Source organism: Hemitrygon akajei, unplaced genomic scaffold (assembly GCF_048418815.1).
Source record: "Hemitrygon akajei unplaced genomic scaffold, sHemAka1.3 Scf000070, whole genome shotgun sequence".
NCBI classification, from domain to species: Eukaryota; Metazoa; Chordata; class Chondrichthyes; order Myliobatiformes; family Dasyatidae; genus Hemitrygon; species Hemitrygon akajei.
In genome coordinates this window covers 1,005,412-1,077,500 of record NW_027331956.1, presented here as the reverse complement: position 1 = coordinate 1,077,500, position 72,089 = coordinate 1,005,412, and the positions used below count along the sequence as shown (strand labels likewise).

Sequence of the window (72,089 nt, the reverse complement as noted above, 5' to 3'; positions counted from 1 at the left end):
GGATTCACTCACAGCCTACCCACAGACTGGCCAGTGAGTTCACCGTGGGGAGAGGCCATTCACCTGCTCTGTGTGAGGGAGGGGAACTACTCAGTCATCCAGCCTGAAGATACATCAGCAAGTTCACACCACAGTGAGATGCTTCACCTGTTCTGCAAGCGGGACACCATTCATTCTGTCATTGATGCTGACGATACTGTACATGGGGTCCTGGTGAGAGCGGACAAGGAACACTGTGCACAGGTCTGATCTCCCTCCCCGAGTCCGCCTTCAGGATGCAGGGAATGAAGAGAAGGTTTCCCACATTGACTGATTGGGTGGGGCTGGCTGTGTCCTCGGAGATATTACACAGGCTGGGACTGTCTCAAAATTAGAGAAATAAGAGGTGGTCTGACTGAGACAGTCTCACAGGAATTTCATCACCCAGAGTGCAGTGAATTTTTGCAATTTTCTCCACAAGGTTTCTAAGTTCAAAAGGCAAATTTAGGGCCACAGTGGTGACGGAAACACTGCGGGAAAGTGGCGCTGAATGAAGGGCAGAGAAGGCACAAGGGGCCGAATGGCCACACCGATCATGTTTATTTCCTAAAGCACAAGTTTACCTGTGCAATACTTCCCTTTGGGCTTTAGCCTGTCAGATTGCACAGAAATGCGGTAAGAGTTCCGGAGATCCTTCGGCAGCCACTGCAGGGCATCTCCCGTCTCCCAGCAACAGGGGACGGGTCTGGGAGGCAGCTTCGGACAACCGGCTCCGATCCACGGCGGGGAAAGACCAGGCACCCTCCGTGTTGCTGAAACATCTCACGGAATCTCACCCAGTCTCCTCACCTCTGCCACCTGAAGGAATTAAGACCCCGGCCGGTGTTGCAGACTTTACCCGAAGTGCCGCTCTCGATCTCCGACTTCTCACCGGGTCCAGTCGCTTCCGGTTCCATTCTGAGCGCTCGGCGTCCCGCCCACTGACACGCTCCGCCAATGAGAGCATGTTTGTTCCAGCGCTGTTCTCTGATTGGCTGTGAGTCTGTCTGAGGACGGGCTGCTACTGGGAGCTGGAGATGTCAGTCACAGTTTGTTCTCAGAATCAAAGCAAGTTCCCCGAGGCTCAAAGTTCAAAGTAAATTTTATTATCGGAGTACAAGTAAATCACTGCATACAGCACCGAGATTCATTTTCCTGCGCACGTACTAAAAAGAATTCTGTAGAGTAGTAACTATAACAGCATCATGACAGATCAGCCAGAGTGCTGAAGGTAACAAACTGTGGAAATGCAAATACAGAGAAACAGGATAAATAACAAGAGCATGAAATAACCGCAGCGGCTGCTGATGGATCTCCGGAGCTCTCACCGCTCCCCTGTGTAATCCGACAGGCTGAAGGCCAAGGGAGAACAAGGCGCAAAGGTCAACTCGTGATTTAGAAAATAAGCAGCAGGCGCTGACGTGGCCATTCGGCCCCTCACTGATTCTGTTATTCACTCAGCATCACTATTTTCCTGCCGAGCCCCCAAATATGACCTCGGGTTTTGAGTCTGTGGCGCTTGGCTACACACTCCAGCCGGAGGAATCATCATTCCTGGCCCAGCCCTGCGAGACTGTGTCTGTCTCTTATTTCTCTCATTCTGAGACAGGCCCAGTGTGAGCATTCGTTGTGGGAGCATCTCAGTGCACCACTGCATCTGTCTCCTCTCTGCACAATATCCTCCATATCCCCAATCGCATGGTATGAACTAATTTAATAATCGTTTTAAATATTTACTGAACAATCGTGTCACCCCCCAGCCTGACTCTCTTTATACCTGGAGAAAAGTAAAAACGAGCTGCTGGTGTTACACAGCTCGTCAGGCAGCGTCTGTGGAGGAAATGGAAAATTGACATTTCGGGTTGAGACAGTCCAGATGTAGGATCTCGACCCGAAAAGTCGATTGTACATTTCTCTCCGCAGTTGCTGCCCGACCCACTCAGTTCCTCTGTCATCATGTTTCTTACTTGAGATTCCAGCAGGTGCAGTCTCTTGTGCCTCTTTTTTCAGAACTTGCCCCTTTCAGTCCTGCCTCAGACTGAACCAGGCTTTTCTCTCCGGCTTCTTTTCTGTTATGCTCCTTCTTTAGCCCATCATGCCGATCGGAACTCAGGCGGCCACCAGCAGCTCTCCGAGGGTCGATCGGCCCATCACGCCGATCGGAACACAGGCGGCCACCAGCAGCTCTCTGGGGGTTGATCGGCCCATCACGCCGATCGGGACACAGGCGGCCAACAGCAGCTCTCCGAGGGTTGATGGGCCCATCAGGCCGATCGGGACACAGGCGGCCACTGGCATCTCTCCGAGGGTTGATCGGCCCATCACGCCGATCGGGACACAGGCGGCCACCAGCAGCTCTCCGAGGGTTGATCAGCCCTGTGGCCTCTGCTTTCACCACACGACTTCAATCGTCTTCCAGGGATGGTCCTTCCGATCCCAGGGATGAGGCCTGTGGAGATTCAGTTCACGTTTCTGTCACACTGGGTTTTTGCACGATGGGTTTGCTAGCCCCATCCCCAACACTCCTCCTTTCGTAGCCGGGCTTAGGCAGTCCATGGCTGAGTTTTCATTCTGTTCAGACCTGCTTAATCTGTTTCTGATCCCTCCCTGATACAGATACCACAATTCCTTCGCACAGACGGCAACGTAATGTTCATTCCCTGAGACTGCAGCGCGCATAGTGGACAATCACGGTACTGCAGGGGATCAGCAGCTCCCCGAAAGTGAAAGCATTCTGAATCAGGAAGTGCCGGGAGTTGACATGGCTTCGAAAGGACAGGCCGAGAGTTGGACCGAGGAGGTAATTTGTCCCATCTGCCTGGATTTCTTCACCGATCCGGTTATTCTGGAGTGTGGACACAACTTCTGTCGCTCTTGTATCACACGGTGTTGGAAAAGGGAGCAGAGAAACTCCTGCCCGGAATGTAGAGCGGTGTTTGCTGACTGCACCCTCAGGGTGAATCGGGCCTTAGCAAATCTGGCTGAAAAAGCTCGAAATCTAAACCTGAATCCGAAAGGGAAGGCAAGAAAACTTCACTGCGAGGAACATGAGGAAGAACTGAAGCTGTTTTGTGAAACGGACAAGACACTGATCTGTCTGATCTGTAGAGACGCGCAGGAACACAGAGAGCACCGCTTCAAGCCGATTAAAGAAGCTGTTAAAATCTACACGGTAAAACTAACATTAATTTAATACTTAACACATTTCCTTTCTCCTACATACAATCACACGAGCCTCTATAACTAACACATCACTCTCTGCAACTTCCCCCATCTCCAACGGGATTCTAGCATCTCTCCGTCCCACAGCCCACCTCCGCACCCCGCAACTCACCGCTCTCGATACGGATCGCGGTCCACGTCCTGTATCGCCCTGATCCACTCGCTCCTCCCCACTGATCTCCCTCCTGACAGTGATACCTGCAAGCGGGACAAGTGCTACACCTGACTCCTAACCTCCTCCCTCGTCACCATTCAGGGCCGCAAACAGCCCAGTTCCTCTCGTTTCTTCCATGGTCGATTGTCCTCTCGTATCCTTCTTTTCCAGCTCTTTACCTCTTCCACCTGTCCCCTCTCAGCCTCTCACTTCATCACCCTCCCCCACGTTCCCCCTCACGTTGTCTCACCCGTCACTTGTCAGCTGGTTCTCATCCCCAACCTTTTCATTCTGGCTTCTGTCCCATTCCTTCCCAGTCCTGATGAAGGGTCTCCTCCCGAAACACCGACTGTTTATTTCCCCTGAATAGATGCTGCCTGACTCACTGAGTTCCTCCAGCATTTTGTGTGATAATCGGGTTTGATCACCTGTTTCTTTTGATGCATCTTTGTTTCTATTTCCTTCACTCTCTGACTTCCAGGATCAGATAAAATCTTCCTTAGACTCTCTCACAAAAAAGAAATCAGACTTCCAGGAAAAGGAGCAGCAACAGAAAGAGAAGATTTCCGGAGTTCGGGTGAGGCTTCCTGAGCGGAATTTCTGATATTACTGTCGAGTTTTGCTCCATTTAATGCAGAATGGCAGAGTATCGCAGCTCCCGTGACCTGGGTTCGATCCTGACCTCTGCTGCTGTCTGTGTGGAGTTTGCATGCTCTCCCTGTGGCCATGACAGTTTCAGACACATTCCAAGGACATGCTGGATGAATGGTTAATTACAATTAACCCTGTGAAGGTGGAGGAGAGTGATGTGAATCTGCTGGGAGTTAATGGGTCACTGAGGGAGAATAAGTTTCAGGAAAATGTGGGGGAAAGGTGTTGACGGGAATGTCTCAGAAGTAGTATGGACCCCAATGGACCGAACGGTCACTTTTATGTCATAAGGAAATACAACACAGCAATGCAGTAAACTAATCTTCACCTTTCATTCGACAGAAACAGTCACACAGTGTTCAGACCCACATCACATCCCAGTTTGCTGAACTGCGCCAGATTATCACTGAGAAAGAGCAGAGCTTACTCAGGGATCTCAGGGAAGAGGAGAAGAGGATTCTCAACCCAATGGAGAAAAATCTTCTTAAGATTCGAGAGAATATAAGGATTATTCAGGAGGAAATCACTAAGTTAAAGGAACAGATGGATCAAAAAGACAATGTGATGTTTCTCAAGGTGAGGGATTACATTTCAATTTATTTCTGTGAAATTGAACTAAATGAACAGTGGTATATTTGAAATAAACACAGCACAGCGGCCAATTCTACCAAATCAATTACCGCTGCTGGTGTCCTCACACAGAGTATTCTCCTTGCATGACAAACCTCCAATCACTCCGCTGATGACATTCTAAATATCGGAGATAGATATTCGATACTTTATCAGCAACATACAATATTTAAGCGATGAATATCCGGTTTCCATCAGATTACAGAAACTTTCACTGTCTCTACTTTTTCGGATAAGTTTTACATGGGATTGTGTCCCATTCTCCGTCATGAGCAGGCCATTCAGTGCATCTTCTATCAATTTCCCCTCTGCACAATCCTCCTGCCACCTACTCACCGCACCCAGCAACAGTGCCCCGAACTCCCTGGTCCCTCACGTGTTTATCCAGCCTCCCCATTACATTCAATCTCTGCTGTTCCATTTCAACCACTCCTGTGGCACTGAGTTCCACATCCTCTTCACTAAATTTCTTGTGGGATTTATTAAAAACCACCTGGCATTTTATCTTTGACTGAAGGTCTCCCCATAAATAGAAACATAGAAACAAAGAAAACCTACAGCACAATACAATCTCTTTGGCCCACAATGCTGTGTCGAACATCTACTGACTTTAGAAATTACCTCGAGTTAGCCATAGCTCTCTATTTTTCCAAGCTCCATGTACCTGTGTGGGATTCTCTTGAGAGACCCTATCGCATCCAGCTCCACCTTCGTTGCTGGCAGCTCATTCCACTCATTCCAAAACACTTACCCGACATCTCCTCCGTACTACTTCCAAGCACCTATGTCCTCTCGTGTTCGCCATAAATGAGGTACTTTTTCCACCTTCGCGCAATCAAATCCATCACTGATCTTAAATTGTTCCATTTTATCATTCTGACGTCTTATCCAGATATAATGCACAGCCTGTCCTGTCTTTCCTATAAACTTCATCCTCTCAGTAATGGTCTAACTTTCAGAAACTTTTCCTGTAATTTTCCCCGCGGTTCTGTATTGCTGGTGTGTGTTTGTGACTGTGGGAGTGGGAATTTTCAACACCTTGTAATGATTTGGATGAAATTCAGGATGTGGACATTTAGTCCAAGTCTAATCAGATTTGTGCTTTTATTTATTTCAGGAGGAAGCTCATCGGAACAGGAGGTAGGACATGCTCTTTACTGAAACCCTGTATGGATTTGTAAAATACTTCAAAATTCCAGTTTATCACCAGCAGTTTAATATTTACAGAATCAGTGACGATGTCCAGGAATTGTCAGTGACAGATGAGGCCCTACCAGTTGAAAAATTCGATCGCTTCTATTTGTTGAACACAGTGCTGAGAGAAATACTTGATGCCATTAACCGAGGTAAAACTTACAAAGATTCATTTTTCCTTGTTCATGAAACACAATTAATTTATAAGCTGAAGCAAAGATTGGCTGTGATAATGGACTGAAGGGGAACTGAAGTTTATTTCACATCAACCCCACCCACTGGGAGGCATCACTGTCACATGGTCACATGGAGATGTCAGACCCCTGAACACACCAGCACAGGGTCACAATACAACCAATACACGGGACTGGCAGATGAACCACTGTGTCCTGATCCCAGGCACACTGCACTAACACACCAGGACATGAGTTTGAATCCTTCCTCAAGAGCGGGGAATTTAATACTGACTTGATGATATTGTAAGGGATAAAAGCGGGTATCAGTGTGGTGACTGGGATTGTCAGGAAAATACACAAGTCCTTCGTGCCCTGTGAGTGTAGACTCTGACTGACATAGATCTTCCCACTTCCGGATCAGCATCTCTCACTGTTGTTAGAGGCAGAAGAGGGGAGTGGTCGTGATCGGGGACTCAATTGTCAGGAGACAGACAGGAGAATGTATTAACGTGAATTGGACACCCGAATGGTATGTTGCCTCCTAGGTGCCAAGGTCAGGGACGTCTCAGATCGTGTCTGCAGCATTTTGGAGAGGGAGGGTGAAGAATCAGCCATCTTGTTGCATTTTGGGACCAATTACATAGGAAGTAAAAACAAAGAGGTCCTGAAAAGAATCTGGCTAGCTTGGTAGAAAGCTCAGAAGCAGTACCCCCAGGGTTGTAATTTCTGGATTGCTGCCTGTGCCACGTGCTGCTGAGGGTAGAAACAGGATAATTTGACAGATAAACATGGCTGAGAAGATGGTGCTGGGGCCAGGGCTTCAGGTTCTTGCAATATTGGGATCTGTTCTGGTGGAGGAATGACCTGCTCAAAAGGGATGGAACGCACCTGGACCCGAGGGAGAACAATATTCTCACAGAGAGGTTTGATAGAGTTGTTTGGGAGGGTTTTTACTAATTTGGTGGGGTGGGGGTTGGAAGTGGAGTGAAGGGACAGGACTGATGGTAAAAATGCAAAGATTGCATGCAGTCAGACTGCCAGATAGAGCGGACAGATGCGAGGAGAAAATTGCAGCCAGCAGGGTGAGTATCAGTGCATTAGAGATGCAGAATTAAAAAGGGTAGCAGATACAGTACACAAAGTGTTATATCTCAATGCATGGAGTATGAGAAATAAGGTGGATGATCTTGTTGCACGATTACCAATTGTCAGGTATGATGTTGTGGCCATCACGGAATCGTGGCTGAAGGACGGTTGTAGTTGGGAGCTGAATGTTCAAGGTTACACAATGTATCGGAGGAAGCAAGGTCGGGTGAGGGGGTGACGTGGATCTGCTGGTAAATCAGCAGCAAGATGTGACATAGGATTGGAAGATGTTGAATCTTGTGGGTTGAGGTAAGGAACTGCAAAAGTAAAAATGACACTGACAGCTGTCATATACAGGCCTCCCAACAGTCAATGGGTTGAGGCCCACAGATTACAACTGGAAATAGAAAAGGCTGATGTAAAGGACAATGTTATGATCATCATGGGAGATTTCAACATGCAGGGCAATTGGGAAAATCAGTTTGGTAAAGGATCTCAAGAGAGTGAGTTTGTTGAATGCAATGTGATGACTTTCTAGAGCAGTTTGTCGTTGAGCCTACTCGGGGAATAGCTCTACTGGAGTGGGTGTTATGTATTGAACCAGAGGTGAGTAGTTAAAAGAAACATTAGGAAGCAGTGCTCACAACGTGACTGAGTTCAACTTGAAATTTGATAAGGAGAAAGTAAAGTCTTGACGTTGTAGTATTTCAGAGGAGTAAAATAAATTCCAGTGGTCTGAGAGAGGAGTTGGCCAAAGAAAATTGGAAGGAGATGCTGGCAGGGATGAGAGCAGAGCAGAAATGGTGTCAGTTTCTGGGGAAATGAGGAAGGTGAAGGATAGATGTATTCCAAAAATAAATAAATACTCAAATGGCAAAATATAAACCGTGGCTGACAAGGGAAGACAAGTTAATGTAAAGGCAAAAGAGAGGGCATACAACAAAACAAAAATTAGTAGGAAGACAGAGGATTGGGAAGCTTTTAAATATCTACAGAGAGGAACTAAAAGAATGATTGGGAGGGGAAAAATAAACAATAAATTGATTTGAATTGAATTGACTTTATTACTTACATCCTTACATGAGGAGTAAAAATCGTTAAGTTATGTCTCCACCTAAATGCAATGTGCAATTTATAGTAATTTATAATGAATAATATGTACAACAGGCTAGTTCATATAACATAGAAATATTGTTGTTTCCACACAAGTTAATCAGTCTGATGGCCTGGTTGAAGAAGCTGTCCCGGAGCCTGTTGCTCCTGGCTTTTATGCTGCGGTACCGTATCCCGGATGGTAGCAACTGGTACAGTTTGTGGTTGGGGTGACTCTGGTCTACAAAGATCCTTCAGGCCCTTTTTACACACCTGTCTTTGTAAAACAAGTTAGCAAACAATATCAAATTGTTTTTCAAGTATTGTAAAAAAATAAAACAGAGATGAGAGTGGATATAGGACCGCTAGAAAATGAGGCCGGATATATAATAACGCGGGATAAAGAGATGGCAGATAAACCAAATATTTTGCATCAGTCTTCACTGCGGAAGACACTGGCACTGTGCCAGATGTTGAAGGGTGTGAGGGAAGAGAAGTGAGTGCAGTTGCTGTTACAAGGGAGAAGGTGCTCAAAAAGCTGAAAGACTTAAAGGTACATAAGTCACCCAGACCAGATGAACTGCACCCTAGTGTTCTGAAAGAGGTTGTGGTAGACATTTTGGAGGCATTTCAAATGATCTTTCAAAAATCATTGGACCCTGGCATGGTGCCAGAGGACTGGAAAATGGCAAATGTCACTTAACTCTTTAAGGAAGGAGGAAGGCTGCAGAAAGGAAATTATAGACAGTTAGCCTCACCTCTGTGGTTGGGAAGAAATTGGAGTCAATTGTTAAGTATAAGGTTATGGAATACTTGGTGACACTGGACAAGATAGGACAAGTCAGCATGGCTCGTTAAGGGAATATCCTGCCTGACAAATCTGTTGGGATTCTTTGAGGAGATTACAAGCAGGATAGATAAAGGAGATGCCGTGGATGTTGTATATTTGGAATCTCGGAAGGCGTTTGACAAGGTGCCACACATGAAGGTGGTAATCAGGTTAAGAGGCCATGTTATTACATAAAAGTTACAGGCATGATTAGAACATTGGCTGATTGGTAGGAAACAGCGAATGAGAGTAAAGGGATCCTTTTCTGGTTGGCTGCCAGTGACTCGTGTTCCGCACGATTTAGCTGATGTAATAGACCATAAGATATAGGAGCAGAAATAGGCCATTCGGCCCATCGAGTCTGCTCCACCATTCAGTCATGAGCAGATCCAATTCTTCTGGTCATCCCCACTCCCCTGCTTTCACCCTATACCCTTTGATGACCTGGCTAATCAAGAACCTATCTATCTCTGCCTTAAATATGACTTGGCCTTAACAGCCGCTTGTGGCAACAAATTCCACAGATTTTCCACACACTGACTAAAGTAATTTCTCCGCATCTCAGTTCTAAAAGGACGTCCTTCAATCCTGAAGTCATGCCCTCTTGTCCTAGAATAGATGGCTTTGTTTCCAAGTTTGCAGATGATACGAAGATTGGTGGAGGTAGTGTTGAGGAAACAGTTAGGCTGGACAAGGACTTGAATGAGGAGAATGGGAAGGGAAGTGGCAAGTGATATACAAAGTTGGAAATGCATGGCCATGCACTGTGGTCGTAGAAATAATGTGCAGATTTTTTTTTTCAAATGGGGAGTAAACCCAAAAAGCTGAGATGAAAATGTACTTAGCAGTCATTCTACAGAACACACTAAAGGTTAACTTGCAGGTAGAGTCAGTGGTGAGGAAGGCAAATCCAACATTAGTATTCAATTCAAGGGGTTTAGATAGCATTCAATCCAAGAGCAGGGATGTGATGCTGAGGCTTTATAAGGCAATGGTGAAGCCTCACCTTGAGTATTGTGTACAATTTTGGGCTCCTATTCTAAGAAAAGGTGTGCTGGCATTGCAGAAGGTTCATTTCATAAGGATGATTTCAGGAATGATAGGGTTATCATATGAGGAACGTTTGATAGCTCTGTGTCTGTACTCGCTGGAATTTAGAAAGATGAGGGGGGATCTCATTGAAACCTTTCGAATGTTGAAAGTCCTAGACAGAGTAGATGTGGAAAGGATGTTTCCCATGGTGGTGGAGTTTAGGACAAGAGGGCACAGCCTCAAGATAGAGGGGGGGTCTATTTTAAACAGATGCGAAGAAATATGAGCCAACGGCTGGTGAATTTGTGGAACGTTGTGTGTATTTAAGGCAGAGCTTGCTAGGTTCTAGATTGGACACAGCATCAAAGGTTACGGGGAGAAGGCCAGGGAGTGGGGCTGAGGAGGGAAAAAAGGATCAGCCATGATTGAATGACGGAGCAGACTCGATAGGCAAATGGCCTAATTCTGCTCCTATGTCTTATGGTGATCAGACCACTACATTGAAGCATTGTGAGAATGAGCTCGGACACACCAACAAGCATTGACATGGGTCAAGATTTCATCTCGGGAGAAGCACACACAGCATAACCGGCCTGGCAAAGCTCCCTCACACACATACACAGGAGGGACTGGCAGATTGTAGTCAGAGCCTCAGCTATGTACGTTGTTATTTCCCTCAGTAACCTGGAAACCAATCTCTTCAGAGACAGTCATTTATTCAAATAAACAACTCAAACACGTGTGACACATTGTCAACACACACCAGACATGTGATGACAGACTGTACATACAAATTCTTCAATGTGCACACTCTCCTTCAATGCGTATACACACCACACGGATATTTACCACAATCAACACACACACACATACACACACACACACACACACACACACACACACACACACACACACACACACACACACACACACACACACACACACACACACACACACACACACACACACACAATATATTATCAGAATGTGACACACGGCCACAGAAATAGGCACAAACTCCCATTTAGGATTGAAATCTGCCTTCCTTACCCAGTCTGTCTGTTCTGTGGCACTGAGCTGCCCTCTGAAGTGACGTCACATCAACACTTCACAGACAGACTCCGGGGTGAGATTCCTCAGGAGGATGATCTGGGAGGGTTTGACGGATGTTGAACCCACGGCCCACTTCATCAATCTGCAAGACTAAGATGTCTTCTTGTGCATGGCCCATTTGTGTGTGTTTGCCCCCCCCCATCCCTCTAACCATTTCCCATCTGTGTACCTGCCCAAATTTATTTTAAAATATTTTATTTTTACCTGTTTCTACAGCGTCTGAGGGCAAATTCCATTTACCAACCTCCCTCTCTATGAGAATGTAATCCGATAGACCACTCAGAAAAATTTCCCGTCTCACTTTCAATCTGAGGCCTCTGGATCTGTACTCTCATTTCTTGGAAAAAGAAACATTATTTAAGCTCCTTATGAATTATTTACCTCGATGAGGGGTCATACCTGAACATCCTACACTACAGCTGAATAGCCCAAGCTTATCCACTCTCTGCTTTTAACCCAAGCCCCCAGTCCTGGTAACATCCTCCTGAAGCCTCCTGTCCAGTGTAATGACATCCTCCCCATATTCGGGAACTGGAAATGCAGACAATGCTCCAAGTGTGGTCTATCATCGACATCAAAGGCCTTGCTGAATTTCATGTGGACAGTGTGGAATAGGCTGATGAATACAGGACTGAAGGTGTTTTTTTAGATTGGGACAAGAAGGGCGGCGTGGGAGCTAAATTCTGAAGGAAGACAGTTTTTAAAATAAAACTTTGCGTACAAGAATGGCGAGACTGCGCGCAGGACAGCGCGGAGAGTTGAAAAAGATGACCACCCTATACAGCGGGCAGCGGAGTGGGTGGCAGCAGAGTGTAGGGCTTTGGCTCAACGGGCTTAGGCAGTAACGGGAAGAGGCGAGAGCGAGGAACCGACTCTTTTTCTCCCCTTGGCAAATTGGCCCGGACGGATAGGGGAACAGCAGGGCACATTAGCTAACGGTTTAAAAAGTTCGTGTGCTTGGCGAAGTAAGTGGGTGAGTAGACCTATCTTTCTTTGTTTCATTCCTGTAGAATTAGGTAGCATGTCTGCAGGGTTAGTGCTTTGTTCAGGGTGTCAGATGTGGGAATCCTGGGAGACCTCCAGCTTCCCTGATAGCCACATCTGCACCAGGTGAACCGAGATTCAGCTCCTCGGAGACCGTGTTAGGGATCTGGAGCTGCAGCTTGATGACCTACCTCTTATTAGAGAAAATGAAGAGGTGATAGACAGGAGCTACAGGGAGGTAGTCATCCCTAGGCTACAGGGGTCAGAAAACTGGGTGACTGTCAGGAGAGGGAAGGGAAATGCCCGGATAGTGGAGAGCACCCCTGTGGCTGCCCCCCTCAGCAACAAGTATATCGTTTCGGATGCTGTTGAGGGGGATGACCTGACAGGGGACGGCCACGTTGACCGGGTCTCTGGCACTGAGCCTGGCGCTGTTGTGCAGGAGGGAGAATAGGAATGCGGTAGTCATAGGGGATTCCATAGTCAGGGGAACAGACAGGAGATTCTGTGAGCCTGGTAGAGATACCCGCATGGTGTGCTGCCTCCCAGGTGCCAGGATACGGGGTGTCTCGGATCGGGTCCATGATATCCTGAAGGGAGAGGGCGAGCAGCCAGCTGTCTTGGTACATGTTGGTACCAATGACATAGAGAGGAAAAGGGAGGAGGTCCTGAAGAGAGATTTCCGGGAATTGGGAATGAAGCTGAGAAGCAGGACCTCCAGGGTAGTAATCTCAGGATTGATACCTGTGCCACGTGCTAGCGAGGGCAAGAATAGTAGGATCAGGCAGATGAATGCGTGGCTGAGAGACTGGTGCAGGGGGCAGGGCTTCAGATTCTTGGATCATTGGGATCTCTTCTGGGGGAAGTATTACCTGTTCAAAAAGGACGGGTTACACATGAACCCAAAGGGGATCAATATCATAGCGGGAATGTTTAATAGAGATGTTAGGGAGGGTTTAAACTAATTTGGCAGGGGGATGGTCAACCGGAATGATAGAGCGGCGGAGGAGGAAAACAAATAAATCTAAGATAGTGAGCAGTAAAGATGTCAGGAAGGACAGGCAGGTGATGTGGCAAATTTGCAGCCACTGGGATGAGTTGCAGTGCAATCAAAACAAAAAGTATCAAATACTGGACTTAATGTGTTATACTTAAATACACTCAGCATAAGGAATAAGGTGGATGATCTTGTTGTACAGCTACAGATTGGCAGGTATAATTTTGTGGCCATCACTGAGACGTGGCTAAAGGATGCATGTCTCTGAGAGCTGAACGTCCAAGGATACACGGTGTATCGGAAGGATAGGCAGGTAGGCAGAGGGGGTGGCATGGCTTTATAGGTAAGAAATTATATTAAATCATTAGAAATAGGTGACGTAGGATCGGAAGAATCTTTCTGGGCTGAGCTAAGAAATCACAGGGGTAAAAGGACCCTGATGGCAGTTATCTACAGGCCTCCTAACAGCTGCAGTGAGGTGGACTACAAATTACAACAGGAAATAGAAAAGGCTTGCCAGAAGGGCAGTGTTATGATAATTGTGTGGGATTTTAACATGCGAGTGGATTGGGAAAATCAGATCGACACTGGATCTCAAGACTGAGAATTTGTAGAATGTCTACGAGATGGCTTTTCAGAACAGCTTGTTATTGAGCCCAGTAGGGGATCAGAGGTACTGGATTGGATATTGTGTAATGAACCAGAGGTGATTAGAGAGATTGAGGTGACGGAACCGTTAGGAGGCAGTGATCGTAACATGATTGAGTTCGCTGTGAAATTTGAGAAAGAGAAGCCGAAATCCGATGTGTCGGTATTGCAGTGGAGTAAAGGAAATTACAGTGGCGTGCGAGAGTAACTGGCCAAATTTGACTGGAAAGGGACACTAGCGGGAGGACTATAGAGCAGCAGTGGCTGGAGTTTATGCGAGAAGTGAGGAGTGTGCAAGACAGATATATTCCAAAAAAGAAGAAATTTTCGAATGGAAAAAGGTTGCGACCGTGGCTGACAAGAGAAGTCAAAGCCAAAGTAAAAGCAAGAGGGCATTCAAGGAAGCAAAAAATAGTGGGAAGACAGAGGATTGGGAAGTTTTTAAAAGCTTACAAAAGGAAACTAAGAGGGCCATTAAGAGGGAAAAGATGAACTATAAAAAGAAGCTGGCAAATAATATCAAAGAAGATACTAAAAGCTTTTTCAAGTATATAAAGAGTAAAAAAACAGGTGAGAGTGGATATTGGACCGATAGAAAATGATCCTGGAGAAATTGTAATGGGAGATAAGGAGATGGCTGAGGAACTGAACGAGTATTTGCATCAGTCCTCACTGAGGATGATATCAGCAGTATACCGGACACTCAAGGGTGTCAGGGAAGAGAAGTGTGCGCAGTCACAATTACGACAGAGAAAGTACTCAGGAAGCTGAATAGTCTAAGGGTAGATAAATCTCCAGGACCAGCTGTAATGCACCCTTGTGTTTTGAAGGAAGTAGCTGTGGAGATCGCGGAGGCATTAGCAATGATTGTTCAAAACTCAATAGACCCTGGCATGGTTCCGGAGGAGTGGAAGATTGCAAATGCCGCTCTGGTATTTAAGAAGGGGGCAAGGAAGCAAAACGTGAATTATAGACCTGTTAGCTTGACATCGGTGGTTGGGAAGTTTCTGGAGTCAATTGTCAAGGATGAGGTTACCGAGTACCTGGAGGCATATGACAAGATAGGCCAAACTCAGCATGGTTTCCTTAAAGGAAAATCCTGTCTGACAAACCCATTGAAATTTTTTGAGGAGATTACAAGTAGGCTAGACAAGGGAGATGCAGTGAATGTTGTGTATTTGGATTTTCAGAAGGCCTTTGACAAGGTGCCACACATGAGGCTGCTAAACAAGATAAGAGCCCATGGAATTACTGGAAATTTACATATGTGGATAGAGGGTTGGCTGATTGACAGGAAACAGAGAGTGGGAATAAAGGATCCCATTCTGGTTGTCTGCCAGTTACCAGTGGTGTTCCACAGTGGTCCGTGTTGGGGCCGCTTCTTTTTACGTTGTATATCAACGATTTGGATTATGGAATAGATAGCTTTGTGGCTAAGTTTGCTGATGATACAAAGATAGGTGGAGGGGCCGGTAGTGCTGAGGAAACAGAGAGTCTGCAGAGAGACTTGGATAGATTGGGAGAATGGTCAAAGAAGTGGCAAATGAAATACAATTTTGAAAAGTGTATGGTCATGCACTTTGGCAGAAGAAATAAATGGGCAGACTATTATTTAAATGGAGAGAGAATTCAAAGTTCTGAGATGCAACAGGGCTTGGGAGTGCTCGTGCAGGATACCCTTAAGGTTAAGCTCCAGGTTGAGTCGGTGGTGAAGAAGGCGAATGCAATGTTGGCATTCATTTCTAGAGGAATAGAGTATAGGAGCAGGGATGTGATGTTGAGGCTCTATAAGGCAATGGTAAGACTTCATTTGGAATACTGTGTGCAGTTTTGGGCTCCTTATTTAAGAAAGGATGTTCGGACATTGGAGACGGTTCAGAGAAGATTCACTAGAATGATTCCGGGAATGCGAGGGTTAACATATGAGGAACATTTGACCGCTCTTGGATTGTACTCCTTGGAGGTTAGAAGAATGAGTGGGAACCTCACAGAAACATGTCGAATGTTTAAAAGCATGGACAGAGTGGATGTGGCAAAGTTGTTTCCCATGGTGGGGGAGTCTAGTACAAGAGAGCATGACTTAAGGATTGAAGGACACCCATTCAGAAGGGAGATGCGAAGAAATTTTTTTAGCCAGAGGGTGGTGAATCTGTGAATTTCTTGCGGCAGTGGAAGCCAAGTCATTGGGTGTATTTAAGACAGAGATTGATAGGTATGTGAGTAGACAGGGCATCAAAGGTCATGGTGAGAAGGTGGGGGAGTGGGACTAAATGGGAGAATGGATCAGCTCATGATCAAATGGCGGAGCAGATTCGAAGGGCCGAATGGCTGGCTTCTGCTGCTTTGTCTTATGGTCTTATTTGAATGCACCAATATACGGAATAAGGATCTTGTAGCACAGGTAGAGTTTGACAGGTACAAACTTAGGCAGGTATGACTTTGGTCGAAGGAATAAAGGCATAGACAATTCTGTAAACAGGGCGAAAATTCAAAAATCAGAGGTGCAAAGGGACATGGGTGTCCTTGTGCAGGATTCCTTGAAGGTTAACTTGCAGTTTGTGTCAGTGGTAAGATTGGCAAACTCAATGTTTGCTTTCACTTCGAGAGGATTAGAGTACAAGAGCAAGGATGTAATGCTGAGGTTTTATAAGGCATTGGTCAGACCACACTTGGAGTATTGTGAGCAGTTTTGGGTCCCTTCTATCGGAAAACATACCGGCATTGGAGAGGGTCCAGAAGATTCACAAGAATGATTCCGGGAATGAAAGAGTTAACATATGAGGAGTGTTTGATGGTTCTGGGCCTGTACTCACGCGAGTTTAGAAGAATAGCTGATTTATTATCCCTCTCAACCCTATTCTCCTGCCTCCTCCCCGTAACTTTTGAGACTCTGACTGATGAAGAAGTTTACTTATTAACTTCTGATTTAAAAATCAAATAGGAGAAAATCTGCAGATGCTGGTAATCCAAGCTATACAGGTCCTGATGAAGGGTCTCGCCAGATCTCTCTGACTCATGTCTGGAGAGAGTTGATGTTGGGAGGATGTGGGTGGGTCGAGAACGGTAAGCACAGCCTCCGACTATAGGGATGTCCATTTAGGACAGAGATGAGGAGGAAATCCTTTATCCACAGGATAGTGAATCTGCCACAGGCAGCTGTGGAGGCCAAATAATTGAGTATATTTAAAGCAGAGTAACACACACAAATTGTTGGGGGAACAGCAGGCTGGGAAGTTTCTATGGAAAAGAGTAAACAGTCGATGGTTCAGACTGAAACACTTCATCAAGACCTGTGTTGCTTAACGGTTCCTGCAAATTCATCCCCTGTCCTAATGAGGGGCTGCGGCGGATAGGGTTGTGGGAAAGGGGACAAAGTCATCCTCACCTGCCATCTTTGCCCCCTCTAGCTTCTCATTACGTCTACACACACAGTTCACCCAGGGGCTTTCCACCCCTCCCCCTCCTGGTTCAATCTGCCATTCATCTCTCCCCTACTGGTTCCCATTATCACCTCCTTTACTGTCTCAAACCATCACACTCCCCCACTTCACACTCACAAATGAATGTGAACATTGTATGACGGGCCTGTTCCTGTGCTGTACTGTTCTATGTTCTCTGTTCCCAGTTTCGAAGAATGAGAGGAGATCTCATGGAAATACAAAATTCTTTCAGGGGTCGACAGGCAGGAGTGTGGGAGGATGTTTCCCCTGTCTGATGAGTCAAGGGCCAGGGGTCTCTCTGCTCTCTGTCCAGCAGAAAACCCCCCGATCCCCGGGGCCGCGCCGCCCGAGTCTCCCCCGCTCCCCCGATCCCCGGGGCCTCGCTGCCCGAGTCTCCCCCTGATCCCCGGGGACTCTCTAATTCTCTGCTTCTCCCCCCAGTCTCTGTCACCCTGGATGTGGAAACGGCGAGTCCGTATCTCGAGGTGTCTGGGGATCGGAAGAGTGTGAGACGGTCCGGGACCCGAAGGGATCTCCCTGACACTGGGAAGAGATTCACAAACCGGGCTTGTGTGCTGGGATTGGAGGGATTCACATCGGGGAGACATTACTGGGAGGTGGAGGTGACGGGGATTCAGCTCTGGTGGCTGGGAGTTGCCGCAGAGTCTGTGGAGAGGAAGGGACGGTTCAGACTGAGTCCGGAAACTGGATTCTGTATCATCGGGCGGTATTATGACGTGTTACATCGGGATTGTGACGTGGACCGTGGTCCCCCCTCCCCCGAGTCCCGTCTCCCTGCCGGTCCCATCCCCGGGAGGGTGGGTGTTTATCTCAGTTACGAGTCCGGGACAGTTTCATTTTACAACGCGAAGACCAAGTCCCATCTCCACACCTTCACTGGGAATAAATTCACGGGGAAACTTTATCCTTTCTTCCGGACTGGGAATCGAAACCAGTGGCTGAGAATCTGCTCCGGTTCCACTCCGGGTCTGTAAACGGGTCGGGTCCCGGGACCGGCGTGAGGAGTAAAGTCCCTGTAAATATAAATGTGCGGAGAGTGCAGCTAAATACGTGGCTAAGGAGATGGTGCATGAGGGAGGGCTTCATGTTTCTGGACAATTGGGCTTTGTTCCCGGGAAGGTGGGGCCTGTCCCGACGGGACGGTTTGCCCCTGAACTGGAGATGGATCCTTGCGGGTAGATTTGCCAGTGCTGCTGGGGCGGGAGTAAAAAAGATTTGCAGAGGGAGGGGAGCCAGAGTGTTAGAGCAGATAGTGAGGTGGAGGAGGATAAAGGTCATACAAGGACTGCATGTATAGACAGAAAACTAACATTCTTGCGGGTAGATTTGCTAGTGCTGCTCCAGGGAACTTAACCTAGATTTGCAGAGGGAGGGGAACCAGAGTGTTAGAGCAGACAGTGAGGTGGAGGAGGTCTGCGTGTGTAGACAGAAATAAAAGGTTTATACATGAGGTTGTAAATTAATTTTCAGAACTTTTGAAATTGTAGAAAACAAAGATTTCCAAAAGAAAATAATGAAGAACATGACCAGAACATATGTGAAAAAGTGGCTACTTCAGTTTTACACCTATCGCAATAATTGTTTATGTTAGGAAATATTTTGGATAGTCTCTCCTTTGTTAAATAGTAACAGTGAACAATTTTAAATTGAATTAAACACTCATTGGCACATATCAAAGAAGAACTGACAATCTTCATTAATAAAGATCATATTAAGTTCTCTCTCCCAAACTTGTTTAATCTTTAGTGATTAAGGGGATCTGTTTTTTTGCAGATTTATTTATTTTTATTTTGTGATGGTCGATTGATGACTTTGTAGAGTTAATTAGCAAATATTCTCTCATACACACTTACTGCAATATCTTCAGGTTAGACATTTTTACAAAAATGTTTATCTAACTTTCCATATATGCAAGAATCTGATTTGTTGGATACTATTTTGAATATGAATCCTTTAGTAAGAGGTTCCATTGGTAGAATTTATAATTTATTTTTAATACATTAATACAAAAAGATAACCTCTCACCTAAGGTTTATACATGATAGAAATATTCGTTGTTTCAGACGTGATAGAGGGGGAGGGATTAAAGGGGGAGGAGTGACATTACTAGTCAGGGAAAATATCACAGCTGTGCATAGACAGGACAGCCCGGAGGGCTTGTCTACAGAGGTCATATGAGTGGAGCTGAGGAACGGAAAAGGTGTGACCACACTAATAGGGGTGTATTATAGACCGCCCAATAGTCAGAGAGAATTGGAGGAGCAAATCTGTATAAAGATAGTAGACCGATGTTATAAACAGGAAGTAGGGGATTTTAACTTGACTGGGACACCCAAACTGTAATAGGGCTCGATGGCTTGGAGTTTGTCAAATGGTTTCAGGAAAGTTTTCTAAATCAATATATAGAGGTACCTACGAGAGAGGATGCAATACTTGATCTCTTATTAGGGAACCAGACAGTCAGGTGACAGAAGTATGTGTAGGCGAACATTTTGGGTCCAGTGACCATAATGTCATCAGTTTCAAGTTAATTATGGATAAGGATAGGCCTGGTCCTCGAGTTGAGGTTCTAAATGGCAGAAGGGCTAATTTTGTGGAAATGACAAAAGATCTAGGAAGAGTGGATTGGGATAAGTTGTTTTTTTTCCTGACAAGGATGTGTTCAGTAAGTGGAAGGCCTCCAAATGTGAAATTTTGAGGGTGCAGAGTTTGCATTTTCCTGCCAGGATTAAAGACAAAGTTAACAGGCATAGGGAACCTTGGTTTTCAACGGATATTGGCGATCTGGTTAAGAAAAAGAGAGAAGTGTATAGCAGGTAGAGGCAACAAAGAGCAAATGAGTTACTTGAAGTGTATAGAAAATGTAAGAAAATTCTAAAGAAGGAAATCAGGAAGAAAAAAAAAGACATGAGGTGGCTTTGGCAGATAATGTGAAGGAAAACTTGAAGGGTTTCTACAAGAATATTAAGAGTGAAAGGATAGTAAGGGACAAAATTGGTCTCCTAGAAGATCAGAGTGGTCGTCTATGTGTGGAGCCTCACGAGATGGGGGAGACCTTAAACAGTTTTTTTGCATCAGTATTTACTCAGGAAACTGGCATAGTGTATATGGAAGGAAGGGAAACAAGCAGTAGTGTCATGGAACATTTGTAGATTAAAGAGGAGGAGGTGCTTGTTGCCTTACAGCGCATAAAGGTAGATAAATTCCCCGGGCCTGACTTGATATTTCCTCGGAACTTGAGAGAGACTAGTGTAGAAATTGCAGGGGCCCTGACAGAAATATTTAAAATGTCCTCAGCCACGGGTGCAGTGCCGGAGGATTGGAGGGTAGCTCATGTTATTCCGTTGTTTAAAAAAGGCTCCAGTAGTAAACCAGGTAATTACAGGCCAGTGAGCCTGACATCGGTAGAATGTAAATTATTGTAAGACGTTCAGAGAGATCGGATTTACAAATATTTGGACAGCCAAGGGCTGATTAAGGATAGTCAGTATGGCTTTGTGCATGGTAGATCGTGTTTAATGAATGTTGTAGAGTTTTTCGAGGAGGTGACCAAGAAAGTAGATGAAGGAAAGGCTGTGGATGTTGTCTACATGAACTTTAGTAAGGCCTTTGACAAGGTCCCACATGGGAGGTTAGTTCAGAAAGTTCAGACATGAGGTATCCATGGAGAGGTTGGAGAGATTGAAAGAGTGCAGAGATTTACTAGGATGTTACCAGGTCTTCAGGAGTTGAGTTACAGGGAAAGATTGAACAGGTTAGGACTTTATTCCTTGAAGCGTAGAAGAATGAGGGGAGATTTGATAGAGGTTTACAAAATTATGTGGGGTAAAGACAGTAAATGCGAGTAGGTTCTTTCCATTTAGATTAGGAACGATAAATACGAGAGGACATGGTTTTAGGGTGAAAGGGGAAAGCTTTAGGGGGAACATTAGGAGGAACTTCTTCACTCAGAGAGTGGTGGGAGTGTGGAACGAGCTGCCATCTGACGTGCTAAATGCGGGATCACTCTTAAGTTCTAAGATTAAATTGGATAGGTACAAGGATGGGACACGGACTGGGTTCAGGTCAATGGGACGAGCGGAATAAAGTTTCCGCACAGACTAGAAGCGCCAAATGGCCTGTTTTCTGTGCTGCAGTGTTCTATGGAGTGAAATAAACACGACATGAGAATTGTCGATCGATTAATTTTAACTCGTTCACCGCATCCGTCAACTGAACAGAAACACCGGGGATTCAGCAGCAGCTGCGGGCGGCGGGTCCTGAGCTCCCCCGGGTCCTAAAGTCCACCCGTAATGAGACAGGTTAAGTGGGACAAGGTGCTGACCGGAAAAGACAGTGAAGATTGTTCATTAAGTTCATCTGCCATTTCTTTGTCCCCCATTACTACTTCACCAGCATCATTTTCCAGTGGTCCAGTATCAACTCTCATCTCCCTTTCACTCTTCATGTAACTGAAAACTAAACTTTTAGTATCCTGATTTATATTACTGGCCAGTTTGCCCTCATATTTCGTCTTGACCATTCTTATGCCTTTTTTCATTGCCTTTTGTTGGATTTTAAGAGCATCCCAATAATCCAACATCCCACTCACCTTTGCTACCCTATATGTCATTTCCTTAGGTTTAACACAATTATTACATGCCTTTTCCAGCTCAAACTGTGAATTGATTTAAAGTCAGTCCCATAATATAATAGTTTTTATCTGAAAACTATCTACCCTCGCAAAGATTGTACTGAAGACTGCATTTGATTTTTCTTCAGCCTTGTATGCTTCACATTGAAATAGTATGTGTTTCGACAGTTTCATAATGACAAAATGCACACGACACAGAATGAAGTTTTCCGATTAGTTACAAGGCATAATTAAGCATAGTGTGGACATTTCTAAGTCATGTGAATATCATTCCTTCCCTTGTTTTAAGCCCTTCTTCTATAAACCCAACAGGTTTATGTATTCTGTAAAGGTGTCTGTCCTTATGTCCATTATCCTACGTCTTGCCATAAGCCCCTAATTCTTAACACTACCAACCCTTTAGCTTCTAATTTGCTAATTGTAATGTCTATATCCACAGCTTAACATGTAACAGCTTTTGTTGCTAAACAGTCAACATCATCATTTCCCTCAACAGTGTGATGTTCAGGGCCCATAATGTGCAGACATATAAATCAAACTTTATATATGAAATACCGTTTGACAAGTTTCCAACAGTCAATCTGACCTACTGCCAGAATGACCTGTTTAAGAATCATCAAAACCGAAATGTATTCTGAGCATATTATAAGGACCAATTTCCTCAACCCACTGTAAGCCTATACTGTTGGGAAAGAATTCTGCTTTTTATGCTGATAAATGACTATAAGTCATTTCTTTATCATTACCTGCAATTCAGGCACACAAAAACAGCCACAGCAACATCCCCAGTTAACTTATCTTTTGATTCCTCTGTGAAAATGGTTACTGTATGATAATAACTTTCATTAATATACCGATGAACCAACAGACTCTCAGGCAGAACCGAATCCGATCGTGTTACCTAAAATCAACTGAAGTCATTGGAAAAAACAAGGTGGGGTTACAGAGAAAGCTACAGTGGGACATATTGTATCATCAAATACACCCATATTCCCAGCGTGATAACCCAGCCACCCAAAACAAAAAACACTCTTCTTGTGATGTCCCCAACCGTCCTCCAGCACACCTTTAACAGGATGATCATTTCCTTGCCCCCGCAAATTAATCCAGTATGTTGACATCAACTTGAACCTCTGTTACTTTGAGGGCATTTGTCCCATTGCAATCAGTAAATCCAAAATGGGAGACAACATTACTGCACCAGAACACAATCTTAAAGTCTGTAATTGTACCACATACAAACATTTTTAATTTGAAGATGAAGCTGATCCATAAGCCACACAGACATAATCAAGAACAGATCAAATTAAACAAATATAATTGGTCAACAAAGATTTTCATGTTGCACCCAAGAATACCCACATAGATGTCTGAGGAGATTTCAAGCTCCTTTACATATATCAATTATTTTACTGATAGGTGCTTCCACGTCAGCTTATTATCCATCCACATACTGAGAAATCTTACCACTGACACTTCCTCAAGACATTGATCATATAATTTAAAATCAACTGCAAGTCTATTAATGCTGTTTGTAAACCACGTAATGTGTTTTAACGACTGAAAGCTTAAAATCCTCATCAATCTGCCCACTGTTTGACCTATTAATTGTAAATTACTATCAATACCTCTAATCTATGAAGCTACATCATCTGTATATTGTGATTTATCCAGGGTATCCCATTTTCCCATCTCAGAGAAAATATCATTAATCATAATATTAAATAATGAAGGGCTACAAATACTGCCTTGTGGAATCCCATTCTCTATCTCATAGAAACACAAACATAACATGCCGACCGGTACTTGGACAGTCCGTCCAGATAAAAAACTCAGAAAAATTATACAATGTCCCCCTCACTCCTAATTTAATCAAAAGTCCTTTCTTCCACATCATTTCCCTTTTCAGTATCAAGAAATACTGCTATTACAACATCTTTATTTAATTGTGCTTTCCGAATATCATCTTCCAAACCTAAAACTGAATCTAATGTCATTTCGCCCTTCCAAAATCCACTCAATAAAACACTTTATCACCACTCTTTCCAAAATATAACTCAAGCACTTGAGTTATATATATTCCATAAGTTTACATAAATGAGACATTCACGATATAGGCCCTTAACTAGAAGGATCAGATGGGGATCTGCCAGGTTTTAGAATAGGCACTACTATTTCCATTTTCCATGAGGAAAGTAGATGCACAATTCAAACATTTAATATTTTCACAAAAGAGAATCATAAACACTTACAATTTCAAATATCACTCTGTCCTGGGGACACCTGACCTGCATTATTAATAGACTTCTTAAATTCATCAAAGAAATCTCTCCATCAGTGATACTATCATTGTTACAGCTGATTTCCAGCACATCAGGGTATTCACCGGAAAATATATCCCTACATTGCTTAATTTCTTCACTTAAATTATCCTGATTGCGAATCTCAGCAAATAACCCAGCCAGTAACACAACCTTCCCTGTTTCAGTAGCAATCTTGCCCTCATTAATCAACACTGGAATATTATGATCCCCACAAATCCCCCCATTTTCTAAATCATATCCCAAACAATTCCAAGTTTGATATCCCTTCCAATATTATCTCCATATAAACTCCAGTAAATCACCTCCTTCCTCACCACGGCCTTTGCCCTTTTATTGTTAATAATGTCACTCGGAGACTGATGCACCATCACATAAAAACTCACATTTCTCCCAATTTGCTTCCTGTCCCGTTATAAATCCAAATCCAAACACATAAAGACAGGAAGGCTGACTGACGCTCACATAAACTAATCACCCTCCGAGTTCCCATTTGGGCGACAGGCAGTACAGCCAATGACAGCAGGGGTTAGTGTTAAGTCTGAGCTACGATAGGCTGGAAGCAATCGGCCGATGATCAGCCCCTCCTCTTCCGCTCCATCGCCATGGCGGAGGACAGCGATTCGCTTCTGTCGGTGTCGCCGGCCTCGGCGCCCACAAGGACGGGTGTGATTCCCCTTCGCGCCTCGGTGGGTCTGTTTCGGTGACCTCTGTGGTGGCTGACGAAACATGCTTTGACAGGGAGCGAGCGAGGACAAATGACTACAACTCCCAGAAGGCCCCACTGATGACGTTGTGGTGGTGTTTAGGGGTAAGGTATCAAAGCAAAATGGAGGAAAATGTAATGCATTACGTTTTCTGTACTGTGTCGTGCCTTCAATAAAAAATTAAATTAAAAGAGAGATTCCAGCAAGAAATAGATAGAACATAGAACAATACAGCACAGTGCAGGCCCTTCGGCCCACAATGTTGTGCCGACCCTTAAACTCTGCCTCCCTAAGCTTAAATTCCTCCATATACCTGTCTAGTAGTCTCTTAAACTTCACTAGTGTATCTGCCTCCACCACTGACTCGGGCAGTGCATTCCACGCACCAACCACACTCTTAGTATAAAATCTTCCTCTAATATCCTCCTTGAACTTCCCTCCCCTTACCTTAATGTCATGTCCTCTTGTATTGAGCAGTGGTGCCCTGGGGAAGGGGCGCTGGCTGTCCACTCTATCCATTCCCCTTAATATCAACTATACCTCTGTCATTTCTCCTCTCATCCTCCTTCTCTCCAGAGAGTAAAGCCCTAGCTCCCTTAATCTCTGATCATAAACCATACTCTCTAAACCAGGCAGCATTCTGGTAAATCTCATCTGTACCCTTTCCAATGCTTCCACATCCTTCCTATAGTGAGGTGACCAGAACTGGACACAGTACTCCAAGTGTGCCCCAACCAGAGTTTTATAGAGCTGCATCATTACATCGCGACTCTTAAACTCTATCCCTCGAGTTATGAAAGCTAACACCCCATAAACTTTCTTAACGACTCTGTCTACCTGTGAGCCAACTTTCAGGGATCTGTGGACATGTAGCCCCAGTTCCCTCTGCTCCTCCACACTTCCAAGTATCCTGCCATTTACTTTGTACTCTGTCTTGGAGTTTGTCCTTCCAAAGTGTACCACGTCACCCTTCTCCAGGTTGAACTCTATCTGCCACTTTTCTGCCCACTCAATGTTCAATGTCTCTCTGCAATCTTTGACAATCCTCTGCACTATCCACAACACCACCAACTTTTGTGTCTTCTGCAAACTTGCCAACCCATCCTTCTACCCCCGCATCCAGGTCGTTAATAAAAATCACGAAAAGTAGGGGTCCCAGAACTGATCCTTGTGGGACACCACTAGTCACAACTCTCCGATCTGAATGTACTTCCTCCACCACAACTCTCTGCTTTCCGCAGGCAAGCCAATTCTGAATCCACCTGGTCAAACATCCCTGGATCCCATGCCTATTGACTTTCTGACTTATCAAATGCATTACTAAAATCCATGTAGATCACATCCACTGCACTACCCTCATCTATATGCCTGGTCATCTCCTAAAAGAACTCCATCAGGCTTGTTAGACACGATCTGCTCTTCAGAAAGCCATGCTGACTGTCACTGATCAGACCATGACTGTCTAAATTCCAATAGATCCTATCTTTGTGAATCTTTTCCAACAGCTTTATCACCACAGCTGTAAGGCTCAATGGTCTGTAATTATCCGGACGATCCCTACTACGCTTTTTGAACAAGGGGACAACATTCGCCTCCCTCCAATCCTCCGGTACCATTCCTGTGGACAATGAGGACGTAATGATCCTAGCCAGAGGCTCAGCAATCTATTTCCTCACCTCGGATGCAGAACTGGGAAGTGGCAGATGGAGTTCAACACAGATGAAGAGATTCATTTCTGCAGGTCAAATTTGAACACAGAATATAATATTAATGGTAAGAGTCTTGTCAGTGTGGAGGGTCAGAGAGATCTTGGGGTCCATGTCCATACGACATTCAAAGCTGCTGTGGAGGTTGGCAGTGTTGTTAGGAAGACGTCTGGTGTGATGGCCTTCATCAACCGTGGGATTGAGTTCAAGAGCTGTGAGGTGATGTTGAAACTATATTTCTCCTAACCTGTACATAAGTAATTGTAATAAGATGATGAGAGGCTTTGACCATGTGGATAACCAGAGGCATTTTCCCAGGCATGAAGTGACTAACACGAGGGGACGTAGTTTTAAGCTGCTTGGAAGTCGGTACCGAGGGAATGTCAGGGGTTAGTTTCTTACACAGAGAGTGGTGGGTGCATGGAATGGGCTGCTGGCAACGATGGTGGAGGTGGATACAATAGGATATTTTAAGAGACTCTTAGATAGGTTCATGGAGCTTAGAAACATAGAGGGATATACGATCAGGAAATCCTAGGCAGTCTCTAGAGTAGGTTACATGGTCGGTTCAACATTGTGGGCTGAAGCGTCTGTAATGTGCTGTAGATTTCTGTGTTCTGTGTCAAAGACAGGCAGAGGGATTAGTTTAAATGGACAGGAGGACAGCATGGAAAGGTTGGGCCGAAGGGCCTGTGTTAGTGCCGTAAGGGAGGGGTTCCGTCCCAACCATCGACTCTATTCCCCTCAACAGATGCTGCCTGACTTGACAACGTTCTTGAAAAGTTACATTCAGTTCCCCTTAGCATTCTGTACAAAGGATGTTTTGTGCTGGAAGAGTGCAGAGGAGATTCATCATGATTGAGGGGGCTTGTGTTCATAAGTCCTTAAGACATAGGAACAGAATTAGGCCATTCAGCCCATTGAGTCAGCCACCTTTCCATCATGGCTGATCCCAGATCACACTCAATTCCAAATATCTGACCTCCTGCCATATCCTTTGATGCCCTGACCGATCAGGAAACGACCAACTTCCGCCTTGAATATACCCACACACTCGGCCTCCACCGCAGTCTGTGGCAGAGCATTCCACAGATCCAATACACCTTGGCTGATAAAAAAAATAAGCTGCTGACCTCTGTTTGAAAAGGTGGCCCCTCAACTTTGTGGCTGTGCCCCACCACAGGAAATACCTTCTCCACATCCACCTTATCCAGTCCTTTCAACATTCGGTAGGTTTCAATGAGATGCCCCACATTTTTCTGAGTCCCAGTGGGCACAGGGTCAAAGCTGCCAAGTGCTCCTCATATTTTAACCCCTTCATTCCCGAAATCGTCTTTCTGAACCTCCTCTGGATTCTCTCCAATGACAACACATCCTGTCTGAGTTGTGGGGCCCAACACTGTTGACAATACTCCAAGTGCGGCCTGACTCGTGTCTTATAAAGCCTCAGCATTATCTCTTTGCTGTTATATTCATGGGGCGAGATTGGACTGTGTTGATCTACAGGGAGATCTTGGAATCCAAGTTCATAACTCCCAGATAGTGGTTCCATTGTCAGGCAGTTATGCTGCAGTTGTATAAATCTCTTGTTTAACCACATCTGGGGAATTGCATTCGAATGCAGGAATAATGCGGAGGTCTTGGATGGTGAGTGGAAAAGGCTTAACAGGATGCTGCCTGGATAAAGTGAGACTGGACAATGTCGGGGAATTTTCTCTGGAGTGGCAGAGGCTGAGGGAGGTCTGACAGATGTTCACAGGAATGTGAGAGACGCAGACAGAGTGGACAGCGGGATTTTTTCTGTTAAGGAGGAAATCTCTAATGCCAGTGGGTATGTACTTCAGGAGAAAGGGGGAACACATCCTCATTGGTCCTTTTTGCACTATTGAAGTATTTTGTAATTTAGTGCATTTTGTATCTTTTCTCTGCATAGCTGCTGTTGAAAAACAAAACAATTATTAAAAGACAGTGATGTTAAAAACCTGACTCAGGATGTTTAAAGGAGATTTGCATTTCAAGTTTTGTTTTTCATTCCCATAGTGGTGGGTGTCTGGAGTGAATATCGGGTAGTGGTGGAGGCAGATGCGAAAGAGGCTATTAGATACCACGTGAATGTGAGGAGAATGGAGGGATGTGTTCCTTGTGTAGGCAGAAGGAATTGGTTTGGTAAGGCATGAAGTGACCAGTTCAATTCGATCAGAACAACACAGTGAGAAGAAGGGCCTGTTCAAGGACAAGTACAGCAAGCAGAGCAGGTAAACTGGATAAAGTGATCCCACTCAGAGAACAGATTGTGACGTCAGTGGATATATGCCGGCATCACAGTTCTCTCACCAAAGATACTTCACTGCTGGATAAAATGAAGTTTGTGATGTTCATAACCGATGGGGTGAATTGTACTGATCAGACATCTCATCCTACTGAGGAAATTAAAATTATTGTGAAAGCTGCAGAAAGGTATCTTGGTGTAACTGGTGTTTTGTGGGAAGCTTTAAATGAAGTTTTGTTGGCTGGGGTATCTGTATCCCAGTCTACTTGGGAACATACATAATAGGATTAAAATATTGCAATGAAATGCGAGAACTCTGATTTATAATGGTCAAGACTTTAAGAAGTTTATTTCTGATTTTCAGATTCTTCCGATGTCATATCTGTTTGGGAAACCTGCACATTTTAGGTTTTTATTCCTGTGCAAGATTATATTGTCGTTAGGCTTGACAGGTAAGTTGGTAGAGGGGTGATGTTGCCAGTTTTATAAGGAAAGGGGCAGGGTATAGAGTTGTGAATGGGAGTAAAATGTATGACGCACTTGTAGTAGAAATTCTTGATTCAACAGGTATGTATATAATTTTCTTGTGTGCAAATATTAACGTTTTGAATCATATTTGGAGGTTTGGCCATGCACTTTGCTCATGGAAAATGGTTGTTGTAGTACCCATTCTAATACCTGGAGCTCCCTGTCTGATCCTCCTTGTTATAGGTCAATATCATTGACGTCTCATTTATGTAAAGTTCTGGAATGTATGGTAATCAAGCATTTGAATTATATTTTCTATAAAAGAGGTGATCTCACATTTTATCAGATGGGAATTCAGAAGGGTTTAATAACATTTGAATCAGTTTTGGGTTTGGAAGATCATATTAGGAAAGTACCATTAAATAAAGTCGCTGTAATGGCATTATTTTTTGATATTGAAGGATGGATTTTTGATTAATTTTTGGAAATGCAATTGAGGGGGCTATTGTGCAAATTTTTCTGACTGTTTTTATTTGGACGAGACGTAAAGGTATGACATACTGCAAGTATGACATTGGATCAATTTTTATGTTTGGAAGATGATATTAGGAAAGCACAGTTAAATATAGATGTTGTAACAGCAGTACTTTTACTATTCAAAAAGGCAGATGGTATTTATAGAAGGAAAGAATTTTTAAGAAATTGTGGAAATGAGGATGGAGGGGGTGATTTTCGAACTTTCCCTGAGATTTTTTTTTAATTGGACGTATTGTGTCAGTATGAGTGTGCAAGTTATAGTCAGGTCGTTATGAGATAGAGATTTGGATCCCACGTGGCAGTATTTATTCCTGCATATTATAAGTAATTATACTTTTTCTGAAATAGGTTTTGGAGTGTGTTAATCACTAGGTGCAGATGATGGTTTATGGATTAGAGATAGAAATTTTGTTTTTGCTGTCCTTGTATAAAGGATGTATTCTGTTATGTACATGTGGGTATCTTGTACTTGTCACGTGACAGTGGTGTTGAAGATATACTGGACCTAAGGTAGTGGTCATGTGACGGTGGAGTGACGTCATTTTCCCGCCAGTAGAGGTCATGTGACAGTTTATTTTTTACGGGGTATAAAAGGAGGACCCCTCCCTGTGAGGAGGGTCAGTTCGTGGCTGTATTTGCCACTTTGATTCCATGCCACTGCGTGGTCCAATATTATGACACAGTTTGGTTGAAAGGTGGAGTTTTATTTAATGCCTAAAGTTTAAAAGGTCATTGCCGGAAGTTTCTTTATAATACTGCCAGTTAAAAATCAGTGGAGAGTAAAGATTGGAGTTCGGGAGGTAAAAGATTGAGGAAAGTCGATTTCAACTGTGAAACAGGTTCGACCGTGTTTGATCCTCATTTGGAAGGAATTAACCCCGTGTTAACCCCTGCAAATAATAGCAAAAAGGGTTGGGTGACTGGAAATGATCTGGTCAAGCTCCTTAAAAGGTGTCGGTGGTAAGATTTCCAGGCATGTGGATGGATAATAAGCTGACATGGAAGCACCCGATCAGAAAATAATTGATAAATATAAAGAAACATTAAATATTCTCGGTTATCTCTGTGGGTATTGTTGGGCTTGAAATTCTGCCCTGTGTTCTTTTAGGAAGAGAGACAACTAACACCGGAATATAGCAAAACGTGGCTTTATTGCAGAATTCGTAACTGGCACAGCGATTCCACGGAGTCGCTGGAGAAGGCGTTCTGTTTTCCCCTTACAATCTGCTCTTATTTATACCCCTTTTCCCCCCAGCACAACCCCGCTACATATTAGGTAATATCGGGCACTTGTGTCCATCTTATTGGCCCGCAGCCATATGCTCACGAGTTACCTGTTTCTTTTGTTTACTGAATCGCGTGACACTAATAGTATCGGTGTAGCGGGGTCCCCAGTTTCGCTCCCCCTCCCTCGCATTCCGGCCTCCTAACATTATGTGTGTTACGTGAGCCACTCCTGACCTGTAATGGCAGTCTCGAATTAACCCCAACACTAATTAACCCCGACACAAATTAACCCCAACACTCCCTCCCTTGGCCTCCCAGAGGCCACATCCCCACATCCCTTACAATCTTTTCCGCGGCTGCCGGGATCAGGCAGAGAGGTGAGCGTCCCCCGGCACTCTTTGGCGTGTCCTCCCTATTTGCTTATCCTGATTTGTCCGACCTAGGGTCACAAAATATGGGTAGGGGTTCCCTAAACATCCGCAATTTTTACAAGTAGCATGCAACATTTCAGAAAACTTATTCAATAACAAATTCACAATCCCCCCCTTGCCATGGTCCATTTCAGTCGGTGTCCTCCCATAGCGCGTCCGCTTTCCGGGAGGGCCGTGTCCTCCCCTTCCACCGGGAACAAGGGTGCCTGGTACGCCGGTGGAGGTCCATTCTTTCCAGTCAAGGCTCGATCTATAGTCCGGATGACTAGGGTCCTAATACAGGGTATGCAACAACAACCACACGTGATAAAGATAGCAATTTAAATAGACAGTCCTAGAGCCGACTGTCCCAGTAGGACCCCCCATTCCCCAAACGTACGTTTCAACCAATTCAGCACTGGGTTATTGACTCCTGATTGTTGCTTTAGCTCATTGGCCAGGGATCGCAATTTAGTCAAGCCCTTGGTTAGTGATCCGTCCGGGCCTGTATTGTTCGCTATGGTCATACAGCACATGTCACCAAACAGGGCGCACACTCCGCCCTTCTCTGCTAAGATCATATCTATGGCAATTCTGTTCTGCAGGGTCATTAGGGACGTCTGTGATAGCTGCTCGTGGACGGCTTCCGCGATGTCCCTGGTTAGATTAGCCAGCCTCTGAACGTTATAGTGTATCAGGTTGATCCGGTTGACATTTTTATTGGTCGTGATTGGGAATATGGCTGAAAAAAGTGGAAAGCTCTCAAAGCCTGCAGCTACCTCGTCTGCCAGTTTATATTCGTCCGGGATGTTTCTAGCCTGACCGATAGCATCGATCCATATCCCATCGGGGTTCCTTTCCCCCCTTTCAGTGAGCGCCCTCTTGTTCCTATACCACCTCCCGATTTCATCAGGGATTGGGTTGAGGGTGTAGTCCCCTGGATTCTTTGCCGCAATGAAAAGAGGTACATTTAGAGTGATCAGGGTGCAGGTCCCCTCCCAGTTTACAGGTAGCCAATTATATAGGACCCGTTTCCCACAGTACCACCAGAGGTCCGCTCTGCTGACAGTCAGCATGGTGGCGTTTTCGGTGCCAGTAAGACTGATCCAGGTAGAACACGCACTGTCAGGTAGGTTGCCCACTCTGTAGGGCTGATCCGACGGGGACAGGTTAGTAACGCAAGTGATGTTCCTGATCGGGTCCACCCTAAAGGCTGGTGGGGTCACATTGGCCGGGGCCATGGGGAAATAGGTTTCCCAGGACTTACACCCGGCAGAGGGGTTGGTTAGTGACATGAGTTCGAGGGCGCAACGGAAGGTGTCATTTCCTTCCTCGAAGGGGCTGGGACTCTGAGGAGTGTGGGTTTCCCCGTAGCACATACCCAGCAGTCCCCTATCGCTGCCTGGGTGGTGTATTGGACCACTCGGTCAACCCAGGCGTTTGCTTCCACGTACCCTGTCTCAATTGCAATATACTCCCGGGGAGTTATCTTATTCGTGTCCGAACTCTTTACCAGAACAGGGCTGGCTGTGGGACCCAATCCTGGGTCTGTGTGGGTTCCCAGATTGATCCGGATAATTCCCCATGGGTCTCGGCCTGTCACGTCCGCCCTTAAGATCAGATAGAGCACGCCCCCCGCCCCATGCTCCCTGACCTCTGACCCGCGACGAGTGGAGCAGGTCTGTGACGACCATCCCTTCATACTAAAAGGGTTGTGTATTTCTTCCTTGAGTGTCAGGATTAACGGGTTCACTCCCTGCTTTCTTCCCCAAACAGAGCCCCTGTAAAGGCTCACCTTCCTCTTAAACTCATAGTAGGGTTTGGAGGACCCTCGATTGTTTGGCCTATTATCCAGCCAGGACTGGTCTGGGCCTGTCCACCACCATACATTTATCCATGCGCTACACTCCTTTACCCATGGGTTCGGGTATCCCAAGGTGAATGGACACATGTAGACATTATACCCAGTCCAGGCTTTCTTGTCGCCCCAACAGTTGATCACATCGCACAGGTCGAACTGGAATGTCCTACCCGTATGAGGGTCCGCATTAAGGATGATATTCGCTCCGCACGCATCTCCTCCCCTTCCCGCTTCGGCCATCGGCGCCTTACCTAGGAGCATTACTCCTACCCATATCAGGGTTTTCCATGGCGTCATCTTCCTCGGCTTCCTCCTCCTCTATGTCGGAATCGGGATCAATCGGTCTTCCTTTCTTTGTCCTGGAGCAGTGCGAGAAATGGTGCCAGTTATTGTCCCCCTCCCTTCTTACCTTTTAATGCCCTGTTGGAGACCTCGGTGACAGGGTATGGACCATGCCACCGTTTTCCGTTCCAGGTGAGCTTCCCCGGGCCTCGGAGGAACACTTCCACTCCTACCTTGATGGTGTCCGACCCCTGCGGCTGCTCACTGTTAGTTTATTGAACTCGCACAGTTATCAATTTTACCATATTTCTAAAAACTCTCATATACTCTGTTACTCAACACACAAATGTCTGAGTTTTCGGTAACTCGAAATTGAAGTGCTCCATGGCTCCCTAGTACACAGAGAGGATCAAATGTGGGACGGTCGCCTTTCAAAACCTGACCTTCGCGTGGGAGATTTCTCCTCTTAACAACCAGTCTAAGGTAGGCGCCGTCAGTATCCCTGTGTACTACGGTGTCCCGCGACTTAATTCTCCTCACTCCTGAGACTTTTATGCCCATCGTGGGCGGCGGGTACCCTCACTCAGAAGACTTTTTCCACGGGCGGAGAATCTTCCTAAAAACAGATTAAGAGTTAGTACTTACCAGTCACGATTCTGCACCGGGAATGATCTCTCCCAGGATAATTTGGGGTTGGTGAGGATCCGTCAGCAGACAAGATCTAACTCAGTGATTTAACTATCTAGTGGAAGTCTTTGATATAACAGGCACTTCCTGACCTTAGTCGAGCTTGCGGCCGCAAGTTGTCTGCTGTCGGACCCGCCAGCCTGTGTTGTCTCTCCCTCCCCACGTCGGGGTCACCAAATGTTGGGCTTGAAATTCTGCCCTGTGTTCTTTTAGGAAGAGAGACAACTAACACCGGAATATAGCAAAACGTGGCTTTATTGCAGAATTCGTAACTGGCACAGCGATTCCACGGAGTCGCTGGAGAAGGCGTTCTGTTTTCCCCTTACAATCTGCTCTTATTTATACCCCTTTTCCCCCCAGCACAACCCCGCTACATATTAGGTAATATCGGGCACTTGTGTCCATCTTATTGGCCCGCAGCCATATGCTCACGAGTTACCTGTTTCTTTTGTTTACTGAATCGCGTGACACTAATAGTATCGGTGTAGCGGGGTCCCCAGTTTCGCTCCCCCTCCCTCGCATTCCGGCCTCCTAACATTATGTGTGTTACGTGAGCCACTCCTGACCTGTAATGGCAGTCTCGAATTAACCCCAACACTAATTAACCCCGACACAAATTAACCCCAACAGTATTCTGGGGTGTTACATGAAAATATTTGTTGACCAGTCTCATTTGTTTAATTGGATCTGTTCTTGATTATAGTTGTGGTTTATAGATCAGCTTCAGCTTCAACTTTATTATGTTTGGGTGTGATACAAGCACAGGCTTTGAGATTGTGTTGTGGTGCAGTCAGGTCGTCCCCTGTTTCAGCTTTACTGGTTTAAATTGTGTAGTTTAAATTTAATGTTAACATACTGGATTAATTTAAGGGGGAAGAAATGATTAATCTGTTCAAGGTGTGTTGGAGGACTGTTGGGAACTTCACAAGAAGAGTGTTTTTAGTTTTGTGTGCCTGGGTTTTTATCACGCTGGGAATATGGGTTGGTGCAGTATATATTGAGGAAGATACTGAGATAGTTTAACCACTTTTACAGAAGGATGAAAATGTAATTGAACTGGGAATGTTGGTGTTGCTGTGTTATTGCGTGAATTATAGGTAATGATAAAGAAACGACCTACCATCCATTTATCAGGATCTACAGCAGAACTGGTCGCCATCATTTCATGCTTACAGTGGGTGCAGGGAATCTGTCCGTGTAAAGTTGTCATTTGTTCAGATTCCCTTTCGGTTTTCAAAAGTCTCAAAACAGGTCATTCTCACAGCAAGTCAGATTTACTCATCAAACATTATTTCACATACAAAGGATTGGACTCGGGGTTTGAGGGACTACAGACGGACTTAGACAGCTTCGGAGACTGAGCAATGAAGTGGCAGATGGAACACACTGTCGGGAAATGTACGCTGATGCTCTTTGGTCTCAGAAATAAAAGGGTTGGTTATTTTCTAAATGGAGAAAAATGCAGAAACTGAGATGCAAAGGGAAGTGGGAGTCCGTGTGCAGGGTGAGTTTGCAGGAGTGGGGAAAGCAAATGTGATCTCACTATTCATTAGAAGAGGATGAGAATATAAAGACACAGATGTAATGCTGAGTCTTTATAAAGCATTGGTGAGGCCTCACCTGGAGTATTGAAGCAGTGTTGGGCCCTTATCCTGGAAAGATGTGCTGAAACTGGAAAGGGTTCAATGGCTCATGAAAATGATTCCAGGATTAAACGGCTTGTAATGTGAAGAGCGTCTGATGGCTCTGGGCCAGTTTTCACTGGAATTCAGAAGACTGACGGGTAACCTAATTGAATGTTGAAAGACCCTGACAGAGTGGATGTGGAGAGGATGTTTTCTTTGGTGGGCGGGTCTAAGACCAGAGAACGTAGCCTCGGAATAGAGGGTTCTCCTTTTGGGACCGAAATGAGGAGGAATTTCTGTGGCAGAGAGGACTGAATCTGTGGAAATTGTTGCCCCAGGCAGCTACAGAGGCCAAGTCATTATGTATATTTAAGACAGAGGTTGATAAGACCCTTGATCGGTCAGGGCATGAAGGGATACGGGGCGGTGTGGAGGGGGTGAGGCAGGAGACTGCGAAAGAGGGGTAAAATGGATCAGCCGTGATGAAATGACGGAGCAGACGTGATCGGCAAAATGGTCCTGTGGGGTCTAATACAAGAATGATGAACTCCTCTGAAGTTATCCGGGGTCCTGGTGAGAGAGTACACAGGTCTGCTCCCCTCTCAGAGTCAGTCTGTGGGATAAAAGGAATGAAGAGGTTTCCCAGATTGATTCTGGGGTTGTGCTGGTGTCCTCAGAGAGATTACACTGACTGGGCCTGTCTCAAAATGAGAGAAATAAGAGGTGGTCAGACTGAGACAGACACCGTCTCACAGGGTACTGACAGGGTCGGGGCAGGAATGATGTTTCCCCTGACTGGGGTGTGGAACCAGGGGTCACAGACTCAAAATCCGAGGTCAGCTCATCAGGATGAGGGGAGTTTTTCTCAACCACAGTGTGGCGAAACTTTGGAATTTTCTCCACTAGGTTTAGGAATTTAAAGAAAAATTTAGGGGCCCAGCGATATGGGAACGTTGCAGGAAAGTGGAGCTGATGTCAAAGATCGGGCGTAATCGCAGGAAAGGACAGAACAAGCGTAAAGGACCGAATGGCCACTCCTACTCCTGTTTCTTATCTTCTAAAGCACGGGTTTACCTTTGCGCTTTGTTCTCCTTTGTCCGTCAGCCGTTCGGATTGCTCCGGAGATCCATCGGCAGCCGCTGCGAGACAGCTCCAGACAGTAGGCCCTGATCCACGGCGGGGAAAGGGCGTGTGCCCTCCGTGTAGCTGAAACATCTCATAGTCTCTTCACCTCTGCTATCGGAAGGATTCAAACCCCCGGCCAGTGTTGCAGACTTTACTCGAGATGCAACTCGCGATCTGCCGCCTCTCCCCGGATCCATGTTCGGCCCGCTCCGAGAGCTCAGCGTCCCGCCCACCTACACTCACCCGCCAATGAGTACATGCGTCTCCCAGCGACCCGCCCACCTACACTCCTTCGCCAATGAGAACATGTTGCTCCGAGCTCAGCGTCCCGCCCACCTACACTCCTCCGCCAATGAGAACATGCTGCTCCCTGCGCTCAGCCTCCCGCCCACCTACACTCATCCACCATTGAGAACATGCTGCTCCCAGCGCTCAGCCTTCCGCCCACCTACACTCATCCACCAATGAGAACTTGTGTCTTCCAGTGCTCAGCGTCCCGCCCACCTACACTCCTCCGCCAATGAGAACATGCTGCTCCCAGCGCTCAGCCTCCCGCCCACCTACACTCATCCACCAATGAGAACTTGTGTCTTCCAGTGCTCAGCGTCCCGCCCATCTACACTCCTCCGCCAATGAAAACATGCTGCTCTCAGCGGTGTTCACTGATTGGCCGATTGTGTTGATGACGCTGTCGGGAGCCGGAGATGTCAGTCTCCATTTGTTCCCAGAATCAGGGGAGGTTCCGTGAAACTCAAAGTGCAAAGTAAATGTTATTATCAAAGCACATCCTATAACCCCGAGATTCATTTACCTGCGGAATACTCAGAAAATCCATAGAATGGTGACATCAGTGAAATATCAACCAGAAGACAACAAACTGTGCAAATGCAAATATAAATAAATTCCGATAAATAACGGGAGATGAAATAACAAGATATAAATTCGCTAAATTGCGATCATTGGTTGTGGGAGCATCTCAATGGATGGACAAGGCAGTGTAATTATCCTCTGTTGTTCACGATCCTGATCACTGGGGAAGGGATCTGTCCCAGGGGAAGGCAGCCGCTGTCCCTGAACCTGGTGGTGCGTCCTGAGGTTCTTGTACCGTCCATGTGATGGCAGCAGAGAGACAAGAGCTTGGACATCGATGGGTTCACCACCGTCAGTCAGCTGGAGTGGGTGGGTCAGAGTAATTGGAAAGTCTCCGGGATTTGCCATGTAACATCACGGGCTCTTTGTGGCGCTGTGGAACATGGCCACTGATCTGGGCAGGAATCTTTCTGCATGGACTGAACACTGCACGGCACTTCCAATGAAAGAAAATTCCATCAGCGCCGCACCGACTGTGATCTGCGTGGGAGTGTTTCAGATACTGTGCAACCGCGCACACGCGCAGCACAGCGACAACAGGGAGTAACACCAATGAGGGAATGAAATTGTGCTACGTCACAGGCTGACGTTTATGGTCAGTCCAGAGGCCACAAGTCCTACAGATTCGCGACGCTCTTGGTAAAGAAATTCCTCCTCATCTCCTCTCTAAAAGGACGTCGCTCTATATTGAGCCTCTGTCCTCTGGGTCCCCACAGGAAACATCCTCTCCACATCGATTCCATCGAGACATTTCAACACCTGATGGGTTTTCAATGAGGTCCGCATCATTCTTCTGAATTCCAGTGAGAGAGGCCCAGAGTCATCGAATACTCCTCATATGACAAGACTTTCATTCCCGGTATCATTTTTGTGAGCAACACACACAAAATGCCGGAGGAACTCAGCAGGCCAGGCAGCATCTGTGGAGAAAAGGAACAGTCGTCCTTTCGGGTCGAAACCCTTCGGCAGGACTGAAGATTTTAAAAAATCTCAGAGTAGTTCTAAAAGGTCGGAGGAGCGGGGAGTGACACAGCGTGATTGGTGTAATCGGGAGGGGGGATGAGGTGTGAAGTTGATTGGTGAAGACATTGGGAGAAAAATCGGGAGTGGAACACCAGAGGGAGGCTAGGAGATAACATGAGAGACAAAAAAGGGAATGGGAAATGGTGAATGAGGGACATCACCAGAACTTTGAGAAATCGTTGTTCATGCCACCAGGTTGCAGTCTGTCCAAAACGGAATATAAGGCGTTGTTTCTCCAGTGTAAGTGTGGCGTGATTATGACAGTGGGGGAGGCCATGGATTGACGTATCAGAATGAGAATGGAAAGTGGAAATCAGGTCATCTTTTACTCGCTTAGCTATTCATAGTAACAGAATTTTTGAGCGGGGTGCCCAAACTTTTGCATGCCGCTGTAGGTAGGGAGAGACTGAACCGTGGGGGATTGGGGATATGACAGAGTCGGGGTATGCTATGTCTTCATTGGGGAGGAACAAGCTGAAACAATGGGTCTACCTGGACACGGGGGTTTAGGATTTTGCGGAGGAGGCAGAAACAGGAGCTTCGGGGTCCGGGAAGTATTGTCAAGTCAAGCCAAGTCACTTTTATTGTCATTTCAACCATAACTGCTGTGTACAGTACATAGTAAAAATGAGACGACGTTTTTCAGGACCATGGTGTTACTGTGTCATGTCACAAAAACTGGACTGAACTATGTAAAAAAACAACACAGAGAGAAAAAAAGAAAGAACTACACTAGACTACAGACCTACTCAGGACTGTATAAAGTGCACAGAAACAGTGCAGGCATTACAATAAATCATAAACAGGACAGTAGGGCAAGATGTCAGTCCAGGCTCTGGCTATTCAGGAGTCTGATAGCTTGGGGGAAGAAACTGTTACATAGTCTGGTCGTGAGAGCCCGAATGCTTCGGAGCCTTTTCCCAGATGGCAGGAAGGAGAAGAGTTTGTATGAGGGGTGCGTGGGGCCCTTCATAATGCTATTTGCTTTGCGGATGCAGCGTGTAGTATAAATTTCCGTAATGGCGGGAAGAGAGACACAGATGATCTTCTCAGCTGACCTCACTATCCGCTGCAGGGTCTTGCGATCCGAGATGGTGCAATTTCCGAACCAGGCAGTGATGCAGCTGCTCAGGATGCTCTCAATACAACCCCAGTAGAATGTGATGAGGATGGGGGGTGGGAGATGGACTTTCCTCAGCATCCGCAGAACGTAGAGACGCTGCTGGGCTTTCTTTGCTATGGAGCTGGTGTTGAGAGACCAGGTGAGATTCTCCGTCAGGTGCACACAAAGAAATTTGGTGCTCTTAACGATCTCTACCGAAGAGCCGTTGATGTTCAGCAGGGAGTGGTCACTCCATGCCCTCCTGAACTCAACAACCATCTCTTTTGTTTTTGTTCACATTAAGAGACAGGTTGTTGGCTCTGCACCAGTCCGTTAGCCGCTGCACTTCCTCTCTGTAAGCTGACTCGTCGTTCTTGCTGATGAGACCCACCACGGTCGTTTCATCGGCGAACTTGATGATGTGGTTCGAGCTGTGTGTTGCAGCACAGTCGTGGGTCAGCAGAGTGAACAGCAGCGGACTGAGCACACAGCCCTGGGGGCCCCCCGTGCTCAGTGTGATGGTGTTGGAGGTGCTGCCTCCCGATTCGGACTGACTGAGGTCTCCCAGTCAGGAAATCTAGGATCCAGTTGTAGAGGGAGGTGTTCAGGGCCAGTAGGCTCAACTACTGTATGAGGTTGGTGGTGGTGCTGGGAGATCCCCAGAGTCAAAATGGTTGGTGATGGTGTGGGAGACCATGTCCTGGTGTTCCTTACTGGGGTCCTGTTCGAGGGGTAAGTAAGAGGAGGTGTCTGAGAGTTGGCGATAGGCCTCAGCAAGGTAGGGGTCAGTCCGACAGACAACTACAGCACCTCCCCTATCTGCGGGTTTGATGGTGAGGTTAGGATCAGTGCGGTGGGAGTGGAGAGTCCAACGTTCGGAAGGGGTGAGGCTGGAATTGGAGAGAGGACGTTGAAATCTAGACGGTTAATGTCCCATCAACAGACTTAGTGGGGTCCTGTTCAAATTCCTGTGGCTCCTTTGAGCCCCTTCCGAGGTCAGCGCATCTTTTCTTAGATATGGGGCCGGAAACTGCTCACAATGCTCCAAGTGAGGCGTCTTTGTAAAGTCTCACCAATGCATCCTTGCTTTTCCTCTCGAAGTGAATGCCAACATCACAGAGAACTTCCTCAACATCGACTCAACCTGCAAATTATCCTTCAGGGAATCCTACACGAGGATTCAGAAGGCCCTTTAATTTTTTATGTTTTTTAATATTTTTTCCAGTTACAAAACAGTCTGCCCTTTTATTTCTTCTACCAAAGTACACGACCATGCCGTCCCCGAAATTCAGTCCTTCATCCATTGATGTCTTCTGTAAATCTTTCTACAGGAAAGAAACAGCAATTTGTGTCCGGGAATTCTCAAACACAGCACATCTCTGTCCGGATATTTAAGGAGTGACCAGATATTTCCATTGAAACACCGATATATCAGTTGTTGATCCTTGGGGATGAAGTAGTGTCTCATCTCAGCCGGAAAAGTGACTGAAATATTTTCGATGTCACTCAGTGAAATCCACTGGAAACGGGCGCTGAGAACACAAGTAACAGAAGTAAGGCTGTTTACAAGAAGGGGATGAGCCGTCTCCATCTTCTAAGGAAGCCGAGATCCTTGAATGTGTCAGGCAGGATGTTGGAGATGTTTTACCAGTCTGTTGTAGCGACTGCAGTTTTCTTTGCCGCTTTACGTTGGGGGAGCAGCATCGATGCAAAATAAACTCATCAGAAAGGTTGGAACCGTCCTTGGCCACAACCGGGGCTCTTTCGAGTGAGTGGTGGAGAGGAGTGGTGTCACTAAACAAATGGACACCCATTACGGACAATCGGGCACATCCTCTCCATGAACGACTTCACAGGCAACGGAGCACCCTTTCGAACAGACTCCCTCAGCACCGCTGTCACAAGGACCGTTACAGAAGCTCTTTCCTATCAGATGTAATAACCACATACAACAGTCCATCTGCTAACCGGCCACCCACAGCTCCAATCTCTTCATTAAATTTGCCGACAGCACCACATTGATTGGCCCAATCTCAAACAATAATGAGGTGGCCTGCAAGGAAGAAGTCATCTCTCTGACACAATGGTGTCGAGAAAACAACCTCTCCTTCAATGTCGGAAAATCAGGGGAGCTGGTTGTGGATTACAGGAGGAATGGAGACGGGCTAACCCCTAGTGACAACAATGGATCTGGGGTTGAGAGGGTAAACAGCTTTAAGTTCCTCAGGATCCTCATCACCCAGGATCTCACGTGGTCTGTACACACAAGCTATGCGGTGGAAAAGGCACAACAGCACCTCTTCCACCTCAGACCGTTGAGGAAGTTTGGTATGGGCCCCCAAATCCAACGATCTTTCTACAGGGGCACAACTGAGAGCATCCCGACTGGCTGCATCACTGCCTGGTATGGGAACTTTACCTCCCTTAATGGAAGGATTCTGCAGAGAGTGGTGCGGACAGCCCAGCGCATCTGTAGTTGTGAACTTCCCATGATTCAGGAAATTTACAAAGACAGGTGTGTAAAAAGGGTCCGCAGGATCATGGGGCACCTGAGTCACGGTAATCATGATCTATTCCAGCTGCTACCATTGGGGCAACGCTACGGCAACAGAAAAGCCAGGATCAACAGGCTCCGGGACAGCTTCTTCCACCAGGAATCAGACTGCTTAACTCACGCTGATTTGAGTGCATTTCTATGTTACCTTGACTGTTCTGTTTATTATAAATTACTATGAAATACTACGATTGCACATTGCACATTTAGACGGAGGCATAACGTAAACAGTTTTACTCCACATGTATGGGAAGGATGTAAAAAATAAAGTCAATTCAATACATCTTTCTGCGACAGATCATAGTTCAATAGTCTCTGCAATATTGTTTCATACATTATTATTGCACATTGGTACAGTATTACTGTGTATGTTATTATTCTCTATTTTTAGTAAAGTCTTCGCACTGCTAAGTGCGATTTTAAATATTGCTGCTGTAACGAAAGAATTTCCCACTCGGGATCAATAAAGTTATTATTATTATTATTATTATTATTATTATTATTATTATTATTATTATTATTATTATTATTATTATTATTCTCCAGCCCTATATCTCTTTCAGCGACTTCACCGCTCTTGACTTTACGCCTCCCCCTTTCCCGTTTTCACCTATCACCTCATGTCGCCCCACAATCTGACTCCCTCCCTTCCTTTCCAGTCCTGAAGAAGGGTCTCGGTCTGAAACGCCGACTGTTCACTCCTCTCGATAGTCGCCGCCTGCCCCCCTGAGTTCCTCCAGCATCTTGTCTGTGTTGCTTTGGGTTCCGTATCTGCAGATTCTCGCCTGATAAATCATTGCGCATGCGCGGTCGGCGCCACCATCCCGAGTATCGCGCATGCGCTGAGTAGCCCGGAGGCCGAAAACGACCGGACAAAGGTAAGAGCGGGTTCCGGGCGGGTTCTAATCCACCGGCGTCTGAAACGCGACCGAAGGACAATTACTGTGATTTCCAGCAACACTGGTGCTGCACCCCACGGCGGTCCTGGTCCTCCCCCTCTCTCTCAGCCCCATGATCCGTACCCGGCCACAAAGCATGCTTACCGGCGCATGCGCATTCTTGGGCCTTTCGATGCGGCTAGGGAGGTTTCTCTCTCCCTCTCCCTCTCCATCTCCCCCTCCCCCTCCCCCTCTCTCTCCCCCTCCCACTTCCCCTCCCCCTCTCTCCCACTTCCCCTCCCCCCTCTCTCCCCCTCCCTCTCTTGTTTTACAGCGGTTGGAACCCAGCTTAAAGGTGCATTACCGTCACTTTCTGCTCCGGAGTATGCGATGGACTCACATTCTAAATCCCTTCATCCAATCGGACACATACACATAACCTAACCTACACTTTATCCTCCCTATCCTAGTACCCTATTTCTGTCTATCCATCATATCCTATAAAAAACCCCTGTACCCCTTAAGAAAGCTAAAAATACCCTGACCTGTGTTCTCTCACCCATGCCCAGCAACCCTTTTAATGTGAATTCCTGCACCCCCAGTTCCCTTAGATTAATTCTCATCATCTCTCTCTGTATCCCATACTTCCTGCAACTCAGAACTACATGCTCTACTGACTCCTCTTCCTGACATTCCTCACACGGTCCTGTCTGGCGTTTCCCTATCAATTTCAGTGTTTGGTTTAGTGCACAGTGCCCCAGCCTTAACCTAGTCCACACAATTTCCTCTATTCTGTATCTACTTCCTACCCTAGTACCTGCAACACTTTTTTGTATTTGATATAAATGCCTCCCTTTCCCCTTCCTGTCCCATCTTTCTTGCCACATTTGGTTATTTTTTTTCCCAGATTACACACTTAACCTCTGCTTTACTAATACTAATGTGCATTTCTATATTTTCTTTCTTTATTGCCCTCTTTGCCAACTCATCCACCCTTTCATTGCCCTTCACCCCTACATGAGCTGGAACCCATAGAAATTTAACCTGACCTCCCTGATTTGCAACTCTTGTGACTGACTGAAGGACTTCATGAAGTACATCTTGCCAGCTGTTTGAGTGAGAAGACCTTAAACTTGCTAGTACTGAAGTTGAATCTGAGCATATCAACGCTTTGACTAGTTTAGTTTTCTCCACCCAACGCAACACAACCAACACTGTCATCATCTCCACTGTACACACCGCTAACTTATCAGATGTTCTTCTGCTGATTGCAATTGCTTTTGCTGGTATTGCCACCCCAAACCCTGTCACTCCTGTCTCAGGTTCCTTAGCACCATCTGTATAGACCTGAGTATAATCACTATACATTTCCATCACATAACAGTTAAATGCACTTACCAAATCAGTTTTATACTTTCCTTTCCTTTTTACCTCTGACAAATGCCGGTCTACGTCAGGCCATACCAGCTTCCATGGAGCTACAACCAGATAAACTACTGAAGGACTTATCCTTAGATCAAACACTCCACATGATCTAGCAATATCATTCCCTACCCGACTAATGTTTTCCCTCTGAAACCTCCCATTTTCCCAGGACTCCTGCAACACTCCTTTAGCAGGGTGGGAATCATTGTGTCCCTGCAAATTAACGCAGTAGTTTGCCATCAATTGCATCCTTCTTAATTCCAAAGGCATTGTTCCCATTTCTACCTGCAGGGCTGATACTGGTGATGTTTTAAAAGCCCCACTGCACACTCTCAACACCTGAGCCTGAATCACATCCAGTTTCCTTATAAGAGACCTAGCTGCTGATCCATATGCTACACTTCTATAATCCAACACAGATCTTACTAAAGCCACATACATTCTCTTTAATGCTGAACAACTTGCTCCCATTCCCTACCAGTCAAACATCTCATCACGTTTATTACTTTTTTACATTTCTCCTCAACTTTACTGATATGGTCTGCCCATGTTAATCGTGAATCAAATATAACTCCCAGAAATTTAAATGATCCAACCCTTTCTAAATCAATCCCATACATCCTTAACTTCTTCCCTACTTCAATTCTTTTCCTAGTGAAAAATACAGTTTGAGTTTTTTCCACTGAAAATCTACATCCCCAATCATAACCCCACTCTACCACTTCATCAATTGCTCCTTGTAGTTTCCTGATTATATGCTCCGTGTTCCTGCCTCTTTTCCACAAGGCCCCATCATCCGCAAACAGTGACCTACCTATATCCACTGGTACCTTTGTGAAGACATCATTGATCATAATGATGAAAAGTAAGGGGCTAATCACACTACCCTGAGGTGTGCCATTTCCCACTATGTACTGTTTTGATAATTCTGATCCAATCTGAACTTGAATTTGTCTACCAAACAAAAAATCTTTAATCCAATTAAAAACTCTCCCCCAACCCCCATCTTGTGCAGTTTAATTAATAATCCTTCCTTCCACATCATATCATAGGCTTTTTCAATTTTCATAGGCTACTGCTTCTTTATTTGCCTGGGCCTTTCTTATTTCAGTCTCTAACCTTATCACTGAGTCCATGGAATTCCTTCCCTTCCGAAAACCACTCTGATAACTTGCCAGCATTCCTCTCTTCTCAAGATCATATGATAACCTTTCAGTTATCATCCTTTCCATTACCTTACATATATTTGATGTTAGTGCTATTGGCCTGTAGCTAGTGGGTTTTGACGGATCCTTGCCAGGTTTCCTTATTGGAATTACTACTGCTTCTTTCTATGCACTTGGTAATCTTCCCTCCTCCCACACTCTGTTGTAAAAATGCAGTAACTTCAAGAGCGCTCCTTCTCCTAGATTTTTTAGCATAAAGTAGCATATTAGATCTTTCCCTGGTCTCGATCTCTTTATTGCTCTCACCATTTCTGCCAAAGTAAATGGATCATCAATTATATCTTCCCTCCTGTTTAACACACCTGGGTATTGACTCATTGTTCTTTCCCTTCTCCTTCTCCCTTCTTCAGACAAATTTTCTGAACTATGTATCTTTACAAATGAGTTGGCCATGATCTCAGCCTTATCCCTGCTGGAGACTGCTGTTTCCTCCTCAGACATCATTACTGGATACTCCCAATCGCTTCTATCTCCCCCCATCCTCTTAATCATTCCCCATACCTCTCCCACAGGTGTTGTTCTTCCTATTTTGTTGCAAAAACTCCTCGAACTTGCCCTTTTAGCTTGACGTAGAGTTCTTCTCACCACTGCCTGTGCCTTCTTATATTGAATCAAATGCTGCATATTATGGGTTCTTTTAACTAGCCTGAGTGCTCTATTTCTGGTTTTTACAGCCTGACATCATTCCTCTGACCACCGTGGCACTAGTTTTCTATTCATCCTATTTTTACTCCTGGGTATAGATCCTTCTGCTGCCTTAATAATTGCTGAAGTCACCTGACTGTTTAATTCATCTATATCTCCAGAAATGTCAATCTTTGTCAATGCTTCTTCACTTAACTTCTGGAACTTACCCCAATCTGCTTTTCCAAACACCCTCTTTGGGACTCCCCCACCTGGTCTTATTTCAACTCTTTCACCCACTGAACATAAAACTGGGTAGTGATCACTGCCTACTGTTGAAGCTGTCCAAACTCCCCAGTTACTGATGCCAGCCAAGACATTAGACACTAACATAATCTCTAATACCGACTCAGTTCCTGTTGTTATGTTTATCCTTGTTCCTCTACCATCACTCATACATACCAAATCCCTTTCTTCCATCAAATCTTCAATTACCGTTCCATTTGAATCTGTAATCGGATCCCCCCATATTGTGCTGTGAGCTTTGAAATCTGAACACCACACTACTTTGTGTCTATTTTGTCCTTGTATCCTTAGTCGGCTGTCCAAATCCAACCTTTTACATGGATTGTAGCAGTTAATTATAACCACTCCCTCCCCTCTCTCCCATATTTCCACCACTATGTATTCCTGATCGACTCCTTTTTCCAGTACTCTATACGGTGTACTTTGCTTGATTAACATAGCACAACCTCCTCCTCCCCCTAGATTTCTATCTTTCCTTATCATTGTATTCCCATGTACCACAAAGTCTAAAACTGGTTTCAACCAAGTTTCCTGAATACACACTACATCCGGTTTTACAACCATTTCCTTAATAAATTCCTTAAATTCCTGGCCATTGGCCAGTAAACTCCTTGCATTCCATTGCAAAAGAATCACCATAATGAGTACTAACTAACCTATGACACTTCCTGGCTTGACTGATTAGTGAGGTTCTCCCTCACTTCTTCCCATGTCAGTCCTGCTAACCCTAAATGGTTTACTGCTGCTTTGATCACCAGCTGAATTTTGTCACTTTTTGACTTTACCTCTGCCGTACTAATAATGACTCCTGCAATGAATGTTACTACAGCTTTATTTTCCACATAAATCCTGTCATTTACTCTTCGCTGCATCTCTTGCATCCCTATTGCTCTCTGGTCATTAGGAGCATTATTCTGTTCTCTTGACATTCTTACAGCTTCTGCATAACAGATCTTTCTTTTCACTCTTATTTCTTGAATTTTATTCTCCCGTCTCATAACTTCACACTCACTATACGCCACATTATGAACTCCTCCACAATTACAGCATTTTGGATTTTGGTTGCACTCCTGTTCCGCACTTTCCATATTCATGATCATCTCCACATCTAGCACATCTCCTCTGCCTTTTACAGTTTTTAGCTATGTGTCCAAACCTTTGACAATTATAGCACCTCAATGGCTTTGGCACATATACCCTTACTGGGTAAGTCATGAAACCCAGGAACACTTTCCTTGGCATTCTTTCTTCTTCAAATTCAATCAATACTATTTCACTTTCTTTTTTCATTCCCTCCTTTATTGTTTTCAGTCTCAGAACATTAATTGCTTTCCCCCCTTTGATATTCCTCTTCAGCTCCTCCATGTTTATACTCATTGGTACACCCGTGATCACTCCTTTACAACCACCATTTCATGCTCCCACCTTCCCTGTGTATTCCACCTTGCATTTTTCTATCTCTTTTAGCTTGAGTGCTTTCTCAAGTTGTTCCTCGTTCGCGCATCTTACTAATAGATTGCCATCATTAAGGACTTTTGCAAATACTATTTCCCCTATCTTATTTGCCAGTTTTTGTTAGCACAAACGGGTTAATTATCTTCATGTGTCCTTGCACCTTCTCATTAAACCTAATTATGACAACACCTCCTCTCTGAACTTCTTCATCTTCCTCACTTTCAGAACTCTCTCCATTGTCATTTCTTATTCTTTTATTCCCTTTGACTCGGTTTTCATCCATCCCCTCACTATCTCCTTATTCCCTTTATTTCTCCCTTCACAATAATCCATTTCTCCACAGCTACCTACCTCTGATCCCAAATCCATATCCCGCTCCTTCTCCACTCTCTTTCCCTCAGCCCCTCCTCTCACCTTGTCAGCGATTACCAGACCCAGGCAATCCCCTCCCAGCAATTCCCTCTCCTTCCTGACTCTCTTTCCCTCAACAAGTTCCAAATCACATTCACACATGCACCACCACCTTCCAAACTCTCAGCCCAGCCCACGACCAGCCCAACAACAGAGGTTTCTCTTCGTGAGGGTTTCTGGGTAAAGAGGCAGCCATGGGCGGTATTGCCGGTGTTGTTCCGTACAGTCGAAGGAAGTGCGAGCGGATGTATCTCCTAAACATTGCCGAGCTCCACTATGTAAATCCGAGGATTATGAATCCGAATGAAAATATAATTCCCAGTTAAGCTCGGTTGAAAAGTTTACCTTCCAGTCAGTGAAAATAGATAGATAGATAGATAGATAGATAGATACTTTATTCATCCCCATGGGGAAATTCAACCTTTTTTTCCAATGTCCCATACACTTGTTGTAGCAAAACTAATTACATACAATACTTAACTCAGTAAAAATATGATATGCATCTAAATCACTATCTCAAAAAGCATTAATAATAGCTTTAAAAAAAAAGAGTTCTTAAGTCCTGGCGGTTAAATTGTAAAGCCTAATGGCATTGGGGAGTATTGACCTCTTCATCCTGTCTGAGGAGCATTGCATCGATAGTAACCTGTCGCTGAAACTGCTTCTCTGTCTCTGGATGGTGCTATGTAGAGGATGTTCAGGGTTTTCCATAATTGACCGTAGCCTACTCAGCGCCCTTCGCTCAGCTACCGATGTTAAACTCTTCAGTACTTTGCCCACAACAGAGCCCGCCTTCCTTACCAGCTTATTAAGACATGAGGCGTCCCTCTTCTTAATGCTTCCTCCCCAACACGCCACCACAAAGAAGAGGGCACTCTCCACAACTGACCTATAGAACATCTTCAGCATCTCACTACAGACATTGAATGACGCCAACCTTCTAAGGAAGTACAGTCGACTCTGTGCCTTCCTGCACAAGGCATCTGTGTTGGCAGTCCAGTCTAGCTTCTCGTCTAACTGTACTCCCAGATACTTGTAGGTCTTAACCTGCTCCACACATTCTCCATTAATGATCACTGGCTACATATGAGGCCTAGATCTACTAAAGTCCACCACCATCTCCTTGGTCTTGGTGATATTGAGACGCAGGTAGTTTGAGTTGCACCATATCACAAAGTCCTGTATCAGTTTCCTATACTCCTCCTCTTGTCCATTCCTGACGCACCCCACTATGGCCGTGTCATCAGCGAACTTCTGCACATGGCAGGACCCCGAGTTATATTGGAAGTCTGATGTGTACAGGGTGAACAGGACCGGAGAGAGTACGGTTCCCTGCGGCACTCCTCTGCTGCTGACCACCGTGTCAGACCTACAGTCTCCCAACCGCACATACTGAGGTCTATCTGTCAAGTAGTCCACTATCCAATCCACCATGTGAGAGTCTACTCCCATCTCTGTTAGTTTGTGCTTAAGATCTTGAGCTGGTTGGTGTTAAAGGCACTAGAGAAGTCAAGGAATGTAATCCTCACAGCACAACTGACCCCATCTAGGTGAGAGAGTAATTTGTGCAGCAAATACGTGATAGCATCCTCCACTCCCACCTTCTCCTTATACGCAAACTGAAGAGGATCCCAGGCGTGCCTGGTTTGCGGCCTCAGATTCTGTATTATCAGCCGCTCCATGGTCTTCATCACGTGCGACGTCAAGGCAACAGGTCTGAAGTCATTCAACTCCTTTGGTTGTGGTTTCTTCGGTACCGGGACAATACAGGATGTTTTCCACTGTCTGGGTACTCTTCTCTGCTCCAGGCTCATGTTGAAGATGCGCTGTAGTGGTTCTCCCAGCTCAGTCACACAGGCCCTCAGTAATCGTGGGGAAATTAGTGCTGCATGGAAATAAAACCTTCCATCAGATTTAGTTCTCTCCGGGTTAATAACGATATGAAACACTTTTGCCTCGATGACAAGTGACTTCTGGCTTTCAGGTCACAAAGGTGCCGCACTCTGATGAGAATAACCACTGCCCTCCACTTTATATTCATTGGCATTGCCATCGATGGGTTCATCACTGTCAATCAGCAGATGGGGGGGGGGGGCGATCCAAGTAATTGGTAAATCTCCAGGATCGTACATGCAGTAACAAGTGATCTTTGTAGTATTGTGGAACATAACCAGAACTTGAAATAATACCAAAGGACAGAGACAGATTGAGCCAGGTCACAGGTTGATTGAAGTCAGAAACAGCCCATTCTCATAAAGACAGGGATATAGTCAGATAATTTGATGGTCAGTCAGAATGTCTGATCCATGCCTTGTTAGAAGATGAGTGCATATGGAAACATAGAAATCTACAATATAATACAGGCCCTTCGGCCCACAGTGTTGTGCCGTCCATATAATCTATTCTAGAAACTGCCTCGTATTTCCCAACTGCATTGCACTCTGTGTACTCTAAGCTCCATGAAATTATTTGAGTCTCTCAAAAGACTGCATGGTATCTGCCTGTACTGTCATCGCTGGCTGTGTATTCCATACACCTGCTACTCTCTGTGTGAGAAACCTACCTCTGACATCCCCATGGACCCTACTTCCAGGCACCTTAACACAATGCCCCTTGTGTTTGCCAATTCAGCCCCAGGAAAAAGCCTCTGGCTGTCCACACGATCAATGCCTCTCATCATCTTATACACATCTATCAGATCACCTCTCATCCTCCGTCACTCTAAAGTTCACTCAACCTATTCTCATAAGGCATGTTCTCCAATCCATGCAACATCCTTGTAAATCTCCTCTGCACTCTTTCTATAGTATCCACAACCTTCCTGTAATGAGGTAATAGAATACTCTAAGTGGGGTATAAATCAGGTCTTATATAGCTGCAACATTACCTCACCACTCTTGAACTCAGTTCCATGGTTGATGAAGGCCTTCTTAACAACAATGTCAATCAGTGCTGCAGCTTTAAGTGTAAAATTGACATGGACCGCAAGATCTAGCTGATCCTCCACACTGCCAAGAGTCCTAACATAATATTACATTCTGTCTTCAAATCTGATGTACTGAAATAAACCACAGCACACTTATCTGGGTTGAACTCCATCTGCCAGTACTGCATCCTATCGATGTCCTGCTGTAACCTCTGGAGAACTGTCCAGACTGCTCACAACACCCTCAGCTTTTGTGTCATCAGCAAACTTACTGACCCACCCTTCTACTTCCTCATCAAGATCATTTATAAAGATCACAAAGAGAAGGAGTCTCAGAACACATCCCTGTGGAACACCACTGGTCACCGTCCTCCATGCAGAATATGAACCATCTACAGCCACCTTTTGGCTTCTGTGGGCAAGCCAATCCTGGATCCACAAAGCAAGGTCTACTTGGATCCTTGCGTCATTACTTTCTGAATGAGCCTTGCATGAGGAATCTTATCAAAAGTCTCACTGAAAGCCATGCACACTACATCCAATGCTCTACCTTCATCAGTGTGTTTTGTTACATCCTCAAAGAAATCAATCGGGTTCGTAAGGCATGATCTGCCCTAGACAGAGTCACGCTGACTATCCCACATCAGATGATGCTTCTCCAAATGCTCAGAAATGCTGCCTCTCAGGAGCTTCTCCAACAGCGTGCCCTCCTCTGAAGTAAGAACCACTGGTCTGTAATTTCCTGGCTTATCTGGCTTACCTGAAAAGGGAACAATGTCTCCTCATCCTCTGGTACTTTACCCCTCCCTACTGATGGTGCAAAGATCATTACCAGACGTCCAGCATTTTCCTCCCTCACTTCCCACAGTAGCCTGGGGTATATCTCAAGATGAGTACCCCCAACTTGAGTTGAAATTGGTAAAATTGTGATGCCAGAGCTCTCATTCAGAGGAGAACATATCGAAGCGTGTAAAATTATGAAAGGAATAGATAAGATAGAGGTAGGAAAGTTGTTTCCACTGGTGGATGAGGCTAGAACTAGAGGATGTCGCCTCAAGATTTGGGTGAAATTGGGATGGAGATGAGGAGGAACTGTTTTTCCCAGAGGGTGGTGAATCTGTGGATTTCTCTGCTCAATGAAGGAGTGGAGACTACCTCAGTGAATATATTTAAGACCAGGTTGGATAGATTTTGGCATAGTACGGGAATTAAGGGTTATGGGGGAAAGGCAGGTAGGTGGAGATGTCCATCGCCAGATCAGCCATGTTCTTATTAAATGGCAGAGCAGGCTCGACGAGCCAAGTGGCCGACTCCGGCTCCTATTTCTTATGTTCTTATGTTCTCACCACAGATTATAATCTCTCCTGAAATACTGTCCTTCACCCATTGATGTATTTTGCAAATATTTTTACAGGTTTGAAATGACAGCACACTTTTGCACGGGAATCTCAAACACAACAACACATCAGTTTTGCTGACTCTGGATATTTAAGGAGTGACCAAATATTTTCTTTGCATCACCAACACATCTGTTGTCAATCCATGGAGATGAAGCATTATCTCATACCATCTGGTAATGTGTTCTGTCTCTGAAATCAAATTTTCTGTTGTAACTCAGTGAAATCCACTGGAACCGGGGTGCTGTGAACACACCAACATTTGTTCACTGGAGATCAGTTCTTCAACTGCATTCAAAACTTCAAAACTACAAGGGATTCAAAACTTCTGACTTTCTGAATTGCCAGAGAATTGATCATAGTCAGGTATCATTCTCCTTCTCTCAGTGTGGGAAGGGATTCACTCACAGCCTACCCACAGACACGCCAGTGAGTTCACCGTGGGGAGATATCATTCTCCTTCTCTCAGTGTGGGAAGGGATTCACTCACAGCCTACCCACAGACTGGCCAGTGAGTTCACCGTGGGGAGATATCATTCTCCTTCTCTCAGTGTGGGAAGGGATTCACTCACAGCCTACCCACAGACACACCAGTGAGTTCAGCGTGGGGAGAGGCCATTCACCTGCTCTGTGTGAGGGAGGGGAACTACTCAGTCATCCAGCCTGAAGATACATCAGCAAGTTCACACCAGAGTGAGATGCTCCACCTATTCTGCAAGTGGGAAGCAATTCGTTCCATTGTCGATGCTGAAGATATATCCTAAAGTTCACCAGTGAGAGGACATTGACCTGCTTGGATGGTGGGAAGACATTCACACGCTCAAACAGACCACAGTGACACCAATGAGTTCACACCGGGGAGAAGCCATTCACCTGCTCCGAATAGGGGAACGGGTTCACTCAATCATCTCAACTGAATGAACAGCAGCGAGTTCACACTGAGAAGAGGCCGTTCACCTGCTCAGACTGTGGGAAGAGATTCACTCACTCGTCCACACTACATAGACACCAGCGAGTTCACACTGAGAAGAGGCCATTCACCTGCTCGGACTGTGGGAAGAGATTCACTCACTCATCCAACCTACATAGACACCAGCGAGTTCACACTGGGGTGATGCCATTCACAAGCTCAGACTGTGAGAAGGGATTCACCCAGTCATCTCAACTGAAGTCACATCAGCGAGTCCACACTGGGGAGAAGCTGTTCACTTGCTCTGAATCTGGGAAAGGATTCGCTCGGTCATCTGTACTGAAGGTACATCAGCGAGTTCACACTGGGGGGAGGCCGTTCACCTGCTCAGACTGTGGGAAGGGATTTGCTCACTCGTCCAACCTGCACAGACACCGGCGAATTCACACTGGGGAGAAGCCGTTCACTTGCTCTGAATGTGGGAAGGTATTTGCTCAGTCATCTGAACTGAAGTCCCATCAGCGAGTTCATACTGGGGAGAAGCCGTTCACCTGCTCTGAATGTGGGAAAGGATTTGTTCGGTCATTTGAACTGAAGTTACATCAGCGAGTTCACACTAGTGAGAGGCCGTGCACCTGCTCTGAGTGTGGGAAGGGATTCACTCACTTGTCCAACCTACACAGACACCAGCGAGTCCACACTGGGGAGAAGCCGTTCACTTGCTCTGAATGTGGGAAAGGATTTGCTCGGTCATCTCAACTGAAGTCACATCAGCGAGTTCATACTGGGGAGAAGCCATTCACCTGCTCTGAATGTGGGAAAGGATTTGTTCGGTCATCTGAACTGAAGGTACATCAGCGAGTTCACACTGGGGAGAGGCCGTTCACCTGCTCTGAGTGTGGGAAAGGATTTGTTCGGTCATCTGAACTGAAGTCCCATCAGCGAGTTCATACTGGGGAGAAGCCGTTCACCTGCTCTGAATGTGGGAAAGGATTTGTTCGGTCATCTGAACTGAAGGTACATCAGCGAGTTCACACTGGGGAGAGGCCGTTCACCTGCTCTGACTGTGGGAAGGGATTCACTCACTCGTCCAACCTACACAGCCACCAGCGAGTTCACACTGGGGAGAAGCCGTTCACATGCTCTGAATGTGGGAAACCATTCGCCCAGTCAGCTCAACTGAAGGAGCATCAGCGAATCCACACTGGAGAGAAGCCGTTCACATGCTCTGAATGTGGGAAAGGATTCACCCAGTCAGCTCAACTGAAGTTACATCAGAGAGTCCACACCGGGGAGAAGCCGTTCACTTGCTCAGAATGTGGGAAAGGATTCATTCGTTCATCTCAACTCCTGAGACACCAGCAAATTCACACTGGGGAGAAACCATTCACTTGCTCAGAATGTGGGAAAGGATTCATTCGTTCATCTCAACTCCTGAGACACCAGCAAATTCACACTGGGGAGAAACCATTCATCTGCTCAGAATGTGGGAAGGGATTCACTCACTCGTCCAACCTACACAGCCACCAGCGAGTTCACACTGGGGAGAAGCCGTTCACATGCTCTGAATGTGGGAAACGATTCGCCCAGTCAGCTCAACTGAAGGTACATCAGCGAATCCACACTGGAGAGAAGCCGTTCACATGCTCTGAATGTGGGAAAGGATTCACCCAGTCAGCTCAACTGAAGTTACATCAGAGAGTCCACACCGGGGAGAAGCCGTTCACATGCTCTGAATGTGGGAAGGGATTCACTGATTCAGTTCATCTGAAAGAACATCAGTTTGTTCACACTGTGGAGAGGCCGTTCACCTGCTCAGACTGTGGGAAAGGATTCACTCGGCGTTTTAGTCTATTATCGCACCAGTTAGATCACAGTGAGGAGAAACCATTCACATGCTCTGAATGTGGGAAGGGATTCGCTCAGTCATCTCAACTGAAGTTACATCAGCGAGTCCAGACTGGGGAGAGGCCATTCATCTGCTCTGAATGTGGGAAAGGATTCAGTCATTCTTCTCAGCTCTTGAGACACCAGCGAATTCACACTGGGGAGAAGCCATTCATCTGCCCAGAATGTGGGAAGGGATTCATTGATTCAGCTCAGCTGAAAGAACATCAGCTTGTTCACACTGGGGAGAAATCATTCTGAGGAAATGCGGATATATAAAAAATCATTTTGAACCCAAGTAACCTCTAGCTAAAAGAATAATTGGGACTGAACAGGAATTTTTGAACAAAAGTAAACTCTGTCTTCAGCAGTTAAGAAAGTAAACGGCTTATACTGGTTTCCATTTAATTGTCAGAGGGACATTGAGAATTTGATAATATATATTGTACCCATGTTTGAGTAAGGACTCATCGATAAGGACAGCAATGACCATCTGTCTGGAATGAAGTCAGGACCTTGCAAAGGGAATAGCTGATAAGGACTGGACTGTATATCCATCTATATTCAAGCCTTGAGTTAGTGCACTCTGTTATCTAAGACCTTAAGTTTTGCACCAACAGACTTGGTGGGCGTACCAGTTCTAATAGCAGCTTGCAACAGTGATGTATGGGACTTACTATGTATAAATATACTGCTGTAACCTGACTGAGAGAGTCCACTTGTCAGATGGTTGGCAGCACTGACATGCCTTCCCTTTGATAACTGGGTCTCAAACTCTTGCAAGAGAATCCAATAAACTGTGGTGCCGAGAGGAAACTGGTCTCCCGAGTTTTATTCAGATTCGACTTTAACATTGGGCGTCACGAACAGGATCCCAATACAGAGAGTGCGAAGCAGACAGACTGAGTAAGCGGCCGGACCACTCCGGGGACTGCGGAGACCGACCGGGCGCCCAACGGGTATTTCACCTTTTGTCGCTCTCCGGTAGTTCCTTTGGAGGCACGGTTCCTCGCTGAGGGCTGCTTGCATACCTTGACAGGATCGGGAAAGTATCTGTCGGAAGACTTGTAGAAAGTAGGCAAATTTTATTAATTGAGCAGGAGGCGGTACCGGGTTAATTTCACTAACTGGGCAGGAGACAGACGGGCTGGGTAAATTTATCAATTCAGCAGGTGGTGCCTGCTGGGTAAATTTATCTGATTGTTAATCGAGCAGGAGGCTTTGTGCTGGTTAAATTACTTAGAGGGCATGGAGTCGAGTGATACGAGTGGGGCGAGAGCAGCCCTACACAAAGCGTGTGAGAGTTTTCCAGACAAGGAAAAAGATTTGTGAATGTTGACCGCAGCGCTGAATAAAAAGATTGGAGGGAAAAATGTGGCCACTGAGCGGGAGCCTGCGATATCACCTCTTGAGAACAAGCAGTAAATTTGATATCGAAGAAGAAGTGGAAATTGTTGAAAAGGCAATGGAAGGATAAGGCAGATGCAAAGTGGAACAGTACATGATGAGCAAGTTGGAGGGGTGATGCGTGTGACAAAGGGAGAGAGGTACGTACTGTAGAAGGTTGAGAGACGCTAAAGGCGGAGTGTGAATGGGCGTCGAAAGCGAGAGCAGGAAAAACAACGTCAGCAAACCAAGGCCGGCCTAGACAGGAGAGAAGGGCAGGAACGTCAGTCTAAAGTTCGAACTGACAGGGAAACAAGGGATCCCGAACCCATGTCTGGGATACCGACCCTGTTTGAGGACGGTGACCGTGATGAGGAGTGGGCACCCACCGTAACCCCGCCCCCCCACCTTACCAGGGGCCGAGTGCACCCAGTGTTCCCGAACCCCAATCCTCCCAGTACTCAGATACGGTGACTGCTCGGGTAAAGCAGCGGCAGCGGGGAAGGGGAGGCTCTCTATATCCTCAGATTCAGAAAGGGAATACAGAGGATTATTCCGAGACAGGGAGGGGAGAATCCACTGAAACCCCAGAGTTAATGGCTCCACAGAGACAATTGCCCACCCGAGTGCTGCCTAATCCATGAGCAGCGGAGGAGGGACAGCTCTCAGTAATTCCTGTGTATGCACCCTGGAAGCCTCAAAAGATGACTGGAGAGGTTAAAGGAAAAGAGGGCAGTACATTACTGGCCGAAGTTCCAGGTTTCCTTCGGTGACAGACAGGATTGGTGCTTCCCCATACCACCATTAGGGTTTGTCCTGGGTTCAAGCTAAAGAGCGTGGGTTTCTTGCCTACACACTGACGAAACAAGCCTTTAGCACCAAGGGAGACTGGCAAGACTTGGCCAACTCCGATGCTGGAAAGAGTCAGAGGTGAAGACGGGACATCTTGTAAGACATGTAAGACATCTTAATATTGACCGAACCCAAGACGTTGTACCACATCTCCGGATAATTTCGGTCCATGAAGTTGGCCGCACCAAATTCACCCCACTGTTTGGATCACCGTGAACGAAGGACAGACTCTCCCACCCCTTCCGCATTACCCCCTCAAGCCCAAGGCAACGTTTTATGAGGATGGAAGGTCTCTGCTAATCCAGCGAGAGGACGATGTTCTGGCTATGTGATAATGACGGACAGTGACGTCAGACTCTTTCGAAACAGCTGTTTCCGCCCAGAAGGCTGAGCTGCTCACTCTGACTCGTGCCTGTATCCTAGCAACAGCTTTAAATGAGAATTTTTACACAGACTCCCGTTATGCACGGACTACGGAGCTTTGAGGGATTCCTGACTTGTTTTGGCTACCCCATTTTAACCTACCTTTGCAAACAACTTACTCAGCACTCTACAGCTACCTCGAGTTCTGGCTATTATGAAATGTGCAGCCCATACTGGGGAATCTGTTGAGATATCTATTGGCAATGCCAGGGCTGATGCAGCAGCTAGACAGACAGCCTCGAATCCCACACGTTTAGACACCTCGGGAACCCAGCAAGCTCCTATTAGACACAATCTAAGGACGGGCATGCCAGACATGGGGGAGATACGTACGTTTCAGGAGGACGACCCTGAAGGAGAGCGCGAACTATGGTCCCACATGGTTTACCACCTTGAACCTCAGAACAATTTATGGATGTCCTCTGCAGGTCAGGTCTGTGTTCCCTCTGTGTTCTTACCTATTTTGATAGATTATGTACATAATTGTACACGGCTGGGCAAGGAGGGAATGGTTGAATGGTTAATACATTATTATAATCTTGCTGGCACCCAGATTTCCAGAAAGCAGCTGCAAAGCGTGCACACGCCCAGCTAATCCACAGCCACTTCCAGGACAGCGTCGACACGAGGCGCATGTGGAAGGGCATCCAGGACATCACCAATTACAGGACAACATCACCTGCAGACCAGCTAGCAGATGTTCTCACTGACATCTTCAACATCTCTCTGAGCAGCGCCACCGTTCCAACGTGCTTCAAGGCCGCCACCATCGTCCCCGTGCCGAAGAAGTCTTCAGTGTCCTGCCTGAATGACTACCGTCCCGTTGCACTCACATCCATCATCATGAAGTGTTTCGAGAGGCTCGTCATGAGGCGTATCAAGACCCTGCTGCCCCCCTCACTGGACCCCCTGCAGTTTGCGTGCCGTCCCAACCGCTCAACAGATGCTGCCATTGCTACCTCCCTCCACCTGGCCCTAACCCACCTGGACAAAAAAGACACATGCGTTCAGATGCTGTTCAGTTCAGCATTCAACACAATCATCCCTCAGAAACTGATTGGAAAGCTGAGCCTACTGGGCCTGACCACCTCCCTCTGCAACTGGATCCTAGACTTCCTGACTGGGAGACCTCAGTCAGTCCGGATTGGGAACAGCATCTCCAACACCATCACACTGAGCACGGGGGCTCCCCAGGGTTGCGTGCTCATTCCACTGCTGTTCACTCTGCTGACCCACGACAGTGCTGCAACACACAGCTCAAACCATTTCATCAAGTTCGCCGATGACACGACCGTGGTGGGTCTCATCAGCAAGAACAACGAGTCAGCTTACAGAGAGGAGGTGCAGCAGCTAACGGACTGGTGCAGAGCCAACAACCTGTCTCTTAATGTGAACAAAAACAAAAGAGATGCTTATTGACTTCAGGAGGGCACAGAGCGACCACTCCCCGCTGAACATCGACGGCTCCTCGGTAGAGATCGTAAAGAGCATCAAATTTCTTGGTGTTCACCTGACGGAGAATCTCACCGGATCCCTCAACACCAGCTCTATAGCAAAGAAGCCCGGCAACGTCTCTACTTTCTGCGAAGGCTGAGTAAAGTCCGTCTCCCACCCCCCATCCTCATCACATTCTACAGGGGTTGTATTGAAAGCATCCTGAGCAGCTGCATCACTGCCTGGTTCGGAAATTGCACCATCTCGGATCGCAAGACCCTGCAGCGGATAGTGAAATCAGCTGAGAGGATCATCGGGTTCTCTCTTCCCGCCATCACGGATATTCACACTACACGCTGCATCCGCAAAGGAAACAACATTATGAAGGACCCCTCATACAATCTCTTCTCCCTCCTGCCGTCTGGGAAAAGGCTCCGAAGCATTCGGGCTCTCACGACCAGACGATGTAGCAGTTTCTTCCTCCAAGCCATCAGACTCCACAATACCCGAAGCCTGGACTGGCACCTTGCCCTATTGTCCTGTTTATTATTTATTGTAATGCCTGCACTGTTTTTGTGCACTTTATGCAGTCCAGTGTAGGTCTGTAGTCTAGTGTAGCTTTCTCTGTGTTGGTTTTTATGTAGTTTTTGTACTGTATGATGTAACACCATGGTCCTGAAAAACGTTGCTCATTTTTACTATGTACTGTACTAGCAGTTATGGTCGAAATGACAATAAAACTGACTTGACTTGACTTGAAAAGCGAGCCAAAGCATGTTTAATTTGTAAAAGGATGAATGTTGGAAAACGAGTGCCTTGTGTTTCCGGATCTACCCCCTTGTCTGGCGGGCCTTTTTTCTTGTTTACAGCTTGGTTTTATAGAATTTCCTAGAGTACATTGTTATCAGTATTGCTTAGTGACAGTAGATGCATCTAGCAGATGAATTGAAGCTGTTCCTACAACTAATAATACCACTATGACTGTTGTGAAAATATTTCTAAAATAAATAATTCCTCGCTGTGGACTTCCAGAAATGATAAACTCGATCAATGGGCCACATTTTGTAGCCGAAATAAATGCGGAAGTCTGTAAATAACTTGCTATAAAACAGCAGTTCCACTGCACCTGCCTTCCGAAAGCAGCCGGAATCGTGGAACCAGCCAATAGTACCGTGAATGATCAGCTGGCCAAACTTACACCAGAAACTGGACTGACCTGGTTGAAGGTTTCACCCTTAGCCCTAGGTTGCCTACATCATGCCCCACGATGTGACGTCACTGATCTATGTTCCCACCTTTGTCTGTTGAAGTTTTACTGATGAAGCTAGAATTTGTCTGTAAGTAAAACCTCTTATCTAATTAATTAAGTTTTGCTGTAACTGATTTGGTGGGAATGTCCATGGAACCGACTGTTCTTTGTTTCGCCAGTTCTATAAATTGTCATGTTTCTGAGTGTTAGACAGAAAGCTCGTTGCGAGCCGCCGGGGAGAGAGAGAGAGAGAGATACTCAGTCTTCCTGATGATCGGCTCCGAGTCCTTTCTCGCCGGATGAGTTCGAACAAATAAACGGGTGAAAGATTAAATAAAGACTTGTTTGTGGTGTAGTTATTTGGTCTGGTAAATTTCAGTTTACACTCACATCCAAGACTTCCATCCGGACCATCGGGACAAGCCTGGAGGATCGCCTGGAGGCTCCCGCTGAAGGGGGGGGGGAGGGGTTCGGTACTATCATGGACCCGTCTGGCAATTCCCCATCTTGCTATTACCTCCTTAATTGGGCATTAATCCCCTCGTCTGATTTCCGATCATTCTCAGTTCCACTAATTACAGAACACATGGTTCTCATTAGCGAAAACAGGGTAAAACTCGGGCGTCACGGCCACGCTTTGCCAGTTCGTTGGTCGACTCTAGTGTGAGTAAACCTGGTTTCCTGATTCCTCAGGACTGCCAGTTCTAAGCTCCGCATCATTTCCTGGATACTCTACGTAAACACTGTCTCCGTGTAAAGACTCTGCTGGATACCGGTTTCCCGTTCGCCACGGTGCTAACGCCTCACAACTCTGCCTCCGCGCCTCTGTCCTGCGCTAGGGTTCATCCTCAGCCTCGTCCTTGAAACCATAGCAGGGAGATGAAATAAACAACAACACTAAAATAAACACAATAACAACCTGTTACCCAAGGAGCTGATTATTGGTTTCAGGAGGAAGAAACCAGAGGTTCAGACACCAGACTACATCGGAGGTGAAGAAAGTCAGGAACTTTCTGTGCATCTGGTTTTCGGTGCGGTGTATTTGGTAGAATCAAGAGCTTCGATGAGATCAGTCACTTCTCCCACCCCCGAGAATACAACGTTATTTAGCGATGCTTGATTGTACAGAGAAGCTTCACTCACCAACTTAATTTCTGATAAGAACTCCACGGAGTCAGACTGCTAAACATGTCCATTTACAGGTCAAATGAGAGTTTCGTTTGCCAGACATTTTAAACAGGTTTTCGTAAAGAGCCGCGCGCTTCCTAAGCGAAGCAACATTACAAATATTATTTACATCAATAGAATCAAACCAATCGGGAATAAAGCTGTAGTGATAGTCATTAAATGTTCTTTATTTGATAAGCCATTCAATCCTGGAATCATTTTAGTAACCGCCTTTGAATCGTCTCCAGTTTCAGCACATCCTTCCAAAGATAAGCGGCTCTTATCTTAGAATTACCATGGTTCTAGATTGGGTATAAGCACCAAACCTCAGTGAAAGACAAGCCTGCTTGCATTTACACGCCGCAGCTACATAACAACCCAGCGAAGTCAGCTGCTAAGCATGTCCATTTATGGGTCAGACGATAGTATCGTTATTAAACTTTCGTTTATGTAAGGGACAACGCTTTTCCAGAACGGAAAGGCATTCGAAAAGCACCAATGCAATGGATGTTACAATCATTCTAGCTCACTTTACCCGTCACGGGCTTTCCATGTTCTCGACATATTGCTCAGGTTCTCAACGAGAAAGTCCACTCGTGTGCCAGAAACCGCTAATCTGTGAATTGTAATGGACCTGTAGCAATGGAAGAAAAATCACACCAGCATCACGTGGGTGGTTGGCATTTTTCAATGCAGTCTCTGCTCACGTGAAGATCTCATTAGCGAGTCTTCATTCGTTGGCACATCTGCCCAAGTTAATTGAGTTAATTTTACTGAACGAACCGGTAATGACAGGTTATTTACGTTCTCCCACCAGACTACATGAAAATATGGTTAAGTTCCCGGAAATCTGAATGATATCACCATTTATTTGAACTCCCAACAAACTTTACAATCGGACATGCGTTTTATCTACAGAGCCGACCACTTAATCTGAGCAGATGTTTGAGTCCATACGTCAATTGCTCCTTGAATTTCCTCTGTGACAGAGTATAGATACACGTGTTGGTGCAGATACAGAGAAATTGCAACATCAACCCAAACTGTTGCAGGATATATGTCGGGGTGTTCAAATATCTGTCAGTGTAAGAATAATTCTGAACTTGCCAGTTCATAGTATATACAATATAGGGGATCCACAACAATATGAAATTGGCTGACAGAGCGAACAACAAAATTATTGACTTTCTCCGGTTCTCCACCTCTGGATCATTCTTTTTCTTTCTGCTGTTCCTAAGCCCCCGGCGAACTCTGTTTGCCGCGATAATATGACTGACCGTTAAAGCATTAAAAAGTAGAATCAAACCGATCGGCAATAAAGGTGTAGTGATAGTGTTAAACAACTGGAATGCTTTCAACGCTGGTAATGTTAGGTAATCCATTGTCAAAATGCATCGCCAGGGAGAACGGAAAATCGGAAGGGTCAGTATTACAGCTGAACATAGGGGACTATGGAGCCTTGAGGGAGGAGCTGGCCAAAGTTGACTGGAAGGATACCCTAGCAGGGATGACAATGAAACAACAATGGCAGCTATTACTGGGAATAATACAGAAGCTGCAGGATCAGTTCATTCCAAAGAGGAAGGAAGATTCTAAGGGGAGTAAGGGGCGAACGTGGCTGACAAGGGAAGTCAAGGACAGTATAAAATTAAAGGAGAAGAAGTATAACATAGCAAAGATGAGTGGGAAGCCAGAAAATTGGGAAACTTTTAAAGAGCAACAGAGGATAACCAAAAAGGCAATGCAGGTAGCAAACATGAGGTACGAAGGTAAGCTGGCCAAGAATATAAAGGAGGATAGAAAAAGCTTCTTTAGTTATATGAACAGGAAAAACAATAGTTAAGACCAAAGTTGGGCCCTTGAAGACAGAAATGGGTGAATTTATGCTGGGGAACAAGGAAATGGCAGACGAGTTGAACAGGTACTTTGGATCTGTCTTCACTAGGGAAGACACAGACAGTTCTAACAGCGGTCAGAGGACCTAGGGTACCGGAGGTACTGAAGGAAATACAGATTGGGCAGAAAATGTTGGGTACACTGATGGGACTGAAGGCTGATAAATTCCCAGGGCCTGGTGGTACTTCAGTTCCCAGGGTACTTAAAGAGATGGATCTGGAAATCATGGTCGCATGGGTAATCATTTCCCAATGTTCTATAGATTTAGGATCAGTTCCTGAGGATTGGAGGGTAGCTAATTTTATCCCAGTTTTTAAGAAAGGATAGAGAGGGAAAACAAGGAATTATAGACCAGTTAGCCTGACATCAGTGGTGGGGAAGATACAGGAGACAACTATAAAAGATGAAATAGCGGTACATTTGGATAGCAGTAACAGGATCGGTCCGAGTTAGCATGGATTCACATTGGGTTAGTAAATGTGCATCTGACTCGCCCCGCGCCGTCTTGTGGGAAAGTATGCCGCTGAATTTGGTGACCGGAATGGGAATAGATGGACATATCAGCAGACGAATGTGTGGGCTGCATTCCGGAGGTGTTCTTTGGCATCTGGCGGGAAGAATGAGGTTCTGACTCTCTTGGACGGTTTTTTTGCCCCTCCCGACACACTCACTATCTTAACGCCCCGGACTGCCGGTCAATGGGACAATCCGCTCGGGAATAACACCTGGGAGTTCAGGTGGTGAATCTGCAGAGCTGGAGCCCGGACTGGAAACTCTGCCGCCGCCTCTGGCGACTACTCAGGATGCGGCGCCTTTAATCAACTGAAGCATCGAAGTGACGGGATATTTCACCGCGCTGATCGCCTGCTCCCTGAATTTCGACTGTGTCACCGCGTAAATAAATGTGTTCGTGCAGCAGCTGAAATCCATCAGGAAAAAACCAGACTAAGTGGAAGATCCATTCAGAATCATTGAAATCGATTCCTGTTTCTGATATATGATAATGTATGAAATTTACAACCATTGTCATCCACAGGAGGATGAAGCTGCCGGAGAGAGTGAAGAGTAAAACCACAGACCTCCTCCTGCTCTCCATCTCCGGGTCACTGCGGTTCTCCCCCTTGCTCTGACCCTTCAGCCCCTTACGGACCCGACTGGCCACTAAAATGTGCCTGACTGTCAGAGCGTTGAGCAGCAGGATCCCAGCGAAAGGGAGGAACGGAGTTAAAACCGTATCCAGCCATATCCAACACATCAGGGGTCAGTGTATGGGGAGAAAGGGGTAAAATAAGAACGGACGGAATTATATCGACATGAATTAGAATGGAAACATAAAAGTGCTGGGTTTATGGGAGAAACAAGGAGGGAAGGAATTATATCGCCATGACTTACTACACTTAATTATTCCTTTTGTCCTGTTGCAAATCATGCTTCCGGATCGTGTAGGTTTTTTCATTATGAAACGGTTGAACACAGGTGAAGCATATCAGGAAAGAAATCATGCAGGCTTCATTGCAATTTTGGGGGGCTTGACTGATTTCATTGATCCGCTTTCTTAATCAGGGGTGTAACCTTAATTGAATTCGCAGTATTGTGTTTCATTACGTATAATCGATTGGATTTTTCGGGGGTAATTTAACTTTCATTAGAAGACTTAAGCAGAGAGGATTTTATTTCCCAAATTCTCTACACCACAGTCCAGTCCAGTCGGTAACAGGAATCGCCTTAAGTTGGAGTGTCCACCGCCGTTAATCGAAAGCCTTTTTTAAAATTTAGCCAATCATTCAAGGAGAAGGTGGGGATTCATGTGATTCACATTGGCTTAGTAAATGAGCATCTGACTCGACACGCACCGTCTTGTGGGAATGTCTGACAGTGAAGTTGGTGAGCGGAATGGGAATAGATGGACATATCCGCAGACGAATGTGCGGGCGGCTTTCCGGAGTAGTTCTTTGTCTGGCATCTGGCGGGAAGAATGAGGTACAGATTCTCCTTGACGGTGCTTTGCCCATCCCCACACACACACTATCTTAACGTCCCGGACTGCCGGTCGATGGGAAAAAACGCCCGGGAACAACAGTTGGGAGATCAGGCGGTGAATCTGAGGAGCTGGAGCCCGGACTGGAGACTCTGCCGCCGCCTCTGGCGACTACTCATGATGCGGCGCCATTAATCAACTGAAGCATCGAAGTGACGGGATATTTCACCGCGCTGATCACCTGCTCCCTGAATTTCGACTGAGTCACCGCGTAAATAAATGTGTTTGTGCAGCAGCTGAGATCAATCAGGAAAAACCCAAAGTAGTGAAAGATCAATTCAGAGTCATTGAAATTGATTCCTGTCCCTGATACCTGATAATGTATGAAATTTACAACCATTGTCATCCACAGGAGGATGAAGCTGCCGGAAACAGTGAAGAGTAAAATCACGGACCTCCTCCTGCACTCCATCTCCGGGTCACTGCGGTTCTCCCCCTTGCTCTGACCCTTCAGCCCCTTACGGACCCGACTGGCCACTAAAATGTGCCTGACTGTCAGAGCGTTGAGGAGCAGGATCCCAGCGAAAGGAAGGAACGGAGTTAAAACCGTATCGAGCCAGTCATATCCCACCCACCGGGGGTCAGTGAAATAATTGTCCTTGGTAATACAGGACCACGGTACATTGTCGATGATCACTCCGGGTTCCCATGTGAAGTATCGGGGAACGTTTCTCAGACAGGTCAGTGCGCCGGTTTTTGTTAGAACCACAGCCGCAGTTTTCCCGGTGCAATATTTTGTTTTCAGTCTCTGGCAGCAAATGGCGACAAACCGGTCAAAGGTGAAAGTGACGGTGAACCAGACAGAACAGTGTGTGGCTGTGTAGCTCAGTACATCGATAACACTGCACACAGGGGTGATGCCCAGAAAACTCCACCGGAAGTAAATCACTCTGAGTCGTTCCAAAATGACGCTGGTGACAATGGTCAGTAGATCCGCCGCTGCCATGGCCACCAGGTAGCGAGTGGTGCAGGTAGAGAGGCCGCACTTTCCCCGGGACAGGATCACAATCGCCACTACATTCACTGGAGAAAGACAGAACAGACACTGGGCATTACTGAAAACATTCTCCGGGAATTAACATGGGATCGGGCTTTAGCTAAAACTCGGTAGTGCTAGAGTCTGTAAACGGCTGCTAATCTAACACCAGAAACGGGTCGCCAGTCTTCTTCAGTGTGGAGATAAGACGATGTGTAGAGAATCGTCGATAAAAGCGATCTGCATGAACAACAACGATCGGTGCTGATCCCCATTCCAGTCGCTGATTGGGCCGGTTTCACTGAATTAACTGTGACTGACCAGGACTCTGGAAAGTCAGCATCTGATGAGGCCGAGAAGGGATACAGAGAGGAGCAACACACACAAAACTGGAGGAACTCAGCAGCTCAGGCAGCATCCGTGGAATTGAATAATCTTTCGTTTTAGGTCTAGACCCTCCTTCGTGACGAAGCACTGCCCCGATTTATGACGGGTTTCAGAGGGAAAGAAGGAACCACTTAGTGACCTGTTGCTGAGTTGCTCCGTTAATACATTAATTCTACAACTCTGTTTAATTCGATAACATACGGCAGCAGATCCGTGAACACTGGTTCAGGTGATCAGACCCAATAACTGACCAACGGACAGTGGGATCCGACTGTGGCAGACTCCACAGGGAGACATGAAGCACAGTACTAGGGTTTTTCTCTGATCAATAACTTAGGAAAAGTATACTTCAGAATGCAAACATCTCCCAGTCACATTTCCCGGAGAGATCCCTGGCCCCAGCACTGGGACATCTCTGAACGAAGTGTCATTCAAGGCAAGAGCAGCGTTCTATTCGATCCCATGAGTTAGAGGAGAAACATAGACTTAGTTTCACTTGTTTTTAAATACGAAAATTCAGAATGTAAAATTGACAGGATCGATATCTCTGATGGATACTTGTGCAGTGATGATCAGGTTGTAAGCTTGTAACATTATCTTAAACAGGTTAACACACAGAAATATCGAACATGAAATGCTCTGCTCACTCACCAGGAAATCCAATGGCGGCAATGAACATGTACAATATGTTCTCCACACTGATATACCTATAGAACATTGCAGGCATTTTCTCTGGCCGGTGATTTGTCTCTTTGTGCGACAGGGGATCTCTCGGAATGAAATGTTAAGGCAGCACATGCCTACGGTTTTTAAAGCCATTTAGCAATTCCACAGGGACAGATTTCAACAGATTTAAAAATAAAGGTTTTTTAAATTATTTACAAACGAATTACGTCAGACAGGTACAATCCCCGCGATGACAGACTGTGATTAAATTAATGAATAATATTTAGATCATTTGCGGGGTTAGTTTGTTACAACAAAGGTGACTGAGCCGTTCCAGGTGCCTTATCAATTTAATGTGCTTCCGCTGTAAATATGTAAATATGTAAAGTTACCAGTTGTCGGACACAGAATATTGAAGTAAATTATGTCATTGTGCCTGTGAAATTGTACTGAATCACCTACTGTTCTATTCTCCGCAAGAGTATAAACTCTTGATGTAGTTTGTGCTTGTGGGACTCTACTGAGAGGGCCTCGAGGAAAATGTCTGCTTGTGTCACGCAGATCATTTGGGGACTCATCCGTGACCCATCCCTAACCCGAACACATGCCATGAAATTGAGCCGTCTTGTTATTAATGTAAGCACAAATGAAACAACCTTGAGACTCGTCACAGCTCCATTTCAGCAGACACCCCCACATGCACATTAGATTATCCCGGAGCAAGAATCATTTCAGGCAGTTCACAAAATAGCTGTCTCCATATAAAAAACAAGAACAGAGGTCAAAGTTCATCTTGAATTAATTGTTATCGCATTAAAGACGGAACAACCCTGAGTTCTGACACACCTCCAGATCCACCGGCTCCCCCAAGCCAGTGCTCAACCCCGAATCCGCCAACACCCCCAACTCTGTGCAAATTAGTGTGCATCCACAAATCTGTGCTCACTGGCAAAACCTCATTCAACCCTCAAATCAGCGTGCACCCCAAAAGCTACCGACACTCGATAATTCCAGTGCAATCACACGTTCTCTGCCATACCCCTAAATCTGTGCACATCCTCAAAGCAACATTCGCTGCCAAATCCGCATGCACCCCCAGATTCACCGACAGGTCCCGAAATGTGCGCACATCCGCAAATCCATGGGCACCCCAAATCCGTGTACACACCTACACATTACACTCTCACCCAGCAGTGATTCACTTCAACTACTTTACAAAATAGCTGCTTCCGCCTTAAAAATAACAAGAACAAAGTTTAAATTGCAAACACACACCCACATCCATATTCCTCGTATAATCATTGACATCACCTTAAATCTGCGTAACTCACCAAACTTATCTTTATCCCCTCATCAGTGGGTTTCCCAAATCCACCGAGTCCCATATTCGCTGACAAATCCCGATGTCTGCTCACATCCACAAATCCCTGTGCACCCCCATATTCACCAGAACATCCCTAATCAGCACAATCCTCAAATCTGTGTACAGCCCCAAATCCGTGCCTACGCCGAACCTGCAGACACCCCTAAATACACCGACATACCCAGACCTGTGCGCACACCATACCTGCTGAATCCCCCACATGCAAGTAACATTATCTCAAAGCAAGAATTATTTCAAGCAGTTCTCGAAATATCTGCCTCCACCCTAAAAAATAGCAAGAACAGAGATCAAGGTCAAACTGCATTCATTATTAAAGTTTGCATCAATGAAACAAACTTGAGATTCGACAACCTCCGAATCCACCGGGATTCCCAAATCTGCGCTAATCTGCAAACCTGTGTTCTCCTAAAACTGTGCACACCGGCAAAGCCGCATGCAAACCACAACTCAGTGTTCGCTCCCAAATCAGTGTGTATCCCCAAATCCGTGTGCACCCCAAACCTGCCCACACTCCCACATCCACCTACATACCCAGATCCGTGCGCACCCCAAGGCTGCTGACAACTCCACATGCTCGTCAGATTATCCCAGAGCAAGAATCATTTCAAACAAATCACAAAAAAACTGCCGCCACCTTAAATCAAATAGCAAGAACAAAGTTCAAAGTGTATTTGTTATTAAAGTGTCTATAAGTGAAACAATCTTGAGATTCACATCACACCCCTAAATCCAAGGTCACCCCAATCTGTGTGCATCCTCAAATCCGCCGACACACCCAATTCTGTGCGGTGCCTCAGATAGATCTGCACACCCTGTGCATCCTCACATGTCAAAACTGTGGGCACCCCGAAATTCACTGACACTCCGAAATCAGTGTGCACACCCGTATTCGCCAACATGCCCTGAAACGTCCGGACATCCGCAAATCAATGTACAGCCCCATTTCCATGTGTACCCCCAAACCCGCTGACATCGCCACAGACACATTAGATTTTCCGAGAGCAAAATTCATTTCAAAAAGTTCGCGAAATAGCTGGCTCCATATTAAAAAGTTCAAAGTTCTTAATGTGTTCATTATTAATGTATGTGCATTAATAATCATTAATGTGTCTGCATCTCTGAGTGTTTATATGAGTTCCAGTGTGTGTCTTTGTGTCAGAGAGTAGCTAGTTCACCCTGTACACATCAGACTTCCAATATAACTCGGAGTCCTGCCATGTGCAGAAGTTCGCTGATGATACGGCCATAGTGGGGTGTGACAGGAATGGACAGGAGGAGGAGTATTGGAAACTGATACAGGACTTAGTGATATGGTGCAACTCAAACTACCTGCGTCTCAATATCACCAAGACCAAGGAGATGGTGGTGGACTTTAGGAAATCTAAGCCTCATATGGAGCCAGTGATCATTAATGGAGAATGTGTGGAGCAGGTTAAGACCTACAAGTATCTGGGAGTACAGTTAGACGAGAAGCTAGACTGGACTGCCAACACAGATGCCTTGTGCAGGAAGGCACAGAGTCGACTGTACTTCCTTAGAAGGTTGGCGTCATTCAATGTCTGTAGTGAGATGCTGAAGATGTTCTATAGGTCAGTTGTGGAGAGCGCCCTCTTCTTTGTGGTGGCGTGTTGGGGAGGAAGCATTAAGAAGAGGGACGCCTCACGTCTTAATAAGCTGGTAAGGAAGGCGGGCTCTGTCGTGGGCAAAGTACTGGAGAGTTTAACATCGGTAGCTGAGCGAAGGGCGCTGAGTAGGCTACGGTCAATTATGGATAACTCTGAACATCCTCTACATAGCACCATCCAGATACAGAGAAGCAGTTTCAGCGACAGGTTACTATCGATGCAATGCTCCTCAGACAGGATGAAGAGGTCAATACTCCCCAATGCCATTAGGCTTTACAATTCTACCGCCAGGACTTAAGAACTTTTTAAAAGCTATTATTAATGCTTTTTGAGATAGTGATTTAGATGCATATCATATTTTTTACTGAGTTAAGTATTGTATGTAATTAGTTTTGCTACAACAAGTGTATGGGACATTGGAAAAAAGTTGAATTTCCCCATGGGGATGAATAAAGTATCTATCTATC

General features: G+C 45.7%; 2 protein-coding genes across 3 annotated transcripts; one reads left to right on the top strand and one right to left on the bottom strand.

Annotated features, from left to right (window-relative positions):
- Window positions 1-31,062: 31,062 nt before the first annotated feature.
- Window positions 31,063-35,019, bottom strand: LOC140722151 (endogenous retrovirus group 3 member 1 Env polyprotein-like). Of its 2 annotated transcripts, none has more exons than XM_073036942.1 (2): window positions 34,354-35,019; window positions 31,063-33,785 (listed from the first exon to the last, which is right to left on the bottom strand). In XM_073036942.1, the coding sequence occupies exon 2, from the start codon at window positions 32,942-32,944 to the stop codon at window positions 31,907-31,909; it is 1,038 nt and encodes a 345-aa protein (XP_072893043.1). In that variant the 5' UTR covers window positions 32,945-33,785; window positions 34,354-35,019; the 3' UTR covers window positions 31,063-31,906. The 2 variants fall into 2 exon arrangements, with proteins under 2 accessions (XP_072893043.1, XP_072893042.1); XM_073036941.1 differs by lacking the exon at window positions 34,354-35,019 and adding an exon at window positions 33,836-34,323.
- A 4,159-nt stretch (window positions 35,020-39,178) lies between these two features.
- Window positions 39,179-56,400, top strand: LOC140722139 (uncharacterized). Its single transcript, XM_073036932.1, has 3 exons — window positions 39,179-39,278; window positions 43,472-43,572; window positions 54,229-56,400. The coding sequence occupies exons 1-3, from the start codon at window positions 39,179-39,181 to the stop codon at window positions 56,398-56,400; spliced, it is 2,373 nt and encodes a 790-aa protein (XP_072893033.1).
- Window positions 56,401-72,089: the final 15,689 nt, after the last annotated feature.

Coding starts and splice junctions, on each gene's coding strand:
- LOC140722139 (XM_073036932.1), top strand. CDS start 39,179: ATGGTGAATGAGGGACATCACCAGAACTTTGAGAAATCGTTGTTCATG. Junction 39,279..43,471: donor TAAGGCGTTGTTTCTCCAGT/GTAAGTGTGGCG, acceptor CCGTATCTGCAG/ATTCTCGCCTGATAAATCAT. Junction 43,573..54,228: donor CCGAAAACGACCGGACAAAG/GTAAGAGCGGGT, acceptor TGCTCCGAATAG/GGGAACGGGTTCACTCAATC.
- LOC140722151 (XM_073036942.1), bottom strand. CDS start 32,944: ATGTGCTACGGGGAAACCCACACTCCTCAGAGTCCCAGCCCCTTCGAG.